General features: G+C 35.5%; 3 protein-coding genes and 1 pseudogene across 3 annotated transcripts; 2 read left to right on the forward strand and 2 right to left on the reverse strand.

The window, feature by feature from the left end:
- The first annotated feature begins 13,200 nt into the window (after positions 1–13,200).
- Positions 13,201–14,290, forward strand: LOC133857826 (ethylene-responsive transcription factor ERF017). The gene has a single exon (XM_062293176.1). The coding sequence runs from the start codon at positions 13,365–13,367 to the stop codon at positions 13,971–13,973; it is 609 nt and encodes a 202-aa protein (XP_062149160.1). The 5' UTR covers positions 13,201–13,364; the 3' UTR covers positions 13,974–14,290.
- A 2,877-nt stretch (positions 14,291–17,167) lies between these two features.
- On the reverse strand, positions 17,168–23,174 carry LOC133857430 (beta-galactosidase-like; annotated as a pseudogene).
- Positions 23,175–31,568: 8,394 nt separating this feature from the next.
- LOC133858121 (FCS-Like Zinc finger 13-like) lies at positions 31,569–32,895 on the forward strand. Its single transcript, XM_062293567.1, has 2 exons — positions 31,569–32,213; positions 32,349–32,895. The coding sequence occupies exons 1-2, from the start codon at positions 31,648–31,650 to the stop codon at positions 32,503–32,505; spliced, it is 723 nt and encodes a 240-aa protein (XP_062149551.1). The 5' UTR covers positions 31,569–31,647; the 3' UTR covers positions 32,506–32,895.
- A 1,091-nt stretch (positions 32,896–33,986) lies between these two features.
- LOC133857337 (oligouridylate-binding protein 1-like) lies at positions 33,987–39,536 on the reverse strand. Its single transcript, XM_062292567.1, has 12 exons — positions 39,281–39,536; positions 38,311–38,372; positions 37,863–37,965; positions 37,597–37,673; positions 37,465–37,526; positions 37,236–37,323; positions 37,009–37,084; positions 36,854–36,884; positions 36,065–36,184; positions 35,807–35,892; positions 35,245–35,418; positions 33,987–34,546 (listed from the first exon to the last, which is right to left on the reverse strand). The coding sequence occupies exons 1-12, from the start codon at positions 39,365–39,367 to the stop codon at positions 34,262–34,264; spliced, it is 1,251 nt and encodes a 416-aa protein (XP_062148551.1). The 5' UTR covers positions 39,368–39,536; the 3' UTR covers positions 33,987–34,261.
- Between the last annotated feature and the right edge of the window lie 11,864 nt (positions 39,537–51,400).

Consider the following 51,400-nt stretch of genomic DNA (forward strand, 5'->3'; position numbering starts at 1 on the left):
TATGCAAATGGACACATACCATTTTTATATATTGAGTTAAAAAAAGTTCTTGTAACTCAATTTAAATGAAAACTCTATCCAATTCTATAGAGGCAATATTTTATATGAAGTGCATGGCCTCCAATATAATGTTTACTTCTCCCTTAGCTTCTCGACGACGTTTATTTCTCCCTGACTGGTCAATAGGCAATAGCTAGTCTTGAACACGCTTTCCATTTTCTAGCAAAACAAGAAAGCAAAAGTGAGGTTTTTTTTTTTTTTAAAAAAAAAAAAAACAATAATAATAATAATAAAAAAAAACAGCTCTAGAACTCCCCGAAGAGCATCTCTTTCGTTCCTTCATTGGAGTGACCTTTTCTCCTTTTTCCTCCATAGTTCTTCTCTTCCACCTCCTCCTTCAATAGCTTCTTCACCCCATGGAACCCATCTCTGTTACTCTCCAAGATTCAATTGAGAGCACTGAAGCTTTTGATATTGACAACCCCCAACTTGCCACCATAGTCGAATCTCCATAGCTTCAACGAGGAGCTTTCTCTTTGTTAGGACAACTTCTTTCACCTAAGCTTGTGAATCCCCAAACAGTTCAAGATATGCTCCAACATGCATGGAAATTTGATATTCCGCTTTCTTTTGCTGTTGTGGGCCATCATAAATATTTGTTTGGTGTTCCTCTTCAGGAACATGTTACTAAGATTCTTGATCAAGGTCCTTGGAATGTCTGTGGTTCTCTTCTCCTCTTACAGCCTTGGTCTCCTGATCTTGCCATTAATGAAATACACCTCCACCTCTGTTCATTTTGGGTTCAGGTGCATGGACTCCCTCGTCAAAACATGGCTACTGTCAATTCTGTCAAAATAGCTCAAAGACTTGGTAAGATTCTAGCGATGGATGATCTTGATAATACTGGACTTATTTGCCAACATTTTTTACGTTTTAGGGTTGAATAGGATTTTGCTCAGCCTCTAATTATAGGGTTTCATCTTCCTTAGCCGGGTCGAGATCCTCTATGGATTAGTTTCAGATATGAGCGTCTTGGTGACTACTGTACATTGTGTGGGCTCATTGGACACAAGAAAATTCAATGCTCTCAACCCCCTAACCAAATTACACCAGATAAGTATCGTATTCCTCTGCAGACTTTCTCATTGTATGGGATGCGTCAGAACCGTTCTCCCTCACCAAATGATTCAGACTCTGGAATATCATCGGTGGGTACTTCCCAATCTTACTTGGACGCTCAATCAAGCCCTGCACATGGAGCTGAGTAGGCCCTCCAACTCGTGGCTCGCCAAAAATTCTCTCATCCAGCCATCCACATGGTGCCATCCTACGACTCACAAGACATGCAGATTACGTCCACTACAGGAACTCATCCTCTTGCGATGTTATCTCCTTCTGTAGACCACTTTCATGATGACAACTACGTGGCTTATCCCCAGCCATACCATTTCCTACCAATTGACATTTGCACTCAAGTGGGTGGGTATCCCTTTGCATCCTTGGGCCGCACAAACACATCTCTAAGTTCTTTGGCTACCACGTTGCAATTGGGACATTCTAGGTTGTCAACAGTTGACAAAGGCAAAGGTCCTATGATTTTTGCTCCATCTGCCTCTCTACCTTTTCCTGAACCAACCCCCACCTTTTCCCTCACAAATATATCACACCCCTGCCCAATTACTATAAGCCCACCTCTAACCCACCCAGCCCATTTTACCGACTTCTTGGCGTGGTGGCCTAAACCTTTTTCCCCTAGACCCATTATCCATCCCTCTCCTCATCTTGCACCTTCTCCTCAACTTTCTCCCATGGGCCCCTTTTCTTCCATCCAACCATCCCCTGGCACTTCCCCTGAAACCCAACTCACCTTCATTTCCACTACAGCCCATACACCTCATCTCTCTTTTGTTTCTTTCCCTCAGGAAACTACATTTTCCCCACTGAACCATGTTTCCCATAATCCTATCCGGCCACCTGTTCAAATTCACCCCAACTTATACACCGGTGGTTCTAACTCCCACCTCTCTCTCCCTAACTCCCCCTCCCCTTACGGCAATCTTTCCACCGGTACCTTCTTCCCCACAGAAGTCAACCCGCCATTCCCCTAGACTCTCCCGATTCCACCCTTATGCTAAGCCAACTTCCCTAACAATCACACTTCCTATTCCCTTAGCCACAAACAAAACTCAGGCTGGTTCCCCTTCACCAATTCTTCTGCCACCCAAACGTAAATGGACAGATGATGAAATTCCCCTGGTTGTTCTAAAAAAAAATAAAGGACAACATTTATCCAGGCCTCATGTCAAACATGGAACTTGCAACCATTTCTCTGGCCTCTTTGAAGGATGGAGACTCCTCTTTGGGAACTTTTTTGTCCATTAATCCCGTGCAAGAGGAAAACCGGGAATCTCCTCCCTTTTCAATTACCCAGGAGACTTTGTTGCAACATGAGGTTTTATCTATTACTGATGTATCCTCAGTTCCAGCAACTGGGTCTACTTTGGTCTCTCCACAGACACTTCGTACGTTTTTTGGAGCTACAAGGGGACTTGATGTGTTTTTAAACATCCAAGCAGCACATTCTTCTGGATCTCCTAGCAAGCCAATTCTTGAGCAGGACACTGATGAAAAGGGGGTGGACCAGGAGGGTCTACCTCCCCAGCAATGAAACTCATAGTTTGGAATTGTATAGGCTTAGCCCGAGTCTCTACAATTAGCAGTTTATGGGCCAAGGTTAGGAAACACTCTCCTAATATTTTGTATCTCTCTGAAACTAAAATTTCACCATCTGCTGCTTGTATTATTTTGAATGGTCTGGGATTTTTTTTTTTTTTTTTTTTTTTTTTTATGGTTCATGCACCTCCTAGTGGTTCCAAACGAGGCCTTGTGTTAGCATGGAAACCAGGAGTTGATTTAGAGTATTTTCAAACTAATGCAAATACAATAAGTGCTTGGTCCTATTCTGATCCCCCTAACCACCCTTGGATGCTCTCATGTATATATGGTTCTCCTTATGCTTTTAATAAACCTCAATTCTGGGATAATATGATGAAATTGGGTACCAACTTTAATGGATCATGGCTATGCATTGGTTATTTCAACATGATTCCATCACAGCAAGACAATATGGGAGGTTTACCGTATCCCTCTTCCTCTATAGATTATTTTCATGACTTTGTCAATTCCTTTGGTTTAGTAGACTTGGGGTTTACAGGAAATCCTTTTACTTGATCCAACCATTGGGACGGCCATAATTTAATTCGCCAATGTTTGGATCGTGGTATGACCTCCTCTCACTAGGTCCATCTATTTCCATCCTTCTTCATCTTGCATCTCCCTGCTTTGGGTTCTGATCATAGCCCTCTTTTGCTTGACACGGTCCACTCTGATGCTTCGTTATCACAACCTTTTAAACTTGAGGAATTTTGGTCTCATCATCCAAACTGCTACTTTACTATTGCTCTAGCTTGGTCTCCAAACTGTATTGGTTCCCCGAGATTTATTTTGAATCAGAAATTACGCTCCATAAAAATGGCACTCAAGCTCTGGAATCGAATATCTTTTGGCAATATACAGCATCAACTTCTCTCTTTGACTTCCCAGCTTGATGCTCTGCAACAGCCTACCAATTAGTCTACATTTTCTTTTCAAGAACAGAGTCTGCAGAAGGATATTGATGACCTAAGGAGGCAAGAAGAAATTCTTTGGAGAAATAAATCTTGAGAACAATGGCTTACATGCAAAGATTTGAACACAAAATTCTTCCATCTTTCTACTCTAATTAAGCGTAGGAGGAATGCCATTGACTTCCTTCACTTATCTAGTGGTGCATGGGTCTTTGATCGACAGACTATCAGGAACACACTGTGTTCTCATTTTGCAAATCTTTTTGCCACGTCCCACCCGTGTTTTCCAGATGAGTTACTTAATCTTTTCGCCAATGTTATTTCCATGGAAGAGAACTTTTCCATTTGTTCTATTCCCTTTGAGCTGGAAATTCATGATTCAATTTTTAGTATTGGTGCTACCAAAGCCCCTGGGCCGAATGAGTTTACTAGCCTTTTTTATCAGAAATATTAGACACTTGTTAAGCCAGTAGTTCTCAGTTGTGTATGGAATTTCTTTAATAAGCATCATCTTCTACAGGAGCACAATTATACTTTCATTGCTCTTGTTCCCAAACAGGTTGGGCCTTATATGGTTCATCATTTCCAACCGATCAGTTTATGCAACATTATTTACAAGTTCATCTCAAAAATATTGGCAAATAGACTCAAAGGGCTTCTTCATCACTTCATTTTTCCATATCAATCGGATTTTGTTCCCTCCCGAACAATACAGGATAATTCTATTCTGGCTCATGAGCTCCTCCACACTCTTAAGTCCAAACGAGACCGTGGAGGTCTTATGGCTGTCAAAATAGAATGGAATGGGATTTCTTGTTCACCATTATGCGTAAATTGGGTTTCCATCCCACCTAGGTCAATTGGATAAGGATTTGTGTATCCTCTACTTCCTTTTCAATCCTGATTAATGGATCCCCATTTGGCAAATTTACACCTACTCTGGCATTACGTCAAGGTGACCCCCTTTCTCCTTTCCTATTTATCCTAGGAACTGAAGTTCTCTCCAGGCTATTCCATCAACAAGAACCAATTGGACTACTTAAAGGCATCTACATAGCAAAATCTTGTCCTCCGGTTAATCACTTATTATTTGCGGATGATTTGATTATTTTTGCAAAGGCTACTTCCACTGAGGCAACAGCGATCGCCTCTTGTCTCAATAAATATTGCAGTTGGTCAGGCCAAAAAATCAATAAGAATACCTCAATAAGACTTCAATAAGAATGGAAGTCTTCCATTCTTTTTAGTAAGAATACCTCTCCTGCCAGTATTTCAAGCATCCTAGGGATTATTCATTTTCGATTGACAACCTCTGCTCCCTTTTATTTGGGTTTGCCGTTGATGTTTGGACCCGCTTAGAAGGAGGATTTCCAACCCCTAATTGATAAAGTCTTTTCCAAAATCAATGGATGGCGGGCGAAGACTCTATCTCAAGCTGGACGGACTGTCCTCATTAAACCTACGGCAGCGGCAATTCCTACTTATGCCATAAGTATATTTCTTTTGCCATCATCCCTATGCAAAACTTTAGATCGACGATTCAAAGATTTTTTGTGGGGGTTTCCGCTAGATAAATCATGTAATCTGAGTCTTAAATATTGGGATTCTTTTTGTCTTCCTCGGAATCAAGGTGGTCTCGGTCTTCGGAAAATGACACCACAAATCTAGCGCTTATTACTAAGCTTTGATGGAAATTCCTGAATTCCAATTCCTTATGGGTTCAGCACTTGCATAAAAAATATATACAATATGGTTATTTCTTTGCTGCTCCTCCTAGCCCTACAGCTTCTTGGATCTGGAAAGGAATTCAAAAATGCAAGGAATATCTTATTGTTGGTTCTTGTCTAAATGTCTATACAACTAGCTCTGAGTCCATTTGGACCATGGCCTGGGTCCCTTCCCTCCCATCCTATCGGCCTTCTCCACGAAATCCAAATAGCAAGCATCTTCCTCCTCTGTCTATCTCTGATTTAATTCTGCCAGGAACAAGGCACTGGGGTGAGCATCTACTTTATGCTCTTTTTGATCAAGTTTTTGCTAACGCGATTCGCTGATTGCCAATTTCATAGGTGACCAATGCAGGTTATCTGTAGACTCCATCTTGCTCTGGGAGGTTCTCCACAAACTCAGCATGTCTTGCAATTTTGAATAATGACTTTGCTGGGTCCCCTCTTCTTTCTCCATTTTCTTTTTGGAAGGATATCTGGAAATTACAGCTCACGGATCGTCTCCGACTTTTTCTTTGGAAAATAGCTTGGGGTATTTTACTAACTACTTCTCGATTACAGTCAATTATTCCAGCATATAAACCTGACACTCCATGTCCTCTTTGCAAGACAAGGCCAGATTCTATCAGGCATCTTTTCTTTCACAATCATTTTACAAGAGTAATTTGGCGTCTCTCGCATTGGCCGCTTGATTCTACCACACTGGATTCTCCCAATTTATGTGATTGGATAAGAGTAATTGTATCCCCTGGGGCTAATCTACACATTCCCAGGTTCGAGCTTCATCGATTTCAAGTTTTTTTTACTGTTACTTGCGACCTTCTTTGGTTTCATCGTAATAAAGCTTTCAATGATGGGCTTACCTTTGATGCTCGTATCCTTGCCAAGCTAATCATTAAAAATTATCATCAGCACTGTGATGCATGGTCAAACAAGTTAGACCCTGCTCCGGAAAAGTGGATTCAGCCTTCCCCTAATTGGTACAAGATAAATTTTGATACTGCCATTTGCGACTCCTTTTCATGCCAAGCAGCTATTTGTAGAGACCATAGGGGCAAAATGATCAAGATGACTACCCAAATCCAGTCCAATTGTTCTCATAATAAAGGTGAGGCATTAACTGCACAGCTCGTTATTTCTCTAGCTTTCTCCCTACACCTCAACCATTTCGTCATTGAAGGTGATTATCCTTGCTTTTTAGCAGCCAACTATTGTTCAAAATTGGCATATCACTGACATCATTCAAAACGCATTATACATTATTCCTCCTGATTCTTCTTGGTCAGCGCAGAAAGTCAATAGAAGTGCAAACTTCGATACCCATTATGTGGCACATTGGGCCGCTTCTAGATTTAGTTCTAGCAGCATTCTCACATCCTCATAATTCTTTCTTCTCCTGCTCATCTTGTCAGTGGTTTCAATCCAAGTAGCAATGTTGTTCATGCTTTAGACCTTTAAATGTTGTAATTTTAAGCCACTACTTTTCGCAATGGTTGTTGTTTTTTCCTTCTGAATCGTATCTATATAAAAAAGAAAAGAAGAAAGCAAAATGAAATAGAAACGTAAGTACATTAATGAAAGATAATTAGATTTGAATTGCCACAGACCACGCCCCTATTTTTACTTCTTTTCACATTCACCAAGGAGTACTTTTTAAACGCATAACGGGATAAATTGTACGTTAAGTTCTTAGTGAACTTAATTAGAGCTTTAAGTTTTTAAAAATAACTTAAATCTTTTGACAAACACAAGGTTTGAGAATAATTTTTTGCATACTTTTTTATTATTTTCATCACACTTAAATAGAAAATATTACAATCAGTAGACGTGAAAACAACAATAATTATGATAATCGAATCAAAATAAATTATAATCAATCCTCTAAAAAGTAATTATCCTATAAGATAAGTATCCTATCATATCATATCATGTATTCTAACATAAGGAAAAAAAACCCTACCATATCATATAATATGACATTAATATCCGCTTCACATGAAATTCTATTTTAATAAGAGATCTAGAGTTGCAACATTCACATTTCTTTTCCTTCGTTAATCAAAATTTATCTATTTGAATCAAAACCTTAAATTTCTGTCCCCTAATGGGTAGTTTAATTGATTGGGGACCACGCCTCATGAAGTCGAGGTCACTAGTTCGAATCCCCCATCCCCCCTCTTGTATGGACATATCAAAAAAAAAAAAAAAAAAAAACCTTAAATTTCTCGCTTTTGTTTACTGTATAATAATTCTAATGAAAATAATCATCATAATTTCTAACGTGCTAACAAAATCAAAATTTCATTATTACAATTTAATTATAACTAAAAATAAAATCGGCAAGAATTTTACCTTTCGGAGTTTCTCCAAATTTCCAAGCCTTTCTTTTTCTCAAATCTATTCTTTAAATTTCTCTCTTTCTTTCGATAAATTTTCACATCCTGAGCTCCAGCATTTATAGACAATTTTTGAGTTCGCGATCGTTCGAACGTAATCTGTTTTCTTTGTTTAGAAAGAAATTATCTACACGTGACGCATGGCATTTCACCCAACACGTGGCACTCAATCATGTATCTCTTGTTCAAACATTGGGGGGCCACTTCATATATAATACTACCTCTATAGGACTTTTTTTTTTTAAAAAAAAAAAGGGGGGATGGAACCTACGCCCAAATGTAGGTCCGCCCCTAATTACGGCCCTGTTTAGTAAACTCCTCCCCACCCTTTCCTCCCATTTTTTATTGTTTACTGTCGGTACGGGTATAACACAAAGCTGAAATGGTGAAGAAGCCAATGTTGGCTTAATTTCAATTTTACCCCCAACCCAATGGGGTAATGGCACAGTGCCGTGCATGATGTTTTGCAAGGAGGTAGTGTTTTTGCTGATGGGGGTAAAATAGAAAATCAGTATGTGTTGGCTTCTTCAAGAAGCCAGATATTTCAGTCTTCTTTTAAACCCATACTGACAGGCACAAGGAAAAAGAGGAGAAAGGGAGAGGAGAGGGGGAAGAGCTTTGGGCCTATATAGAATATTATAATAGAAGCAATCAATTGAAATATATATATATATATATATATATATATATAAGGGTCTATTTAGGAAAATTGTAGAGATGGATCAAGGAGATGAGCAGTGAGTTTCCAATTATCTCTGTATCGATCCCCAAACATCTCATAATCATTGATATTCTTTTCTGTTTTTTGTCTTTTTTATTTTTTAATTTTAAATGAGATATTCAAAGGGTACAAACAAAAATACACAGTCAGTAAAAATGAGGCCACAAAAAATGCTAAGTACCATGATCGAACTAGCGGCCCAATGAGCACATACGAAGTATATATATTCATGTTCTTATTAATCTTGATGGTAGTTGCCCTACCAAGCGAGTTTTTTTTTTTTTAAATAGTTGAAAAGAAATTATATCAATTAGGGCTGGGCAACCCAAATAAAATACAGATAAAAAATTAAGAAAGTAAGTACGTGGAAGCAATGCTTCCAAAGATACGGGCCCAATAATTCTCAGCACGGATGCCAAGAATTCAAGCCATCATTGAAAGTGGTTAAAGGTGTATACGGAATTCAAAAGACCCAAACACCAAATGTGTAACTGTTACAGAAAAAACAAGGAGAATATATACAACATAAAGCCCAAAATTAAAGGTGTATACGGAATTCAAAAGACCCAAACACCAAATGTGTAACTGTTACAGAAAAAACAAGGAGAATATATACAACATAAAGCCCAAAATTAAAATACAAAGCAGAAAAACCCAATCAAAACCAGAAAACACAGGCCGGACGGGAGTCGCCGGAGCTGAAGCGTGAAGGCCACGCGTCGGCCTATGACAACCTCTCTGATGCCGGAATCGCCACGGACCGCTAGACGACGCCAACAACAGAGGCGGTGGGGGAAAAGTGGGAGCAACGTGATCCCCATGCGCTAGCGTGTGAGATGCACATGCTGGCGCGTGCAAGCCACGCGCAATTGGGGGAAGGTCTAGTGGATGTGCTGCTGATATCGACGGAGTCAGGAGACGGCGGGGAGCACAGTGGAGAGGATCGTGTCGCGTTGAGTCCAGCTGGGGATCGTAAATCTAGCTTTGAAAAACTCGACCAAAAGTCCTAACCTAACTCAATGGTGAACACAGTAGGAGTAGGTGAAGCTTTTGGCCTGTGGGAGTTGTGATGTTGGGAGAAAAACAAAGATAAAATCTCAAAAGAGGTGGATTGAAACCTCATAATAGGCTGGAAGGGGAGGGGAAAGTAGGAAAAGGGCAGGAAGGGTGAAAGGGGAGGAGGAGGAGAAGGAGAGAGAACGGAAAAAATAAGGAATATGCAGGATTATCAATTTATTAAACTGATTTTAACTATCCAAAGAGTTGATCGAAGAGACTAAATATATCAAAAATAATAAAGGCAATTCTGTAATTGTTGGTGAGGTGACAAGTTTGTATTTGAGTTCTTCCCTCGTCCAGCTAGCAACATTTGCCGTGTTAACGTAGGTTGTTGGATGACCTGAAAGGAATTGAAACAGAGACATTGGCCAAGCCGCAAAGAAAAGACTAGTTTTCTTCCATGGTTATTTTGTCTTTTACATTGTCAAATCCTCAATAGTTTTAGGCAAGGTACGTACAACTTCGCCCATCCTTGAGAGGTTTACAGACTGTAGCTAGCAAAGAGAATGTTTCGCTCACAGAACAAAAACGCGTAACTTTGCGGCAAATCAAAGTGTATTGTTTTTATAAGTTTGACCGTCTTATTTTACAGAATTCATGAGTAGTATGCATGCATGATATATGCATGAACAAAGAATAAGAATCATATGAGCCAAAAAGAATACCAGTACCTCCGGGCGTCAACTCTGAATCAAATTAAGAATATATAATATATAGAAAGGCAAAAGAATGAATTTTTGTAGATTCTTTTGATGGAGACACCAAAGGCTTGTCAACACGTATGCACGAGTATAAACGCTAGCTAGCTTGAGGTCCCCCTCAGCTTCCGAGCTGTTGGAGAGGACAGTCTAGGATTGGAACTAGGACAAGGACATCATCGATCGTTGACTTTTGGTTACGCACTTTCTGCTACCTCATGCATGACGTATGTAGGGGAGCGCACACGCACGCACGCCACAAGCCGCACGCGTGTGTGAAAAGAGACTATAGACTACAGAGGGTGATGGAACTCAACGGCGCCTGGAAGCCATGTGGGAGCTTCATCCGATCTGATGGTGACTGACAACCACACGGCCTTCACCCCATTAATTGACCCACGGTTACTTCATTTGAAGTTGGAAAAGAGCAGTGATTGGCTTAGGAAAATGATAAAACCACAACCCCATCACAATTCCCTCACAACCTCCACTCACAATGGTGTAGAGCCTATGTGTGTGGGTCCCATACCATTGTGAGTGAGATTGTAAAGAAGTTGTGCAAAGGGGTTGTGAGCCAATCATTTCTCAAAAATCGGTCGGAGGACGGTGAACCATCTCTCAAAAATCATTTTTCATTGGTAAATGATTCATTAAGTCCTTCCGAACATTCAACTCTTTAATTTCATATTGTTTCTATTCAATAATTTCAACTAATATCAATTCTAATAATAATTACCAATAGTCCAGTTGAGAAGACATGCTAAGACAAAGAACAAACAAGGGTGATTCGCTAAAGATACTGGCAGAAAATATTTTGATGCTTAAGTTAATGGGATATTTGAGAGATAAATCTAACAAACAAGAAAGTAGTGAAGGCAAAGTAAGTATAACTCAAAATAAGGACCCTTGCCTTTACTTACAAGATTGTTGTTGATATGGTAATTGGACGTAATGGATATGGTAAGGGTTGGAGGTCGGGTAGGGACCAACATTGAAGGTATGGAAGGTAGTAACATATATTCATGAATTGGCTTCCTTAATTAATTAAGGGGATCGATGTGCCAATGGCTCATTCTCTATTCTTGAGTCGAGTTTAAATAGGCAAGATCATAAATGAGGGATACCGGCCTTATTTTTTCTATGGTTTCTTGCTACGTGTTCGTTGGATAGGTAGCCGTTGGTTAATGATTCTCTCGAGGGAGAACTGACCCACCAAATGCAGCCCAACCTAAAGACCGATCGACAGACTTTTTAAAGCCTATAGCATAACAAACTTTAATTTATTTAGTTTAAGAGGGCTTTTCGAGGTCTAAGCTAGGGACCTCTCAACAATTGGTATCACCAACAACCATAAGAAGTTTTTTGATCTCGTTTATGGTTTTTAGCATTAAATATGATTAATTAATCTTTATCGTGGCACCTCAGTCAAAATGAACTGGTGTTGACAAATTACTAATTTAAACTAGCATATATGGACATGAATCTTTTGCCCCACAGTTGACCCTTCTAATAAATCGAGGATTTATTTATATTCCCCCCAATATTGTGTTTATATGCATGCAATGTTTTTTGTTTCAATAACTTCACAAATTAAACTACAATGTTTTTTTTCCTTTTGACAGTAGGCTAGAAGGTAAGGGTCTTTTAGATCTGTTGAAATTAGTTAACAAAGAATTTGTTGATTAGTCATCTCGATCGAGAGATGCTAGGAAACCATTTGCTTGTTCTTATGCTAGCTAGCTCCCTTTACCATACTCCAGCTAGCTCCATTACATTCCTTTGCAATTGCAATAATACAAAGATTAATTATCTAAAATTCGTTTAATTTAAAATAAGACCTAGCTAGCGTCTACATGCATATAGATAGCTGCTTAATTAAATTAATCGAATTGAATTTTTTTACAATTAGATGCTTAAATTACATGTCTATTTTGTGGGCAAGCTCAAACGACGAACAATAAATTAGAGTTCTTAATTTATAATTAAGATGCTCAAAGTATATTACAATTTGAACAATCCATAAAAATAAAAAATAAAAAATAAAAAATAAAAAATAAAAAATATACAATGCCTCCTATACTAATCAGACAAGTAAGTCTCGTAAGCATTCCCAATGGTTTATGTATTTTTCAATCTAGAATAGCTAATCAAAATCTATTTTATCTAGTTTAGCTAATGAATTTTAAATGCACTATACATCCGATTATCTATTCTTAACTCTATATTATTTTTAATTAATTTATTTCATTATAGTATTTTTTTTCCATGTGGGTCCCGCTTCATAACTCCACTACTTTACACACTTTCTCTTAGATCTCCACTATAAAAGGAAGAAAAAAATGGAAAAACGTGGAGTGGTGGAGGGAAAAAGCAAAAAAGCAAAGCTAAAAAAGTGGAGATGAAGAATAAAAAAAAATAGATAAGTGAATAGTATAACTCTACTTGTAGAGTTCCACTATTTATGGAATTAAGAAAAATCTATTCTAGAGTTGGAATACATAAGCTGATGGAGTCTCTTTTTAACACTTTTGTTATCTATTCTATCTTAAAGTTGTAAATAGATAATCCATTGGGAGTGCTCTTAACCTCCTCTTCTCTCCCTCTCTCTCAGTTAATTTGAGTGTTTCAATTGTAAAGAATTCCGTGAGATGCGGCGGTTCGGGATGCACAGCCAACACCTCTTCGGGAGCTAAACCGCTAAAGGGTACAGAAAGGACATTCTTATTTGTCTATTAGCAAGACTTTTCAAATATAGCCACGAGGAAGGAAAGACACACATGGTTCAAAGTTCAAACCACAGTCAGTACTGTCCCCGCGTAAGCTACTCCAAACCCATTTCCTCAAGCCGCCACGTGTACGCTCTCTTACGCTTTACGGCCTTCTCCATCGAAACGCGCCTATTCAGTGTTGACCCATAAGTCAGACCCACCAAAGTGGCGAAACGCACACATATGTATAAAAGACACCGAGCCGCCAATCCCATTCTCAGACAGACACCAAGCGAAGCGAAGCGAAGAGAAAAATACTCAAGGTCCGGTTTGCGAGATTCAATTCGAGTTTGTCTTGGAATTGTCCAAGCCACATACAAATCTCAAAAACCAAAAACAAAGAACCAAGTTTATTTCAGTGTCGGCAAAATGGTGAAGCAGACGAGTGAGAAGCCCGCAGTGCAAAGCGATTCCAGGTACAAAGGTGTCCGGAAGCGCAAGTGGGGCAAATGGGTGTCCGAAATTCGGCTACCCAATAGCCGGGAGAGGATTTGGTTGGGCTCGTATGATTCGGCCGAGAAGGCGGCGCGTGCCTTCGACGCGGCGCTTTTTTGCCTGCGTGGCCGCACGGCCAAGTTCAATTTCCCCGACAACCCGCCGGAAATCTCCGGTGGGCGCTCGCTCACCCCGCCCGAGATTCAGGCTGCTGCGGCTCGGTTCGCCAACTCAGCAGAGCCACCGAAAAGCAGTCATTCGGATCGGTCGGCAACCGAGATGTTACCGATGGAGTCACCGTCACCGTCCCCTTCGGTTTCGGAGGGGACGGTCCAGATGGATAGCGAATTGACACAGGACGGGTCGTTCTCGGATTTGTTTCGGACAATGGGTTCGGGCAATGATGGGTCGGATTATGGAATATTCCCGGGTTTTGATGATTTTACGCATGAATTATACGCACAGCCTTTCCCTAACTATGATTACGGAGAAGAAAATTTTGATGGGATTGCGCCTCAGGAGTCATTCCTGTGGAATTTCTAAAGGACACTCGGCTAAAAACCAGCGGAGTGGGTCAGAGGCCCTGGACAGTTTTAGTTTCTGGAGCTACTGACTGTTTTTTCGACCCGCGAACTATTGAATCGGGATCGATATGGATGGTCCAATTTTTGTACGGCCATCTTTCCAACACTAATTAATTATTTGTTGGTAGGATTTTTACAATTTTTTTTTTTTTTTTTTTTTGTGTGTCTGAATCCAGATATTCCATTTGTCCAGAACTCAAAAGTGTTATTGTATGTAATTTGGATCACTCAATTTGAATGATTGTTATGAATGAGAATATACTCTACATTTTGTAATGATGGGGGACCCTACCTGAAATTATTAAAGTATATCAGCACGTTTTTGTTTTTCTTTGCTTTTAGGATGTGCACCATTATAATATTGCTTGCATTTTGGCATGTGGATATCTATAATGCATTTGCCCCATCCTCTTTTTTTAATCTACCTTATCTTCTTTCTAGGTTTCCAACATAAGGCCTAAATTGCGTTTAGAAAAAGTAGACAAATCTAGAACACCAATTCATTTCTTTTCTTCTATAATAACACCAACAGTACGTAGATAGACATACAACTGAACGATGTGAAAATAAAAATTAATCATTATAAAAAAAAAAAAAAATTTAAAAAAAGCCCTATAACAATTTATTAAATCACGTTATTCTTTCATTAAATTTCTAGTAAAATATAATTCCTCCCCAAAAATCCCAGTGCATGTCTAAATGCTCTCGCATGGAAGGTTCAGGTTCATTAAAGGCCAGAGGCCACCAGGAAGGGAAATGGTAAAGAGGAAACTCTCATCCTTCCTTGTCACCCTATTTTCCTTAAAAAAATTAGTTTTTATTAAAAAGTTGTCTCTGATGTCACATCAGAGACAACTTTTTAATAAAAATTAATTTTTTTATTATAAAATGGTGATAAGAGAGATGAGGGGAGGATGTGTAGAAACTCTCCACCGGGACTTGTTGTTTACTCTGGGAGTCCAACTCATTTGACGTTCTACAAGAGTAGAGCGCGGTAGTCAACTCTGGTTCTGTTCCAAATGCACTAGAAACCATGGAACCTCTGGCATCATCACGCGTATCCAAAAGGATCACCCAGCTTGTTTTGCCACATGGCAGACACGCACGCACGTGTGACGTGTACCCAGGCCTTCTTCGCCTGCCTTCTCATGAGTAGGGTGAAAGACGGAAAGAAAAGCAGTTGAGGGGACATGGTGAGGCGAGGGAGGTAGAAGAGAGAGAAGAGACGGCGTTAGATTGTATTAACGGCCGTTACAAGGGCGTGAGGATGAGAAAGTGGGGGAAAATGGGTCACCGAGGTTCGGCAACCGACGAGCTGAGCCGAGGAGGCAGCTAGCTAGAGCATACGACGCTGCCGTTTTCTGTTTACGTGGACCCTCCGCAACTCTTAACCTTAAAGCGAATCCGCCGGACATTCCTTCCGCCGGTGATCTCTGGCCGTCGCAGATTCTGGAGGCTGCTTTACGACGCGCTGGTAGGGTTCTGCCGGAGACCACTGAGGCAGCGGTGGAGATGATCGAAGTGGCCAATGATAGAGTACTCTACGTTCTCGGACATGCACGATTCTTGTTCTTTTGGGCGGGGTTGGGGGGTTCTTGGCTGAAGATCGAGTACTGTTACTTGCCCTTTGACCACCACTGCATGAGGTAGTGGGAGTTGAAGGATGTCTTCGAGGGGGTCCATCTTTCAAGTACTCTCCACGTACCGGATGAAAAAGTTCACAAGCTCATTAAAATTCTCGAATAGCGTTTTGAGAGAGAAGGAAATATCATACCTTATAAATGGTCCAAATGAAAAAAAAATTAACAATGTTGGATACTTTTAATACATCTTTCACGTATGACAATTCATGACTAAAGTCGTGGATAACAACCGAAGGGAAAAGTCTATCATCACAAAAAATATATGGTTCTAATACTATGAAAAAAATTTTAGATCGATTGACGCTCTCAAAAGACGCATTGAGAGAAGAGAAAACACCATATATAACTTATAAAAGGTCCAAGTAAAAAAATTCTAAGCAATATAAAATACTTTTAACATTTATTTAAGTTTTTCTTCCTATGATGGTATGCTTCAAAAAAACCAATGATAGTTTGTTGGCACAGAAAATATTAGCAGAATAGCTTATCTGAACTCTAATGTTTAAGTCATATTGTATTTGAAGGGAAGAAGCTTATTGTATGAATGAACAAACCTACTTATATAGCAATTGAAGTAGTGGGATTTAGACTTAATTATAGGGATTTCACAATTCTCCAAGATTTGAGATCTCGCGTGGTAATCCGAAATTCGATGTTAATTATATGATTTGTTGTCACTATAAAATCGGTTTATTGGGCCCGGCCTGTACATGTATTTTGTTAGCGTTCAACCTTATTGTATCTTGGATGAAGTGGGCTTCATGGGCCGTTCTCTTCTGTCGGCCCAATTCTCAACGCACAGTTTTCCCCAAAAAAATTTTTATAAAAATATTTATTTTTAGTGCAATGAAGAGATTTGATTATTTTTATTGAATCCTCTCCACTTATTCCATTTCTCTTATAAATAAGGTCGTATTGTATTGTCAATTATTAAGAGTAAAATATAACTCTTAATTAGAACAATTTTTAAGTGGCGGACGTAGGCGGTAGGCTTCTGTGCAAGAAAGTTTCAAGATCATTGCCTTTATTTTCTCAAAAGAAGTTGAGAATTTGGAGCCTCGATCATGTATTCGATCTGATGGTTTGTTTCAAGGTGGACAGTGATATTACAGATAAAGTTGGGAGGGATGAAATGAGGGCATGAGGCAACCACGATACCAGCTATCCATCACAATTAATATTGTACATTGGCGATTGGTGCGCCAAAATATGATCATTATGACGCATCTTTTGGCGTAATTGTTACGTTAAATATAATCACTTGTTTTAAACGTTTTTAATGACAAAAATGATATATTTAATTACTTAATATTCTTTCTCACATGCATCATATATATTCAGATTTTTCCTTCAAAAATCAAGTCAATAAATAATACATGAAATATTTTATTTAAACATGAATAATTATTGGGTATAAGGTTTTCGTTCGTATAAAAGTCTACGTATTTAGGATACAAGCTAGTCGTTGGAGTGTCGTCACAAATATTCTTAATTAATTATGTGACATCCTCGACTTGAGTTTTGTGCATGCAGGCCTATATATAGGACAATCCATTGAATATCTCAGGGCCGACGATTCTATGCTTCCTCTTTCGTTAACTAATTTTCTTCACTTATAGCAAACACCTTGCACTAGTAGTCTATCTCTTGGCGTTGTCGCCACAGTCGAGTGACCCAAATGTAGCCTCCGTGGCATTAAATGAACAAGTTGTTTTTCCAACACATGCCTAAATGGCTAAATACACAAGATCAATTAAAATTTATTTCATTTCAGCAATTAATTAATAGATCGATATTTTATTATAGTAAGAGTTTTTGATTGATTACCTTTCGCACGGTAGATAGGCTAGCTGTTGGTGGACTCACAAGAGCCTTTCTTGAATGAGCCGCACGTGCATGAATTGAGGGTCCCCGAAGCTAGCAAAGTACTGGATTTCTCAGATTGTCTGTCCCCGGCCCCCTGACATGACAACTCCAACGTTTTCCCTTCGTATGCGCTCCCGCATGTAGTTCCAATATTCGTGACTGTTTGGAACGACACCTGTGAGCTGTGAAGGGTCTCCGCCGATCTCTTCAAACAACGTCGAAGTGTTTATTTGCTTAATTTCCAAGGTATGATCGATCGATCTCGGGATGTGGTACCATCTTTGAGTAGGATTGCCGCAATTTGTCCGGCATTTGTCTGGACTGTATCCTCCTCGGCAATCACACGTGTTGTTGCAACCATCCTTGTCTGCAAGGAATGAAGGCCAATAACGCCCAATGCTACGTCCGTTCACGGTTCACCCATGCTTGCCCTTTTCCCATCCCTTCCAAGTCCACCACCACTACAGGGTCTGTCCCCAAAGGTGCTTTGAAGTTTGTCTGTAATTATATATATATATGTCAATTCAATAAATTGAATTAAAAAAATATTTAAAGTTGAACATAATTAAAGATCGAGTGATGGATCTAGATCGGTACGTAGTACGTACCCTATACCATGTCATCAGTGTACCGCTCGATCGGAAGCCCTTTGAAGGCCCATTTTCTGCCGGATGGTGAGTACGCGCGTGGTGGTGGTTTTCATGAAGGACTTGTATGTGCTCATCACCCAACCCAATCTATAAATATTACAAAATAATTAGCATGCATTGAAGCAATGGGGGAAGAAAAGAAAATCTATTTTCTACAAATTTATTTATATATATACCAATAATCTTACCATATAAGACCAAGGATTTGATGATAAATCTTTAGTAACGTCTCCTTTTCCGATCAATTGAACAGGGCCTCGCTCCCACAATGCCCGTTGTCGTCAAATTAAATCAAAAAAAAAAAAGAAAAAAAAAAGAACAGTAATTATGCTCATATATATAATGTATTGGACTTTTCTTACATGCATGAAAGGAGATTTAACGAATAAAAACATAGAAAATACTAGGTAAACAAGAATTGAAATGATAAAGGCACTTTAAGAGGCCTATCTCTCCAATTGGCACTTCGAGAGGCCAAAACTCTCTTACAAACTACGGGCTCTTCGAGAGGCCTTGGCTCTCCTAAAACTACTTCACTCAATACTCTATTCTTTTTCCTCATTCTTCCTACGGTCATGGTTCTCTTTTATAGACTCTTAACACAAAGCATATTCTAAAAGGTATATTCTAGCGTTACAATTTATTTTCCTAATATCCCTTACATACCCTTAACTAATACCCCTTACATATAAATATGTTAAGAAATTCGCTTATATATTTATTTAATTAGCTCACATATAGCTGTCCATGTTTAAAACATGCCTGTAGTCCAACTGTGGCACTGAGTAAGCTTATAAAATTAGTCCCGGATTTCAGTGTGACAGGTCTCTCAAATACGAAACGATAATCACCTTCGGCGGCCCATTGCGAACCTGACATCATATGTGAGAAAAGTAAACCCTAAATACTAATATAAATTGCAACATATAGCATTAATTCTGCGTACCAAGTTGAAAGTACCTGTGAACTTTTCGTTGACATAGGCATGGAGTACATGGCCAGTTGCATTGGTCCACGGCGCTGTATCGTTAATGTCAACACTGCTCATAAAGATTGCAGAACTCAGCATATATATATATACAAGTGACAGCAACAAGTCTCTAGAGAGAGGACTTGAGAAGGGGATGAATCCCGTGCAATAGACTACTCTAGTCCTACTTGCTCCGGCGACTATCCTGTCATCTGTCAGAGCAGATAAGACCCGAAGTTCCCGAACAGTCCTTAATTAAATTCATTGCACTGGATTCCGGTCATCATCAGAAGAAACTTACCTAGTCAAGTACCACAAATAATCACTCACATCGCTGGGGGTTTCCTTTTGTTCAAGAAGCGTTGTCTCTCTAAATCTACCTTTTCCTGAGAGGACGTCCCACATGGGCTCTGATATCCATGCCCAGTGAAGCGTAGCAGAGTCATCTTTACTCCCATCCGATTTCTTTACCATCACGGAGGTCTGGGTGTTAACCTATATATACACAATGACATAACTAGGTTAGCATGCATGGAGTAGAATTAACTGCAGGCACAAAGAGTTAAATCAATCTTTTCACCTTGGCAGAGTTGTAAATTTCCATGTTGCAACCAGCAAGTATGCTAACAGACCAAGCAGGCACAAAATACTTGCCATCCTTTTGCAAATCAACATAGGCATCTTCTGTCGTGTTCACATTGCGCTTAAGAAACAAAACTTTTACCCAGTAGCATTGTTGACGTACGTAGTCAGCTGCAGATAAAATAATGAATGAATATTAATACTCCTTTTAATTGGTATATATATAAATGATTGGGGAAAAGTTTTAGTTCACCATCTGGCCGGTCACCTACATCAACTCCATTACCAATCTGTTTTGTTGATGAGGAGCTACTTGTGAGATCCTTTTGCCCAGATTTAATAGCAGCATGGAGTTGCTTAAGATGCCCCCACTTGGGCTGATTTAAATTACCTGAAAAAAAATTCATGAATTCTGCTGACATAATGAAAATTAATTCATGGCAATGGAATATATTGATTTCAAATTACTATATATTATATATTATTTTCTTTCAGGAATGAATTGTTTAAAGTTTTTATCATTTTCCCCTTTTTCTTTTTCTTTTCTTTATGTATGTATGTATGTATATTCCAGGATTCTAAAGTACTAAATATTTTTTTTGTTCTATAATTGATTAATTACCATATTCATCGAGAGGTGCATTGTAATCATACGATCGATGTTGCAATGAATGGGCCTCCTGCTGTGCGTCCAAAGTTGGTCCCTCCATGCATGATACTGATCGAAATGGGAAAAGTAAAAGAATATGTCAAAAAAAATTGATCATATATGTTATCTTGAATTTAAAATCAATGATATGATTGAAAGGTATCCACAGAAATATACATGAATTAATGATATGAGTAAATAGAATATATTCACAACAAAATTTCAAATAAAGGCAAAGATATATATGTAACCGGCCATATATTAACTTTGGAAGACCCTGCCGGCTTGGAAAAAGCGTGCCACAGCAAATGCTACGTCTTCAGCAGTTCTATAGGGATCCTTGTCACCCCAGCCCTTGAACCTAAAAGGAATTTCCACTTCAATACTTGAGCTCTAATATATCCATAAAATTAAACGTAATGAAAAATTGATTCAAAGCTAGAAGATTCACCATCCAGTCCAGTTCTCCGTCCACATTTTTGGACTGTTGGGATTATTTGGCGTAAAGGAATCGCAGTAGAACCCACTGCAAGTGTTTATCTGCAATATATATATATGATCACATGCAAGAAAGGATCAATGGGTGATGGGAATAATAATAATTAATGATAATTAATTAAGAGCTATAAAAACGAAATACCATGCATCGATTGAGGAGCATCATTCTGCTGTCACATAATCCAAGGGACACTTATATATGTTGAGGGATTCAGCCATTTTTGCACACCATTGAATGTATGATTTCCCTGCTGCTCCATAAGGTTCCATAATATTTCCGTATTCATTCTCAATCTGTGATGTGTTTGATATATATATATATATATGTCAACGTCCAAAAAATTCAAAAAATTAAAAAGATTATGCTGGAGATCGATCAAATGAGGCCAAAACCTGTGCGAGAATTATGGGTCCTCCTTGGGGCGCAAATAGCTTTGCTTAATTCTTTGCACAAGATCACTGTCTTGGTAGTGAATGTCTGCATCTCATCCTGCACGTACGTGAAAAAAGTAGAAAATCGAGATGCTTAATTGCTACCAAACTTGAAATATATTAATGTTAATTTGCTACAAAAACAAATTACATACTATCGTACGTGCGTAACCTTGTATATTATTTGATTGTCCGTCCTTAGTTGAACTCCCGGCCGGTTATGCAGCCACATAGGGAAACCTCTGGTGAGAACAAAATATATCATGTGTACGTATTCAAGTCACACTTTTGAGGTACGTATTCATCCAAAAAAAAAAAAAATTAAGGTTTGCGTACCCATAATTCCATTCAGCACAAACGTAAGGACCAATTCGTAAAACGACATACAGTCCAGCCTTTTGAACTAGCTTGAAAAACTTTACGAAGTTTAGGTTTCCAGAGAAATGCATGGTACTGATTGCCATGCAAAAACCAAAACAAAAACAAAAAAAAAAACATAAATCAAAACAAAAGTTAAGCTTGAATGTTTGTTTCTTTGAGCTGAAAGGAGCTGGTTAGAACCAATTCAGACCTCGTGACGATGGGGCTCATGCTGGTTCCAAAATATATAGGTTTCAATTGCATCAAGGCCACCTTCTTTTGCCTTTTGAATCAAATCTGGCCACATCTGTAACCAATATATATATATATATGGAGTTCTTCAGCTTATGCATCATATTATATAAAGTATATGAAAACGTACATATATACATAAAGTTGATGAAAACTATTTGCCTTTAAGAACAGAAAACACAAACAAACATAGGAAACATTAAAACATCAAAACATTGGAATATATACCTCCGAGGTGCTGCGCGGATAATGAATTGCGCCGGAGAAAAAGAAGTCGCCGTTCACAATTGACAATAATGGCCCTCGAGTCATAGGAAACATCTGTGGCAGCTACTAATACTGATAGGCATGAGCATAGCAAGGCTAAGCTGGGAATTAAGAATGGTATTAATCCAAGTCCAAGAGCTCTGCATTTTGATTCTTGACTTACTCACAGAAAGTAGCTGCATCGATCTTTATATATATATATATATCACAAACAAATATCTATATTAGTACCAAAAGGGTCATATGAAAGTAAGCGGATTGAAAGATATTCAACGACACATATCCACACCAAAATAGACTCGTTCAGGTTTTTAATTTCTATTTCTATTTCTAATTAACCAACTAATCTTTGTGGGGTTTACCGTAATATGCTCTATAAATCGCAGCTTGATATATCAGAACTAGGAGCAATTAATGTCTATATCTTATGTGTGCCATACAGATGACAATCCTACCCAGTTTAATCTGGTTAAATTTTATTTTGTTACATTTAATCGTATGTATGCACAGTTACGCGTCATTTAAACATGTTTTCATATCATTCAAAATTTGAAATAACATGACAATATATATACGTTGAGATCTGTGAAATTTAAACGAAACCATTCTCCATTTAGTACTCTACTGCCCGAAACATATTAATCACTTGGAAACGATCGACACTCACAGTGGGGGGGAGTGATTAATATTTTTGATATTAATATTCTAACATTTTCATATTTAATTTATTTGAAAAATAAACTATTTAAACAGATAGCTGAACTCTTATAGCATAATAGTGTACTAGTACTTGACAACTCATAATCTAGAACTCTAATCTAGCAAAAATATCACCCCAATTTGTTGAGCCAAAACTTCAATCGAACAAATAATCTTGAACAAAAATCATAATATTTATCGCTAATCATTTAGAGGATGATAAGAGAGTTAATTCATTACCTGGAAACAACATCCCAAATCCCAATCCACTTACATCGATCTCCCTAACCATATTTCAACCACTTTATATAGCCTTCAACAGTATGAACTAAGCAAGCAAATTTTCTTTTCTTTTCAATTATGCTATTTTTCAATATAAATTGTCCTTTCCTTCTGGCCCAGTGGGCCTTGTCTTTGGTGATCCATTTCACCAAGCTCTAGGTAGGCCAGCTCACTAGCTAGCTACTTCATTAATCATTTGTTTAAAAAAAAAAAAAATTAAAAAAAAAAAAAAAAAACGGAAGAAGAAGAAGAAGATAAACTCATAAATAATTAAAGCCGTTGAAATGGTTTAATTAGAATAAGCATTTAAATGGGCCTAATTGGAATTATTCAACATAATTAATCTTCAACGAGGAGACTGATTTGTAATCTTAATTAAGAATTCAAATACAGCATCAGACAACTAAAACATCATGAATTGTCAGTTTATGAAAATTTTATTTGTTACAAAGTTAAACAAAATAGCTCAGAAAGAATGTCACTATTGTCATTGATCTCCTTAGATTTGATTGCTTAAAATACTACGTCGCTCTTATGTGTGGAAACAAATTAAAGATTAATTGTCAATCATATTGCCTTGTTCAAATATATGAAAAATATATTACATTTTCTGTATAACATTTCATATTTGGTTGACAATAAAATATTCTCTATTTACAAATTAATTGTAATCAAATCATGGCCATACTTGTATTTACTCTAAACCCCTATAAATAAGGACTTTTGTATTGTAGACAAGCAAGTTAATAAGCACAGTGTAGCTCTAGGGGCTTTTCAAAGTGGTGGACGTAAGTATCTAACAGTACCGAACTACTCGTAATTCTTTATATTATTTTTTTTCTCTTGCTTCCGCTATTGCAATCCCCATAAGGATTTGATTACAACCAACCTTTAAATAGAGAATATTTTGATATTGACCTAATATATATTATATTTTCCATATATTCTAACATGCCTTATCAAAGCCGTTGCACTCAAATGCCATTTGTAAAGACAGTTCTATTTTACATTCTATCCTATCGATCCCAAAAATATATCTCTCTCATAAAGTGGGTGAAACTAAATTTATAGTGTTTTTGGCACAAAAAAAAAAAAAAAATCATCCACCTCTTATTCTTATTCTTCTAGCGTCTCAAAGGTTCTATTATATGTTTTAAATAAAAAAAGGTGGGTCGAGTTGAAAAAGTTCATAAATCTTAAACACTATCCACACAGACTCTAACTTATGTTAGAAAACTTAAGCCATATCCGACTTTGCCTCTACCTATCGTCGAAGTCCGACCTACACATGTTGGGGGTGCATGGGTTGGTGATTAAAAATGTGAAAATTTGTACAATCCTAACTGTGATCTTAATATCAAAAATGAGAAAAGCAGCTTAAATTAGAGCAAATTTATGGATTAAAAAAAATGATTAAACTTGAATAAGTCGGTGAGAAATCAAGAAAACCAAAATGTTGATTACTAAAAAGAATAATAATAATAAAAAAAAAAAGGTATTTATTAAATATAAACAAGATAATTCTTATCTTTTTCATCTACAAATTCACATTAAGAACCTTAATTATAAGTAACATATATGAGCGTCTACTTTTTCGTAGTTAATAAATATAATGATTATGACTGGTTAATAAATATATTATTGGACCAAAATTCATAAAATTTATTATATTATAACCTCATTGAAAGACTATGATAAAGATCGATGCCGTTTTATTATAAAGAAAAATAGATTGTGTTAGGTCTTCACATGAAAGTTGAGTGTGTTCAAAACTGTACAACTTTTGGAATAAAACTATTTAGCTTAGTAAAGGTGATGCACTGGCCTTTTGCACCAAAAAAAAAAAAAAAAAAAAAAAAAAAAAAAAAAAAAAAAAAAAAAAAATCTTAGATCAAGTATGGGATATGACGACATTATCACTTGATCACATTTTACACTTTTTAGATATATGCGAATCCCAAAAAAATCTTGCACTTCAAAGGAACAACTTTTTCTTTTTTACCAACTTCCTGCTCTTTTTCCTTTTTAACGTTTTGTGGATCATTCCCGATGGATCTTTTCCCTGTTCAATTCACTCACTCATATGAATTGATAGATTTTTCATAATTAATGTTTAAATTTAAACAACAGATTGTTAGAAAAGTAAATTCCAAAATACTGTCTCGATCTATTTTTTCTTTTTTTTACTAACTTCGTACCCGTTGGATAGTTTTTTCTATAATTATTTTATTAAATTTAAGAGAATTTAAACTAATGATCGCGAAATAATACTTATTAATTGGACCTATCCGATTGAATAAGTGATTGAATAACTTAACTTTTATTTGATCAGGTGAGTCTCATAAATAATCTTTTATAACCACTTATTTAAATTATTTTATTTTACCCCAAACCATATAGCTTTAGTTTTTGTATCATATGGCTATTGGACTGTGAGTTTGATGTTATAATTACTAAAATAAAAGAGTAAAAAGTAACTCCAATTCCAAAGACAAAAGTCATATTACTTTCAGCCATTAAAGAAAAAATAAATGAAGGTGTTGTCTTGGCATATCAAAAATAGTTTTTCTTTTAGTCCCTCAAGAGTCAAGACTGTGAAAAAATAACATAAAACAAACGAAAAATAAAGGTCAAACTATTTTTCACCCACGAAACTTGTGACAAATTTTAATTGAGTAATGATATTTAACAGATTATTACACCACAGCTATATAATCGAGATAGTGCACACTAAAAATTAACCTTTTGATTCTTAAGGAAATGAAAAAAAAAAATTAAATGTTAATTTTTATCGTTATGTCATTACAATTATACAACAGTCTACTAAATAGCATTTCTCATTTGAATTTTATCTTTCAAATTTAGGACATTACATAAAAAAAAAAAAATAATAACATCCTTATATTTGTAAAATTTATTAATATAAGTTATAACCATCCCCTCATATTTTGGGATGATAAATGCAGCATTTAGTAGATTTTTATATAACTGTCATTCAATTACAATGATATGACAGAAAAGTTCAGCCAAAAAATTTTATTTTCATCTGCTCTTATTGATTTTCATTGCATCATTCTAATTATATGAAAATTATTTATTAAATAATATTAATTTTTTGGAATATGACCATCTCAAATGAGGGTGAGAATCATTGTACTCGCATTTTATACTTTGTAATTTCTGTCAATATTCGGAGTCAAAAAGATAACTTTGTTTAGTTTGAGATAAAAATAATAAATAATGTATGGAGTTTAAGCTTATATCAGATTTTAAATTTTAACAAAATATTAATAATTGAAGGTGTCGATGTCATGATGAAGGTCACAGTCATTGGATGAACCCAAGAAACGTCGCTTTAATGGGAACGCCCAATCAGAGATTTACGCGTGTATGGCTCAGCATGTGTGCGGGTCCTACATTGCTTTGTTATTAATGGTAATGGGCTCCAGGTTTTGAAGGCCCTTTTCGTAAAGCGACCATTCATTCTGTTGGCTACCGCCGGTTGTTTTAAAACTCGAATGTCTCAAATGCCCCTCCATTTGCAACATTATTTCATCAATTTCCAATAAAAAAATAATAATAATAATAATAATAATAATTCGGATTTTGTGGTTTCATTTTGAAATGGTTTGGTTCATAAGACATGCTTGTCGGATGCATGCAACATTCACGCCACTGTTGAAAGAAAGTAGTGCACTATGATAGTTTCAACTAATTAATGAAACAATTAATTGAATGAAAAATGTTTTTACTATGATCTTCTTCTAAATTAGAGTGGTGGTTCATAATTAATGAAATAATTAAGAGTATATTATTGGTAAGTTAATCATTGATGTAGATAGAATAGCCAATAATTATTCCACGAATAAATTTGAGGAAAATGCAAGATTGTACATGCCACTTCCAATTTCAGATCAGTCGTGGACTAACATGAGCATAAACTTTATTTTAGGGTTATAGATGACACAATGAGATAATGATTCTATTTTTTGTTGTGGTAAATCGGTTTTCGAAGATAGCCCACTTCATTGCTTGCAAGAAAATTTCGAATGCGATCAACGTGACTCAATTGTACTTTCGAGAAATCTATCGTCTTCATGCATTACTGTTATCCATTGTTTCTTATCGAGATACTCAGTTTCTCATCCACTTTTGAAGGTGTTGTAGCTTTTTTCTAGGGTTGGCAATTCGGGTAAACGAGTCGAGTTTGGGTCAACCCGACTGACCCGATTACATAAACATGTATAACACAAACTCAACCCGATTATTAATCGGGTATAAACCTATAACCGAACACGACCCGCTTATTACTCGGGTTACCTGACATGAACTCGTTTAGTTGCCCACCCCACACTCCCACAGGTCACAAGGTAGAGCAGCAGCAGGGTTGGAGAGCCCAGGCCTCCGGCTTCAACGACCAAAACCAGAACCAAAGTTTGCAAATCATGTTTCCTCCGAGAGACAGGCCTTCACCATCGTCATTATTCTCGGCCTACATAGCATCCATGGTTGCTTCAATGATGCTGGTACGCTCAATGAGTCGATGGCCAATGGTCTCGCAACCAAGTGTATGATGCAGCAGAGATTTACCTCTGCACCAAGATCAGTCCCAACACCGAAAGGCTCAAGGTCAGGAAAACCGAAAAAGCCCCAAAGAGAAGAATCTGACAATCCGGCTAGAGAAGGGAGAGAATGTCATCGACTCTTACCAGTCTTACGAAGGAGGTGTGCTTACTGCATGAAGACGGTGAAGTGAAAAAAAGAAGATGCGGCTAGGGTTTTGGACGGTTGGACGCGGCTTGGACCTAAAGTGACTTAAATAAATAAATCGTGTTATAATCGTATTTGGCGGGTCATCTGCGGGTTGACCCACCAGACATGATTTATAAACAGGTCATAATCGGGTCAACCCAATTATGACCTGAATCCAATAATGTCAAATCCAAATTCTGTATTTTCATGTCGTGTTCGTGTCAAGTTCGCGGTTGTGTTAAAATTGTCAACCCTACTTTTGTCCAATACCAAGCTTGACTTTTGTAATGTTTATCATCTTCAAACTAACAGATGGCGTGCTGTCGCGAGCACCCAAAAATAAAACCTTACTTCTAAAAATATAAATGTAGTAGTGCAAGTAAGGGTCGATCCCACGAAGAATAATTAGCCGAATTTTATGCTACGTGAACAAGGATGGGGGGTTTTGAGTATGAAAATAATTTTAAGAAAAACAACTAAGAAACAATTCAAATTAAAATATCAATCAAGTAAGAAACATTGGTCTAAGTCAACTTCCACCATCGGAATTTTACAACTAATCATCGATGCAAATATATATCAATTCATACTTGAATATTCACCGTTGGAACTATTTTCCTATCTCTCCTTAGTCGTAGTTAATTAGAAGACAAGCACTCTAATTAACCCTAACTACTAAACAACCTAAGACAAGCGCTATAGGTTTAATCTAGTAGCAGCCTTAAGAATTAGAGAGATCGATGAAGCAAAACAACACAAGCACAAGTGATTGCATTTAATTTCGTCGGATGTTCTTCCTAAGATTTAATAATCACTGAGAAGCAGCAAATCATTAAATCTTAGTTGCTTCACAAATTGGAGGGATCAAACAATTACGGATTTGATATCCAACCTAGCAATAGATTGCAACGAATAATAAACTAGTAGTACTCATAGCAATTAAACGAGACAATCATGAAAATAAGTATAGAAGAACATCTGATACTCAAAGCATAAATCAAACAATAAAAACAAATTAGATCTCAAAGTTTTATTGATTCCGAGGCTTCCGTTTCCTTCGACCAATTATGAAAGTTTAGTCACGCAGGGCCATGACTCAAAGAAGTTAGAGAAGAGGGGAGAAGATGGAAGATAGAAGATGTGTGTTAGAAGGTGTGTGTTGTGTGTCATGGTTCCCCCCTTTTATACATGTTTCATCCCATATGCTAGAAACCTAGGAAATCTCCTAAAGAAAGATATTGTAAATACTATCCTAAAATAACAATACACAAATCTACTAATTAAGGAAAATATTAAACATAAAATAAAGGCTAGGATAACTAGGAAGGTGATGATTTCAATGAGGACTTTTGTTGCCATATGCTTTCTCGATTCTTTCTTGTATAAGTCCCCACAAATCTGTCAAGTATGGAGAGAAAGTTAATTTCCTTTGTCATGGAAAGAGATGCTCCTTTCATGTTATCTTCTTTATTTTCTTGGTCCTCTACGCATCTTTTCCTTCCTTTTCTTTCTTTTGCTTGACTTTGTATTTATTGCTTGGCTTGGCTGGAATTGATTGGATGATTATGAAAAGGCTCAAAGTAAAGAAATTTCCATATCTGAAAACTTCCTAAAATAAATCGCATCAGATCTACATCAGAACGTCAACTTCAAGCCCGATTTCGACTTTGATTCATCCAGTATCTCTCAAAACGCAAAACATAAAAGTTGTAGATCTTTTTCTTGGCGTTTCACAGCATCTTGAATCATCTCAATTAGAGATTTTATGAGAGAGTTATGCCCAGATTACGAACTGATGTCAAATTTGTCCAAAATCACCCAATTAGCTTTATTTTGCATTTAATGCCTCAATTTGCATCCTAAATCAAAATATAAGAATAATATGTACATTTAGGCATTAAATAAATATAAGAGATTAAATATTAAGGGGAAAAATACGACATTTTACATTCTCATCAACAGACAACCTTTGTTTTTTAATAGCGCCTTGCTTCGAAATTTGATGGGTGATCATCTAAAGTCTTGAGATCAAAATTTGTTTCGGGCCAAATATTATCAGAACTGTTCTACAAATGGGAGCACCGAATTTAACCCATTACTTGTTGTTTATGGGAATAATCCTTGTGCATTGTTAGATTTGACTTATGTTCCTAATTTGAAGATGTTAGTACTAAAGCAGAAGATTTATTTGTCTAAATTCATGAGGTCTACAAAATTACTGTTAATATTTGCAAGATTATACTCCTAAGTATAAGGTGAATACCGATAAAGAGCAGGTTTTTAATGTAGAGTTTGCGAATGGTTATTTTGTATAGACGGTCTACTGGTCCTGACTAGAGATAGGTTTCCGTAAGAGCAAGAGCGAAACTAAAATTTTAGATACAAAGGAACATAATTTAAAAAATAAAAAAAATTAAAAGGATAAAAAATTGATTTTAAGAAAATTATAGAAGTATTTTAAAGAAAACAAAAACCAACAAACACTTTGCATGAGAGAGAGAGAGAGAGAGAGAGAGAGAGAGAGAGTATAATGCAGGGTATTATAGTCATTAGAGTAGTAAAGAAAGCATTAGTAGGAATGGGCAACCCTCTCCCCTTGGCCACATCGCTTTCCTTTCCATTTGACAAAACAGTGGGCCTCCAATTTCAGTGGGCTCAGTTATTTCAATAATGATTGCGTCTCCACCCATCTCGGATGTTTGACACGTGCCCCCACTCCAACGGTGCCATTTCCCCAGGAATCTTTTTTTTGTTTCAAAAACAGAAGGATCACAGACCGCTGTGGGGCAGATCCCTAGATCGGGTCACCATCATAAGACATGGACACTGACAATGAACCAAGATTAAACCACACTAGTGTAATGGGGAATCCCATTTTAATAATCTTACTAAAATTAATTCATTCTTATTATATTGAATTAACACGACAGGATTCGTTAATTTTTAAATTTATTTTCATAATGAGGGTTGATTCGATGGCCAATAAGCATTGCCATATCATATTAAGATGTTAAAAGTATTTTATATTGTTAAGATTTTTTTTATTTAAATTATTTATTAGTTATTGTGTCACTTCCTCTCTCTTAATGCGTCTTTTAAAAGTGTTAATGGGTCCATAGACTTTTTAATAATATCAAAGTTAGATTTCTTGCGATGATTGGCATTTTCTTCCCGTTGTTGTCCACGTGTTTGGTTATGAGTTGTCACACGTGAAGGGGCGTGTTAAAAGTGTCCCACATCGCTAAGATTTCATTTACCTTGACCATTTTATAAGTCATGGTATCCCCTCTTTTCTCAAGAAGTCTTTTAAAAGTGTCAATGAGTCCATAAACTTTTTTATAACATTATTCATATGATCCAATGCGTTACAAATTCATCGCTAAATTTGTGAAGCCCATATACGATCCTACAAATTTAATGGTAAATTTGCAGATATGATATATGAAACTAAAGATTTCTCATTATATTATATAGTAAACTATTATAAAAGACTAAAACTAGTGACAATGACCCAAAACAAAACCACACTAATGTAATGGGAATCCCATTTTAATAATGTGAGTAAAATAATGAAGAGATATGTTGGCTTTTTGTAAAGCAATTATCACCCACATAATTCCAAACCAAACCCATGGGCTTAGTCCAACCACTCCATCATAAGATGGCCTTCTGAGTTCTGAGCATTTTATAAAGCCACCCATATCTCCATTCATTCATAATATTTTTTCCAAATGATCGGAAAGCTCTCCGAATTATTGGTTTCAGGCCACCGCGCCGGGCTTTTGGACGTTGCCAGGACGAGTCCAAGGAGTCCGTTAGACCTCAAGATGCAATCGCCTAGAGGCTTAAAGAAGTATGATCTTGGTGGGGTTGGGTTGGGTATTGTGGCTGCTCTTGAGAAGTCCAGTGATGGCGGACGCGAAGTTTTGGCCAAATACGCTGTTTGTAGTTGCAGCTTGAATCGATCCAATCCCATTCCGGTTAACTCCGGCAAGAATTGCGGTAGATTAAATGGATTCCTTGAGGACTTTGAAGGAGGAAGTTCGGAGAATTATACATATGTGACTTGTCGCGGACCAAGCAAATCCTTCACCAGGGTGTACTATGATGGAGGTGAATATGGGAGAACTGGGCATGAAAGACATGGTCTTGATGGATGTAAAAACATGGGTATTCTTCTTCAGGACTCCCGGCCGAGATACCAGGAGAATTTTTCAGCGGACCCAACTCCAGATTTTCTCAGTTCATGTCACTTGTGCAGGAAAGTACTCCAGGGAAAAGACATATACATGTACAGGTACAATTTATTCTCCTTCTCTCTCTCTCCCAGTACTTTTTTTCTTCTTAAATTTACAACGAGAGTACGTTGGAAGTTTGTGCTTGGATTCTAAGATTACGAAGAGTAATAATTCATGTTTATTTGATTTTGCAGAGGGAAAGGATTTTGTAGCACGGAGTGTAGGTCAAAGCAAATAATGATGGATGAGCGAAAAGAACAGTGCAGATCCGAGGCACCGAGGTCTGCGGATATTTCGAGCTCGCCATACACAAGAGGGCAGATCTTCTCCACTGGAATTCTTGCAATTTAGACAACAAATTACAAAGGTGACCGCTGCAATGGTTGCCATGTAAGAACCCTGATGGTGGTGATAGTCCCTCATGAGTACATACACGGCTATATATATTAATTCTATACAGATAAGCGAGAATTAGTCAGCTTATTGTTAATCAATAAAAGAAGAAAAGTTGGGGGGGGGGGGAAATATAGAATATAAATTTTGTATTGAATCTGAGAGGAGAAAACATGGTTCAATGGAGGGTTATGAACTGTGAATGAAAGAGAACTACAAGCTTCAATGTGTCTTGTAGCATAAACAAATTCCAAGAGTTTCTGCTCTATTTGGAACTGAAACCAGAAGTTTGGATCGAGTCCAACCGTGCATGAAAGAGATGAATATCAATTAAGTGATTTCTATAAAGCATTGTCTTTTGGGTAGCTTCGAAAAAGAAAAAGTTGTTCTTTTTTCCTTTAATCTTCACGTTCGATTTCATTGTTATTGGATTTGATTGAAAAAGGAATTATTAGATGATATATATGGCAGACATGAATTGAAAAAAGGTCATGCTTGAGATAAGGAATGGGTTGACACAAACCATCATATCAACTATCAAGATGATCATTATGATTTCTAAAGAAACGGGATAAGAAGCACGTTTCAGTTCTGAACCAACTTTCGAGCATTGTTTAACTTTAACCCAATCCCAGGCATTGTTTAACTAAACTTCAGTCATGTTGACTTGATGGTACCATTGATCCACCAGTAAAACAAGTGTTTAAAATATGGATTTCGCAAAGAATAGATATTTGCTGTTCACCAACATCTGGGCTCTTCTGGACAACCGAGACTTATTGGACTTGTTTGGCAAAGACGTGTGCAGAACATAACAGTGAGTTTGTAATTTTGAATTTAATAAAAAGTAATGATCTGATATAAAAAAGTGAAAAAACAATTGTATTGTAATGAATTTTTTTATTTGAAAGGTAATAAAAAATTATTGATGTGATATAAAAAATGAAAATGTTTTGATGTTGATTGGTATTAAAAAATATAAAAAAGCTTTAAAAAAAAAAAAATACATAAACAGTATACACATTACTGTATACTGTCATGTAACTTAACAAACAAGGCTGTCATGTATCTTAACAAACAAGGCCAATACCGCCACAAGTGCGCGGGTACCGGCAGCCAATCCTTTGATCTGCCACAGAAACTGCCTTTCTTGGTAGCCCTTTTCTTTCCCGGTAGGTTAAGTTGTTAGACCAGATAATTCATTTAGCCCATTCTTTTAATTTTTTATTGTTTTTATTTGACACTGCACCAAACCAAACCACTGCCCATGGATCAAAACCTTGATCATTATTGTCCACATTCATTTAGGCACAAAATAGGACTTTTTCAAGCTTTTGCTTTGCGGGTAATCACAACCCAGAGCAATCCGGAAGGAAAAAGACATCAAGCTGGGTCCATCCTTATCTTTGTCCACAGAATATAGAAATATAAACTAGTAATGGTAAAAAATTATTCCCACATAATCAAAGAGAAGCTGTAATGTGATCATGCTTAAGCTGAGTTGGGTCATCATAACCTCACAGAAAATATAAATTCTATCGCACACAAAGCAACATGTAACAGACATACAGCAATCTAACCAAGGAGTAAAAGGGAGGAGAGAGAGAGAGAGAGAGAGAGAGAGAGAGGGAAGCCAAAAAGCACGACATCTTAAAGGCTATAAAGGAAGTTGTTCCTCCCTGCAAAGGTATAAATGGGAGTTTTCAAATTATAATTACTGGTAGTACATGAGCTGCTGGGTAGTTGCAACACCTTGGAAACCACCATCGTAGATAGGCTGACCAGCTCCGGCAGAACCCATTCCCATGGCTGCCTGCTTAAGGGCATATTGGCCATGTGGATGCATAAGGGCTTGTGCACCCCCGATTTTGCTTAATGCAATTTGTCGCTCATAGACTGCAAGGTCAGCAGCTGAAAAACCTGGCATATGTACAGCAGCCGGTGGGGGAAGAGGAGTAGAGGCTGTCCCTGGTGGAGTAGGCTTGCTACCCCATGAGCACTGCAACATAAACATATATACGCAAACAATCAAGCTAACTATTGCCAAATATATATAATAGTCAAGCCAATTATAACATCAGGACATCTTCCCAACAAACGTGTGTTTGCTCTTTAGAAGCAGAGTCAGTGGTTCACTAGCTACAATCAGAACTTTCTTGAGAGGCAAAAGTACTTATGAACAATAAATATTCTCTTTGTAAAAAAAAAAATCATCCATGAAGAAGAAGAAAACCATTTCAAGCATACAACAAAAGCAGGCAGGCCAAATGCAGACATTGATAAACTATTCATTTTCTAAAAGCGGTTTAACTAATTGGTTTCCCAATTCCATTAACAGAACCCTGGTGATTAGCATATACCGTCTGGTGATTCGCATATACCACAAGCCAATAAAATGAGTTCTGTAAGAATTTGGAGATAAGATATTTATTTCTTTAGAACCTATACATTGAAAATAGATGTTGTTTCCAAAAATGCATCCCCCAATCATACTATATATGTTATTCACAAGTCAATATCAGAAAAAAATATATATATATTTATATATATTTTTCTTAAAATATCAGAAAAATATTTTAGGCAACAATACTTAATTGTTACTTCTATTAGAGCCCCACCCAACCCATAACCAAAATCTACAATATGGAGTATGACAGTTTTATACCCAAAAATATAGCAGTCTAATAAAGAATGAACCTTTAATGGTTTGCCACAGAGGATCCGAGCATTCCCCATCTGAATAGCCAGAGATGCTTCAGCATGTGTACTATATCTCACAAAACCAAAACCTTTATCGCGTTGCACACGAACATCTTCAATAATTCCAGCACCAAGGACATGGAAATGACGATGGAGATCAACTGAAGTAACCTGTAAATAAATTAAAAACATCAACCAAGAAATTTTAAAAACTTTTAGTGCCTTTTTAATCATAGATGTGTAATACGTCATTAAGATTTGTAGTACTTTACTATATCATTGGTGTTTAATGAAGAAAGATAAGAACATTTGAAGATTTATTGATGTAGTCATTTAAAAAGGTGGGGATATCACTCATTCTGAGCAATAATCAAATGGTCACTCCATCAAAAAGGTATGATACTGTCTAGTGTCTAGGTAGGCAAGGCATCACGTGGTCAAGGGAATGATCCAAGACAAGGCTAGGATAGTCCACAACAGATAAAATAATTACCACCTTAAAAATATAGATTGAGCAAAGAATTGAATGCGATAACGAGTCAAAGAAACAAATCCTTGCCTCTGGAGCAAGATTGCCCACATAAACAGTGGTATACTGAGGATTGTTCTCTGGTGCATCATCATTAGTCTTCTCCTGACCATCGTCTACACAAGGAGAAATGTTATGGTTGTCAGCTCTAAAATACATGTAAAGAGCACATATCAAGCATCTGTACAAGACACCGGTCCCAACACACACACACACACCTGTGCAAGATGATATAGCTTTACACACACACACATGTAAAGAGCAGTTTCATTTTCAAAATTAGTGCACCTGATGTTCCATTTGTTAGCTCAACAACACCTTTTGAGTCCAAATTCTGCTTGTCATCATTAGAATTAGCACCTTTTGCAGCCCAGTTACATCGAATTTGTCTACTTCCAAGCCACTTTCCTGTAAAATATTTAAACAAGGTCTTCAATTTATGTGAAAGGACACGTGCAACTTCAAGAGAAACTGAGTATTTCCACATGTACAACATCACAAATGAAGGATGAAACTGCTCAATTTCATGGGAAAACTTTGCAATCATTTTCCAGAAAGCACACCAGAAATGTTTCTCAGAAATGCCTAACAAATTATTTCCATCCCTGCCCATACTTTTCTCTGGTTTCAAAAGCATTACAGGTAATAATTACTCAAGGTTTTCTAGGAAATTTTTTTTAAACATTTCTCATATTCTCATAAGATTGATTCACATTATTTAAACTTACAAGTCACATTCTTGAAAAGTTAGTTGTCTGTATTTCCCACTTCCTTCCCATGTCATTACTTCAGTTTCTTCTCTGCTTCTATAGTTCATGCCAGAGGATAGAATGAACAATAATAATGAAATTTACGAACTAATGTTCTAAGAACAAATATTCCCAATAATGACATATTCCCCCAATAATGACTTCTTCAGAAAAGATGCAATCACACTTGTTTTACATTTCAATGTTGTATTACTTCATATGTTGATATGTCAAAAATAGAATACAAATCCGAAAGAAACAAGGCTTAATTTTTAAGGAAGAATAAGAAGAATTAAAAAAACCACATTAAAGCATTGGAAATACACACCATTTAAGTCATTTATTGCACCCTGGGCTTCCTGAACAAAATAAAGATCAAAATACAATCACGACATGAAGAAAAAACAATAAACAGAAAATAAACATTCCATACACATTCTTAAAAAAAAAAAAAAAAAAATTCCAATAAAACAATTTCAGTACCTGCTGATTCCTAAAAGAGACAAATCCAAAGCCCCTTGAACGCCCAGTTTTCTGATCCCACATAACCCTTGCATCTCTGTCACCAGCATACAGGTCAAATTAGTCTCTCAAGATATATGCTGTGTCTATCAAGCACATACTGTAATACCGAATCCACTGACAATAACTGAATATGATCAAAGAACAACATCATAAAATAATTAAAGGACCCGGAACACGGAGCTTACGAACAACTAGGATAGACAGAAAAACATGCATATAATGTAGCATCTGTTACTTCAGGGCTAAGATCACCGACAAAAATATTGAAATGACCTGAATGAGAAAAATGCAATATCATAAGCAGTCAAAAATTAATATACACAGAACCACCACGCAAAATATAAAAAATAATAATAATTAAAAAAAAAAGAAAAAAAAAAAAGAAGAAAAAAAGAGTCTAATGTTTATATAAACCTGATGTATCCTCCCTCTGACTACTTGCATATGCCCAGTTAACTTTAATAGGCTGCCCTAACCTGTACAAACATCTTATTGAGATAGAGAACAGGAAGGAGGCAACCAATTTCATTTAAGGTTAATACTTACAAATGCCTCCCATTAAGAGTGACAATGGAGATCGCAGCTGATCTACGATCAAAGTAGTCCACAAAACCGTAGGATGACTGCATAAGAAGAAAAGGTAACCTATAAGATGCAAATTGATAAAAAGTTCGGTAAAACAACAGTTCCTAAGTTGAGCAGCCAAATTGTTTCAAAAAAGCAAATAATCTCCAAGAAATTGTCATATTAAGAAAATGGTAATCAAACAAAAAAAAATGCTGAAAATAGGTACAACACTATATATATCTCACTTTCTCCTTCCTGATGAGCTTGCATCCTTCAAGGGGACCAGCAGTTGCAAAAACTTCTTGAAGGAGAGGTTCAGTAACCTGTGGGTGAATGTTTCCTACATACCTGCATTTGCTCATAAACAAAAACGCAAATGTATTAAATACACAAAAAAATGAAAGTACTGAAAAAAGCATGTCTGCCTACTTGGGAATGTATTGCACATGTAATGTAATAAAATTAAAGATAAAGAACTATCAAATAGGATAGAGTACTTGAAGTGGTTGTGTGTCCAGAGTATCACCGACACTCAAATTAATAAAAGCATTTAAGAGACCTTGAGAGACTAAATAGGCAAGAAAGCCACGAGTTACACCCAATTCAAAAGCATCCTATTGAAAATAAAAAATAAAAAAAAAGGCCAAAAAAAAAGGGAAAAAAAATAAAAGAAAATGTCTATACAACACTCACACACTGCGGCATGTACTTGAATCAAACCCAGGAGGCAGATTTCCACTCAAGATAGGCTCTATCTGCAAAATAAAAATGTAAAAAACAAGAAGCCAAAAAAAAAATGGAAGGAAAAAAGAAACCCTACAGAAAAATATCTACACTCCTCGCAAGAATTTTCAGGGATGCACAAAAGAAAGTTAAGAAATAAAGTCATGAGACACTCAAACTCGCATTAACCACCAAAAAAAGAAAGTCCCATTATTATTCAGGCAAAAAACTCCTACAAGCTCAATAGGAGTTCCAACATATACCCAGTGCAACATTTTTAGATAGGTTGGTCATCTTGATTCTTTACCAGCACCACTACAACTTTTTTCATTTTCATTTTTCTTGATAGTAAACATTGGTTGCACTAAACGAAGAAATGCTTGTTAGTGTTCATGTCCCGCCCTTCCTTACATGTTATGATTCTTATGAACCCGCATAGAACTACATACACCAATAAATATATAACAATAAGCGGGAAGATAGTAATAATATAAGTCTTGAGAGCATGCCATATCAGCTTCATAAGGCCAAAAGGCCACAAATAACGATACTAAAAAATAAGGTACCTTCACCACCAATCCAAAATACCTATCAATTACAATAATAAAAATTCCGACAATATACATTTTTTTTCGCTTGAAGGATTGTAAAATAACAACAACAACAAAAAAAAAAAAAAAAAAAAAAAAAAAAAAGATCGATTCATTATTAAACTTAAATCCAATTTATTAAACTGCAGTTAAATACGCACAAATTTTACACTACCTTCAGAAAAAGAAAGAAAAAAAATCCGAAAAACAATAAACTCGATAAACATATATAATACCCAGGTAAAAATCCAATAATCCAATATAATAATCCCCATGTGCTAAATTTTTAATTTCTTCCGGAGAAAAAAAAAAAAAAAATCTCAATAGGAAGCAAAAGAAAGAAAGGGAACCTGAGGCGCGGCGGCGGCGGCCAAGAGAGCAGGGTGGTGGTACAGTTGCTGCATCATCGCCTGCTGTTTGAGCCTCTGTTGTTGCATATTTTACACGAACAGAAATTTCTCTAGGGTTTCGGGGAAAGGAAACGGGAAGAGGGATAAGAAACAAATAAAAAAAATTGAAAATAGAAATTGAAAATCCAGAAAGGAGGAGAAGAAAAAGGAAAAGGAAAAGGAAAAAAGGGAAAACAAAACAAAAAAGAAAACCCTCGGGAGGGAGGGAGGGCGATAGTGAAACGACGACGAAGGATAAGGGGAGGATACTAGAGAGAGTGGAGTGAGCGAAGGGGACGCAGAGATTTTGTCTATACGCTGATTTTAATAGAGGATAAAAAGGACACAACAAAATTAATTAATTAATTAATTTAATTTGGATGGGCCCGCATGTATTTTTGGCAGACGGGCAAATTGGCTCTCGTTGGCCTCTATACTAAAAACAACTAAACAAGACCAAATCAAGTTTTTCGCTTTAATTAGTAAATACTTATATGTAATAAGTTTATAAATAGTTCCACACAAACATTAGAACTATTCTAAGACTAGTTGTATTTGAAAAGCTTCGGGTAATTTATTAGGGCTTTAAGTGAATAGAGTTATTTATGAATATGTTCGGGCTCGGCTCGGATTAGCTAAGTTTGGGATGAATTCGTTTATTAAACGAACAAAATTTGAACAAAAAATTCAGGCTCCGCTCATATTAGTTGGGCTCAACTCGTATACGCTCGTATAGCCTCATGAATCATTTTTATTATTTTTATAATATTATTTTTAATTTTGTAATAAAAACATATTAAGTACTTAAAAAAAAAAAAAACAACAACAAAAACAAAAATAAATTTTCTTCGAAATGTAATAAATATGAGTTAAATGATTAAATTGTGAATCTAAATAGAGATATAAGTGTTTTTGTGTGTATATGAGTGAGTTTGTGTGTATATATATACTATAAGAAAACCATATATAATTGAGATTAGATTATTTAATATTTGAGTTCATTTCTCTAATTACTCAAACCATAAATCTTAACCATAATTAAATAACTAATAATTAGTATTAATTTTTTTTAAAAAAAAAAATCAAATAATCACGACATTTACTTTACATATAAAATGACAAAATCAATTAAGTAGCTCGTAAATAAGTCAGAATTCTTTCAAAAAATAAATGAACAATCATGAAATTAGAAGAAAAACTTTACAAAGGGAAGTATCTAAAGAAAAGAGCTACTAAAATAAACTACAAAATGCACGAAATTAAACCTAGCTACTGCTCTGAGAGTTGCTCTCCAACAAGGAGGCATGGCTATGGCTTTATAAAAGGAAGTGAGGGTTAGAAACCCATGTAAAATGACTCTTCTACCTCCCTCTAGAGGTTCCTCTCTTATTAAAGACAACCAAGGTCACGAAACTAGTGTGTTCGATCTGCTGTGAAAATCAAAGGGAGACTGTTTTTTGTCATAGAGAAGCTCCTGATTGGGCGTTCTGGCACGCTTCTGCATCAATCAGTTCTGGGAAAAATCGATCGATCGAAATCGAGCAAAATTTCGATCGATCGAACTTAACATTCGATTGATCGACTTTCCAGGATTTTTGAATTTCAGAGTATTTCTCCTTGAAATTTATCATTTCTCTCTTAATGTCCTACAAAACACAAAAACTAGCCAAAATATCAAAAAATAACAAAGCCAAAGGTCTAACTAGTGTAAATCAATGGGTCTAAATATACAATATTTGGCACTCATTACGGTGCACTGGGTCGTCGGATGTAGTTTATTTGGAAACTTGGGATTGGACTTTGGCGCTCAGATGTTGATCATGTTGTGAATGAGACATTTAAGAACACTGACAAGAAGAAGGAGATTGACATGTGGCTTGGAGATAACTGTTAATAAGCTTCATCTGTTTTAACTTCCATAAACAGAGTATATGTGATGGTTTCCCACATGGTGAAAAAACACACCCCTTACAGCATTATAAGTTTTCAAAAATTTGTTGGAAGTGATAATGATGATATAGATGAAGAGGGCATTGATGATACGGAGGAAGGAGAGAAATTTGTTGTATTTTCTGGTGGAGCATCCTCTGAGTGGGGAATCGGGTGGATGTGATCAGTTTCTGGAGAAAGAGAGATCGAGATCCATCTTCAATGTGGTGGGTTTTCTATAAGAAAGGATGATTTGCAGACAAGATTGACAAGAAGACTGAAGGAAATGTAGCTGAAATTCACTAAAGATAATAGAGCTCTTTGGAGAGGCCCTAAACTCTCAAGGTAAGCTTACAATCAAATATCTCAATTCTGCATTCTTCCTATTCGATCATTTTATATATAAGTGATTCTGTTGGAATAATTCCAACAGAGTGACGCTCATTCTCTCTCCTCTAACGGCTAGCAATAACAAGAAAATGGAATCTAGGATAAAAAGGTAAATGACAAATAACTTCTAGAACGTTCGAGAATCATCCTCCCGATGAGTCACCAGCTGACTCATATCTCACGCTTTGTAGTCCTTCCGGTTACTCCTTGGCCATATCCGGTTAAGACTAATGGACCCATAACATTCAATAAAGCAACATTCATTGCAGAAAATTAATTACTACACATATAGATAAAACCATACAAAGAGGCATGCATTCATCATCCATTTTACCAGTTCTCATGAACTGCATTATTCAGTACTAGAGATACTTTTTGTTTTTACTTAGAATTATTGATATTTTTCAGCTAAGTACATCTCGGGATGGTAACACCACAAGCGCGAGCAACCTTTTTGGCACCAGGAGAATTAACATATTGCTTGAGGTTTGGATTTTTGATGGCTCCTGGCTTCAGGTGGTGGTGGGCCAGAGAAGAGTGAAGAGCAGGTGCATGTTGACAAAAAAGCAATTATACATTATGATGATTTCTTTTCCAGAGAACTTTTTTGTATTGTTGGGAAAGAATATCACCTAAATTAGGCTAAATGTCTTCACACAAACCATATACAGGTTCCTAATTCCGCCCCTTTACATGTGGATCACTCTCGTCTTCTTTAGCAAATCATTCCCCTGATTCCATTGCCTTGAAGGCAGTTCTCGACGAGACGGAAGCTATGGGACATGCAGTAGCTTAGGATCATGAGCATGCATGCTCAGCAGATGTCTCAAAAGACATCTACACTGTATTTTGGCTGAAGTAAGGGACGAGCTTCAGGGACAACGAGTTGGGTTTGTTCCACATGTAGAGGTTGAAGATGGACTCGGCTTGGGAGCGAAGCTCGTTAGACGATGAAATCAGGTGCGATATTAGGGACTCGAAGGGGGCCGAGTCGGTTCCGCGTTCCGAATGGGAAGTTTTGAGAGAGAAGAGGGAGTTGAGGGGCATAAATGGAAGATTTACTTAAAAAATCACGTGGGTCGTACGTGATGGGTATTCCGTCATCGATTTAGAACGGAGGCTGACGGAATATCCGACATTTTTGATAAATACATACACTCAATCGAACGTTTTGCTACATCAGTACCTTTAATTGAAAAAGCGCAATAGTTTGATACCATTTTGTGAAGTTTTTCCTAACTTTAACAAATTATCTAGTTTGGTAATAAGTTATAGCTCAGCTCGTGTTTGAAAAAATTTAAACGAATCGAGCTTGAACATTCAATACTCGGCTCGGCTGGCTCGACTCAATTATTGCTCTACCTGAGATTATTTGAAAATGTATTTGATATAATATAAATTTAAAAAATGTTTTTTCGTGGGGTCTATTTAAGAAAATTGTTTGATAATCTTTTTAAAAAGTGTTTTGTGTTTGAAATAAATAAACATAAAACATTCTTATATTGAAAAAAAAAAAAAAAAAAAAAAAAAAAAAAAAAAAATCAAACAAACACACAAACAGCCAAAACAGGCGTCTAGTTAACTTCTTATAAAATAAAATGTAAGGATTGGGTTGTTAAAATTTTTTTCTTCTCTCTTTTGTTTTTATTGTCAAAACAAAAACATTAACAACAACCTAAAACATAATACACTCAAAATTATTTTTATTTTTATATCATATCGTAATACTTTTTTTTTTAATTAAAAACAAAAAACACCTTCTAAAGCACATTAACAAAAATAGCCTTTTTTTTTTTTTTTTTTTTTTTTTTAAAGTGCATGTGCGGCCACCTTCAAAGGGAGGGAGAGAAGGCCGCATGGCTACCGCACTATATTTTTATTTATTATTTTTTAAAAATTAGTAAGCCATGCTTTACTCAAAAAAATAATAATTACCTATTTGTTCAAGGTATTCTTATAAGAAAGTGTTGTGCGATGCTTTTTGTTTTTAAAGTGTTTTGTAATTTGTGTATTTAAAAGTGAATTGTCACGAGAAAATCACACTTTTATTTTCAAAATGAGTAACGATACGTATTACATCTCCATCCCACTCTTAGTTCATCGTGCTATTGTGGCAGTACTCATCAGCTCTTGGATTAATCGTCGTTAAAGAAAAAAAGTTTAAAAGCTGATAAATACTATCACATCAACTCAGTAAAATGTAGGTATAGTATATAGTATTATTCTTTCATTCTTGTCATATATATATATATCAAAAATAGAGGAATCACTAAGAAGATTGCATAACATTCAGACAAGTGGCATCTTAAAATGCTTCCAAGTGTTCATTTTAAGTTAAACGGTGAGTTTAAGTTTGTGTTAAAATGTGATAGTAAACTCAATCCCTATTTGCATGCTAAATAAAAGCTGAATTCCTATTTTTTCTCAAAAAAAAAAAAAAAAAAAAAAAAAAAAAAAAAAAAAAAACTGAACCTTATTTTGGTGTTAAACATGCTGTGGCCAACTCATTATGCATCAGTTATTTTTTTTCGTACAAACTAACTAAAACTAAAACGTAGTATTTCATAATAACTGTAACTATTTACTGTACTCTCAAAATCACAACTCTTTACAAAATTGTTCTCTGTACAAAATTCAAAACTATCAACTATCCCTTGGAGTTCGTCTTCAAATCTGTTTAACCAAAATGATCTCTCTCTATAGATTTGTGGGGATCATATGTATTTTATTAGAGTATAATATATATATATATTTATTTATTTATTTACTTATCAAAAATTGGAGTATAATATATATATATTTTTTGATTTATGATTCTATGATTTTGTGTTTTGTGTTTTTTTTTTTTTTTTCAATCTTTGTTTTGTTGTGTTCTTAGGAATTATGCTCTGCTTTTCTTTGCAGTGTTTAATATTATGCATCAACTTTTCCACCTATTTTAATATATGTATCTATGTATAATTATAGAGTTTTTGCGTAGTGATCGATGATTTATGAATTGTTTAAAATTTGTGGAGCGTAGAGTTCTTAGAGTATTCACTCACTTTTTTTTTAAAAAAAAAAAAAAAAAAAAACCGTCTGAACTTTTAAACTGTCAAATGTGCATCCAAACTTCAAATGAAACTATGCAAATAAAAAATATTTACTGCACTTAACCCTTTACCAAAGCACAACGATTAAGATTGTGTTTCTCAAACAAAAAAAAGATGAAGAAGAAGAAGAAGATTATGATTGAGTGATCATTTTTACCTTTACAAAATCATTATATACAAAAAATACAGTAAATTTTTTTTGTTTCAATGGAAACAAGCACTACTTGAGAATTTAGTTTGACTCATCACCTCTGATACTATTTTGTAGGAAATGAATCATTCTCAAATTCCAGTAAAAACTCAAGTATTGTATTATTATTAATTTATTATTATCACTCTCATTATTTAAAAGTCAGAAGCGAGAGGCTTACAAGATTCTTTAAATCTTTACTTTGCCGTATTAAACGTAAGGATTCATTTTTAGATTTTTTTTTTTGGTAAGAAAACAGAGGTTAATTAATGCCTTTATGCAATATATGATTAGTATTTTCTATTTTTTGTTTTCATTTTCAGTGATTTTTTTCTTCCTTTCCTTCTTCTTCTTCTTCTTCTTCTTCTTCTTTTTTTTTTTTTTTTTTTTTTTTTCCTTTCTAATTTATTATTTTTTCTTTCCTAAATTTGATAGTAAATTTAGTAAAATTATGGTGAGAGATAAAGATTCACATCGTTGTGTTTTGCACAAAGTATGGCAATTTTTTAGTTTACACTGTTATTTATTAATTTTTTAAATCCTTTTTTGTTTTTGGAACGTGTAATACACATTGATACATACTTATTGATGAACGACATTGCTTTCAAGATTTCATTAAAATGAGAAAAATTATAAATAAAATACAGTTATTTTTTGTTATATTAGTATGTTTGATTATTTGTTTTTTGTCTTTATTTTTGTCGAAATAAATAATGCTCTTACTTTCTCATTCTCTTGTATAAGTGGGTTTTGATTTAGCCTGTAGCTAAAATTTGGGGTACACATGCATACACTCCATAATTTTGTTTGCTTTTTTGGAATCGGGAAAATATACCGCAAATAATTATTTTCTATTATTTGAATAATTTCTCTTCTTCTTTTTTTCCTTTTTTTTTTTTTTTTATGTCCCCTTTTTTATCTTTATTTTTTATGGTCATGTTAGTTATCATTTTTTTTTGTTATAATTAATATATTATTTTTATTTATGTTCTAAATTAGTTTATATATATATATTTATATGTATTTTTTTATTTTTTAACATTATATACGCAAAATATGATAGTAAGAAAAATCTCTATTTGACATAACTTATTCTTATAAGTATGAATTTCAATGGAACCAAAGAAAGTAAAAAAAAAAAAAAAAAAAGGTTTGTTTTTCTATTATGAGTATATTTCTTTTGTCGTCGGTCGTTCATTTTCATTTTTTTTTCTTCTTATTTGATGTTATAATTTATATACAAAAAATACAGTTATTTTATATTATAGGAGTATTTTTCCAGTTTCTGTTTATTGTCATTTTTCATATTTTGTCCTTATTTTCTGTTATAATTTATATATTATTTTTATTTCTATTCTAAAAGTTTTTTTTTTTTTTTTTTAATGTTATATATGCAAAAGATTATCAGAAAAAAGAATCTTTGTTAGACATAACTTCTTCCTATACTATATCTACGAGGCTTTGCTGGCAAAGCAGGGATGGAGGTTAATAAAATTCCCAAACTCACTGGTAGCTCAAATCTTGAAGGAGAAGTATTTTCCAGGTGGGGAGTTCTTAAATGCCCGGTTAGGAAGGAGTCCATCTTATGCGTGGAGAAGTATATTTCAAGCCAAAGACGTGCTGGAACGTGGACTTGGATGGAGGGTGGGAAATGGCGAGCTTATTCGTATTTAGGGAGATAGATGGCTCCCTCCTCCAAATTCCATTCTGATACACAATCCTCACCAAGAGCTGGACTGTGACTCCCGGGTAAGCAAGCTCATTGATCCTCACACACACTAGTGGAATTTTGATCTCATTAGAAATATATTTGAGCCTTGGGAAGTGGGGAAAATCTGTAGTCTTGTTTTAAGCCCTTTAGGCCAACCGGATCAGGTGGTGTGGCAGGGTACAAAACATGGTTTTTTCTCGATAAAGAATGCTTATTATCAGGAGATGCAATTCAGGAAGCAGTCCAGGGGAGAGAGTTCCACTTCAAGGCGGAAGGAAGGGTTCTGGAAAGATTTATGGAATTTGCAAGTGCCACCAAAGTTGAAGCATTTTGTTTGGAAGGTGTGTAATAATATCCTTCCTACCAAAGTGAGCTTATTTGGGAAAAAAGTTGTCCAATCACCTATATGTCAATACTGCCTTAGGGAAGAAGAAACCTTAGTCCACATTCTGTGGAATTGTCCCTCTTCAATTGCTGTCTGGCAAGAATGTCCAAGAAGTATCCAGAAATTAGCAATGGAACCTACTGATGGTCGAAGCATGGTTGAAGGATGGATGCATAAGTTGAATGGGAATGATTTCAAATTTGCTATAGCAGTGGCGAGACAAATATGGTTGAGGCAAAATGATTTTATTTTTGAGCACATGTTCATGCCTCCCATGCAGGTCATCCTTGCGGTGAAATCCTCTCTAGAGGACTATGAGGAAGCGGTTGCAACATTGGAAATTTCATTTGAAAATTCTTGTAGTGGAAGGGTGAGATGGGAAAAGCCACCTCTGGGTGTTTTGAAGCTTAATTGGGATGTCGCTTTGCATAAAGAAACACAAACAATGGGCGTTGGAGTTGTAATCCGGGATGATCGAGGTGATTGCGTGGCAGCTCTTGCAAGGGTTGTCCCGTATATTGCCGATCCCCTCATTGCTGAAACAGTTGCTGCGTGGCATGCAGCCCAGTTGATTTATGAGAAGGGCTATCAGAAGGTGCTTTTCGAAGGGGATTGTTTGAGCATCATCTCAGACTTGAAGAAAGAAGACCCAAGTGGGAATGGAGGTGGACTATTAATTTCAGATATAAAGTTTCTTCTGTCAACCATAGAAGTTATTAATTTTCAACATGTCAAAAGGGATGCAAATAAGGCGGCTCATTGCTTGGCAAAATTTGCTATTACTCATATGATTGATAAAGTCTGGGTGGAGCATTACCCTCCGATCATCCAGCATGTTGTACTAGCGGAGCAAGTGGAAGGTTATTGATCAATGAAATTATCACTATTTTCTCAAAAAAAAAAAAAATATCTACGAGGCTTTGAATTTATTGTAATTGGAGAAAATATATAATAAAAGAAAATAAAATTATTTTTATACTATATGAGTATTTTCAATTTTTTTTTCGTTTGTCATCTGTTTTCATTTTTTGTCCTTATTTTATGTTCTAATTTATATATTATTGCTTATTTTGTGCTAAAAGTATTTTATTTTATGATATATATGTGAAGGACGGTCGGGAAAAAAAAATCTCATTTTGTCGGGACTTCTTCCTATACCTATTAGTTTCATTGAAACCGAGAAAAATATATAAAAAATACAAATCTTACGTTTCAATTTTTTGTCCTTATTTTTTGTTCTAAATGTAGTTTCTTTTACGTTATACATGCAATACATATATATATATACACACCTTTAGAATGTTGTATGGGTTACACTTCATTTCATATTGCCCTCAATTTTAAAGGTAATAAGAAAACAATATTTATGAAAATGATAATATAATATTTGGCTTCATGTTTGATGGTTTATAAATTGTTAATTATTCATTATTTGATTATGGCAAGAGTGCGATTTTCTTTAGTTTAAATATATTAATTGTTAACAAAATTTTCTTGTGAGTTTCTTTTGTAAATATTGAATACAAGTTATAGCAATTATGATGTGAGTACACTATTTTGTTCTTTGTTTTTGTGAATTTCTATTTTATATAAAATGTTTATTGAATTAACGTCTATAAAAAATTAAAAATTGAATAATGTGATTACTTATAAGAAAAAAAAATCGAATACATGTGATTTATTTTGGTTCCTTACAAGATAATTTACAATATACATTTACGTATTTTCAATCTTATTCTTAAATTTTTATTTTGTTTTTTAAATTAAATGTAACGTTCTAATTTGTTATGCAGTTTTAAATAATAAAAATTCGTGCATGACGCGGGTTATATGCCAGTTATTATAAATATGCTAATTTCATAAAGCCCACAGTTTCAATGGACCTTTGTTGCTGGATCGACTTGCATACAGTACTATATAGGCCCTAAATTGGGATATTCATTGGAGGCCCAAGTGCTTCGTTGAGTGTAAAGACTAAATTAATAACAAAGTTGGGTTGCTAGGTTGGGCCACCAATACAACCCTTGTTTCATAGACATAAGCCCAAATCGAACTAATTAAAGAACATCCATTATTGCCCGAAAAAAGGAAATGAAAATTCCACAACAACAATCAGAGTGTGTTTGGACTTGCGATTTCGTACGTCAGAAATAAAATTTTATACAAAATCTTAGAAAGTGTATTACTTGTGAGTGGATTTTCTTTTTTTTAAAAGAAAAAAAAATAGAAAAATATGCGTTTTCAAATACTAAGGAGTGCATTTTAAAAACACATGATTTTAAATATTAAATTGTGATTTTAAGTGTCAAATTTCAATTTTACCAAACCCCTAATTACATTTTTTAAAATCGTGTTATTTTAAAATCGTTTTTTTTTTTTAATTTTTTAAATTTCACATTTTGAAAACGCAAATTCAAATAGATCCTTAATACCTTAACACTCGCCTTCACATCATGTGGAACTAGACAGTACATGGACTATTTCCATTGAAAGTGGGATGAACTCATAATCCATTATCTATAAAGAATTCCTTAAATATGTTTAGGGCTCAAAGCTCTTGACCCAATTAACAAGAAAACTTACTCATTAATTAGAAAAATGTTAAAAAGTTTAGGAAGTCCCCTCTCCTTATATAATATATATATATTACTTTTGTACAAGTACGGGTCCACCACGCGACAATAAAACAAAAAATTTATTATTAAACTCTTCTTTCTATTTTGTTTTGAAAAGACTTGATTTATAATATATGATATTTCATACAAAAACTTTAAAACGTGCTAATCTTTCAATTTATTTTAATCTCAAGTCTCCGAATAGAAATTTTTGTTAAATCTTATTAAAATTCTAAAAATACTCATGTGTTTTGTTTCTTTTTTTTTTAAAAAAAAAAACTATGAATTTTTTAAAGATTCAGGCATGATTATTTTTGTAAATTTCGTTAAATTTTGATTAATACCTAAAATTAAATGATGAATACTCTAAATTAACACATTTTAAAATTTGAATACCTCCAATTAAAAGTGACGAAAAATCAAGAATATAAATGAAGATATTCCCTTTGTTTTCTCAACAAAGTTACTGGCATAAGCATGAGGGCTTTCTTGGCCAACTGTCGGCCGCCACCACTCCAATGATATATATATATATATATCAAACGAGGCTAAAAACTTTAATAATATATGGAAGAGAAAGGGTAGATGACTTGTATCGATGGGCAAAGCAAGGTACATCTAGTTCATTGTTGTGATTGTGAATGTGAAGTGGGCAATCAAACCCACAAAAGAGAAGAAAGAAGTGGTCAAAGGAAGACGGACCCCACCACCACCAAAAGCATCATGTGATGCCCCAATAAACATGTTCCAGTTCCACTAATGGACGTGTCCTTTTCTTGTTCGATATATAATACTCGTAGACGTGAACAATGTGACAATATATATATTATTATATAAGAGACTAGACAGCAGACAGCTTGCTCATCTTTAAAATGTATTATATTAAGGTGTGGACGCAACCACCTAATTTTCTCCAACTTATTCAATTGTCGGGCAAGTGGACCTGCCTTCCCATTCTGCGGCCGTCTTAAAAGAAACCAAATTCCTACGTTCAAGTTTCAATTCCGCGTGCCCTAAAAATATAATAAAGTTTCAATTCCGCGTGCTCTTGGTACAGGTGGGAGACATTTTTTTCTTTTTTCTTTTTTTTTTTTTTTAAAAAAAAGCTCATATATATATATATATATATAAACACATCACTATCCTTGTTGGCTTGTTGCCATGTTGGGATTGACTATTCAACAGCGCTTCTAAAATGAATTGCCAAGAAATAGTTGGCCACACGGCACACACTCTTGAGTCTTGAGAGTTGACATGTGTGATGTGTTTGGTATTTCGATTTTAGAGATAAGTAGGTTAATTTTATAGCAATTTTATCGGATGTTTAATTGCGTTTTTAAAAATTTTATTTACAAATTATATATTTTTAAATCGCAAATCCAAATAATAAAGAAAATACAATGAGTGAGCTTATTCCTCTTTATTATGTAGTGTTTTTCGTTGCTTGGTTGGCAAGGAAGAGGATCCATGCAATAATTGATTTGACCGTAACCTCATTATGTTATATGAACGTCTCTTAGCCCCCGATAATAAAGGGGCATTACGAATTTAGTGAGAGTAATCAGAATACCACACGCATAAAGTCTTTCTATTGCTGGTGCATTTGTCGGTCTAAAATTTGATTGGTTGGAAGCAATTTGGAATAATATCAAGCCGAGAGTTAATACAATTTTTTTCCAAATTGAATTGAACTAATTTTTTCAATTCAATTTATTAAATTAATGTGTTTAAAATACTCTCACTCAAATATTTGAGTATCAAATCATTGA

Source organism: Alnus glutinosa, chromosome 14, assembly GCF_958979055.1.
Source record: "Alnus glutinosa chromosome 14, dhAlnGlut1.1, whole genome shotgun sequence".
NCBI classification, from domain to species: domain Eukaryota; kingdom Viridiplantae; phylum Streptophyta; class Magnoliopsida; order Fagales; family Betulaceae; genus Alnus; species Alnus glutinosa.

Coding starts and splice junctions, on each gene's coding strand:
- LOC133857337 (XM_062292567.1), bottom strand. CDS start 39,367: ATGCAACAACAGAGGCTCAAACAGCAGGCGATGATGCAGCAACTGTAC. Junction 37,966..38,310: donor TCAAGTACATGCCGCAGTGT/GTGAGTGTTGTA, acceptor GAGCAAATGCAG/GTATGTAGGAAACATTCACC. Junction 37,674..37,862: donor AGCTCATCAGGAAGGAGAAA/GTGAGATATATA, acceptor CTTCTTATGCAG/TCATCCTACGGTTTTGTGGA.
- LOC133858121 (XM_062293567.1), top strand. CDS start 31,648: ATGATCGGAAAGCTCTCCGAATTATTGGTTTCAGGCCACCGCGCCGGG. Junction 32,214..32,348: donor AAAGACATATACATGTACAG/GTACAATTTATT, acceptor TTGATTTTGCAG/AGGGAAAGGATTTTGTAGCA.
- LOC133857826 (XM_062293176.1), top strand. CDS start 13,365: ATGGTGAAGCAGACGAGTGAGAAGCCCGCAGTGCAAAGCGATTCCAGG.